This window comes from Dipodomys ordii, unplaced genomic scaffold (genome assembly GCF_000151885.1).
Source record: "Dipodomys ordii isolate 6190 unplaced genomic scaffold, Dord_2.0 Scaffold203, whole genome shotgun sequence".
NCBI classification, from domain to species: domain Eukaryota; kingdom Metazoa; phylum Chordata; class Mammalia; order Rodentia; family Heteromyidae; genus Dipodomys; species Dipodomys ordii.
The window spans coordinates 852835-924923 of NW_012267419.1; the positions used below are offsets into that span (position 1 = coordinate 852835).

Sequence of the window (72089 nt, forward strand, 5' to 3'; positions counted from 1 at the left end):
TTCCTGCCTGGTTTGGCTTTGAATTACTATTCTCAGATCTTAGCCTCCTGAGTAGCTAGGACTATAGTTGTGAGCCATTGGTGCCCAACAATATGTATTTTAACATTACTTGGAAGTGCTTATTCTCTGTCTCTGTCTTTCTCTCTCTCCCCTTCTCCCTCCTCCTCTCCCCCTTCTCTCTCTCCCTCTCCCTCTTCCTCTCTCCCTCTCTCCCTCTCTCCCTCTCTCGCTCTCTTTCTCTCTCCCTCCCTCTCCACACCTCCCACACCATGTGTGTGTGTGTGTGTGTGTGTGTGTGTGTGTGTGTGTGTGTGTGTGTGTGTGTGTGTGGTATTGAGGAGTGAACTTTGCTTCCTGAGTGGCTGGCATTGCAGAATTAGCACCACTCTCTCTACAAGAGGTGATTCTGATGCTCATTTAAATTTGAGAAACATTGGTTTTAGAGTGAGTCAGCCTTGTGTTGCACATGCAAATCACTCAAGAACCTTTATAAAAAAGAGTAGTCCTGATCATCAATGCCTTCAGATTCTTAATTAATTCATTTTCGGTGTGACTCTTACATCATTATTTTAAAAGCTTCCCATATGACTGGTGCATTAGTTAAAGATGAAAATCATGACATAGAGTTTTTCTGTCTCCAAGGCCCAATGTTGGTGTGATGAATACAAATGTATATCAGGTTAAAGATATAATCTAATTGGGTAACATGTAGACCAAGTAGCTTGTTTTCTCCTTCCTCATCTAGACCAGGCATTCTGAGCACTGGTTTGCAATATCTTGCAAAGGGTTTTTTTTTAAATCCTTTTCAAGCAATATTTTCATATTCTTTCTATAGTTTCTGGGTGTGATAGATAGTGGAGTTAAATACCATTAGTTGCTAGTACTTCTATCCAAATCATAATTAACCCTCTTATATGAGGGAAAAGTGAAGTATTTTTATTATTATGGTATGATTTTGCATTGAGACCTGTAGTCCAAGCGCTCAGGAAACTGAGGCAGGAATATAATGAGACTAGCTTGGGCTACATAGTGAGGCACTGTCTCCAAAAGAAAACCCAGTACAGTTGCTATTTTCCCTCTCCCTCTCCCTCTCCTCCATGCCCCCCCACCTGTTCTGGGGCTTGAACTATGGGCCTGGGCTCTGACCCTGAGCTTTTTCTCAAGGCTGGCGCTCTGGCACTTAAGCCACTGTGCCATTTCTGGCTTTTTCTGAGAGGTTTATTGCAGATAAGAGTTTCATGGACATTCCTGCCCAGGCTGGCTTCAAATTGCCATCCTCAGATCTCAGCCTTTTAAGTAGCTAGGATTACAGAAGTGCCCAGATGACAGATACCATTTTAATTTCTGTTCTCATTCTACTTCCTGTCTTCCATAACTGGCTACTTCATCTTAAAGTTGCTGAACCTATCTGGGCATTGTGATGTATGTCTATAATCCCATCGAGCTGAGACTGAGGACTTCAGGTTTGAAAATACCCTGGGCTATATAGAAAAACTTCCATTTCAAAAAATTACAAAAGTTGCTGAACCACAGCCTGCTAGTTTTGCCATTGCTCTTATCTCAGACTTAGAGTTTCACCCACCACAGGGCCCCCCCTTTCTGGTTGTTTTTGTACATTGGAATTACTTGTGGAGCTTTAGGACACTTGCTAGTTTTTAGGACTGCAGTCCTGCCACCCCCTTATATACTCTGATTTAATTGGTGTAGGATTTGGTCCAAGTAATAGGATTTTTTGTGCTAGTACTGAGGCTTAAACTCAGGGCCTGTGTGCTCTCTTTTAGTTTTTTTTGCTCAAAACTGGTGCTCTACCAGTTGAGCCACCACTCCACTTCTGGCTTTTTGCTCATTAATTGAAGATAAGAGTCTCACAGACTTTTCTGTCCAGGCTAGTTTTGAACCTCAATACTCATATCTCAGACTTCTGTGTATTTAGGATTACAGGTATAAGCTTTCAATGCCTGGATAGTATCTGAAAATACAAAAGATCTCCAAGATGATTCTAGTGGATTGCCACACTTGTGATCCTCTGACTAAGACTATGGCTCCCAAACTTGTGTCTACCTTTAAGTCCTCCATTTTTTTCCAAACACCCAAATTCCAGTTCACAGCCAGTCTATTTAAATCATTATAACCTTGGAGAGTGGGCATTAATGTTTCCAATGTACAATCAGCTTAAAAACCACAGGGTTCCAGTATATAATATTGCAAGTTGATGGTTTGGGGGCTGCATAGGAAAAGAGAATTATTGTCATTTGCTGAGATTTAAGTCTTCTAACCTTTCACTTTTAAGATCATATTGCAATTTATAACATACAGGATCATTAGTCATTTTCCTAAGAAATATAATTCAAAATGACATGCTTATAAAGTGCAGTCATGAACCATTTGATGCTCCTTCAGAGTTCATCAATTAATCCAAATGTAAAAGGACACTTGAAATGGAATATAACTATTATATCTGAGACTTAATAATACTTCCATCAGCTGATTCTATTCTATCAGTATATACATTTCCACTTTAGATCTCTTGTTTCTCCACAGAAGAAACTGAGCTAGGTGGTAATGACTACCTCTGGCCCAAAGTCTTACTGTGAAGGAACATGTAAATATCCTATCTATCAGGAAGTGATGTGTAAATGTTCGTAATTGTCAGAGATCCTCAAGATTTATGGAGAGCAGAGATATTTACTCTGAAAATCTAAAAGTAGGAACTTAAATATTTAAGGTGTTGATAGTCACCATGTGTGTGTACTGAATGAGAGAGGCATGTATTATACTTTGCTGTGCAGTAGTATGTCCCTTCCCACTGGACTGAAGGGCTTGAGAGGATAAGGGCTGGATCTTGGTCAGTCACTCATCACTTACACCTGCAAGGTGAGTGCTTAGATAGAGAATCCAGCTTACCTAGTGATCTGGATAGAATATTGGTTTTCTTACTCATTTAGGTGCTATATGACCTTGGACAAGTTACTTAGCCTCTCCCACACTGTTCTCCTCCTTTCTCCCTGTAAAGTAGGAGTCATGATTATAGAGATGATCTTCAACCTATGAGAGGATTAATTCCTTATAAAACTATCATAGTTTGAAAAATAAAATGGAGGGACATAAAGTGAACAGATATAGCAATAGTACTCACTGGACACTATGTTGAAAATGAACTACCCAATTTGTGGGTGAGGAATGGGATGGAAAACCTGGGAGAGATCAAGGGAAGGGGTGATATTGTCCAAAAAGAAATGTAATCTTTATCTGACTTATGTAACTGTAACCCCTCTATACATCACTTTTATAATAATAAAAAATTTCCAAGAAATAAAAAATATATTACAAATTAAAAATACACTTAATGTACCTAATTTACTAAGCATCATGGGACACTGTAGAGCATCATTTGTTAATCTTTGGGCTCCATTGCATGGAGGGGTTGGAACTGCGCTGTGTCTCTAAAGTGTGGGGCCACGTATCTCTAACCTGGTTTCTACTGAATGCATATTACATCACCATTAAGTTGAGAAATAGTCAAACCATTGAAAGTAGGTACTCTTAATTTCAGGCAAACAAAACCTAACATATTTTGGAAAGTCTTTTTCCTGTTGATGTGGGTGTTTTCTCAGCATTTATGTTACTGTTAAATGTTCCAGCTTCTAGTGAAAAGTTTAAATACAGTTTGACAAAAAGAGAAGCATAGAAAACAGACAGGGAAGGCCATCCCTCTCATTTTGTCAACTTCATAATATTGGTTGCTAAAAATAACCCATGTGTCAAATCTCTTTGTACTACTGTGAGAAGTGCTAATGTAAGATGTGTTTGCTGAAAATAACCATGGGGAAGTGTTGTGGATTAAGGGCTTGCTACTGAGTGCTGTATTTCCCTTGTGGGTACAGTAGCTTAGTGCCATAAATTGCTTGGAACACCTACTAGCTTGCCCTTCCAACTCAAACAAGAAACTTTTCTGACTGGGAAAGTTAAAAAATGAAACATCAGATCCATGTTGTATGTGATCCTGATCAGAAAAAAAGGCATTACTGGAAAAATTGGTGGCATCTGAATTGAGTCTGGTAACTAGTCTTGTATTAATGTTAATGTGATAGTTTTGATCAATATGTTTTAAGTACTTAAGATGTTTCCATTAATCAGGGAAGAATAAAGGGTATAAATAAATCTTACTTTATTTGCAACTCTTTGATAAATTTAAAATCAATTTTAAAATTAAAAGTTAGAAGAAAAAAACCTAAATGTATTTTTTAAACCCTAAACAAGCTGAGCACTGGGGCTCATGCCTGCAATCCTAACTGTTTAGGAGGCTGAGCATTTTGAAGGCAGCTCAGGCAGGAAAGCCCATGAGACTCTGATCGTCAGTTAACCACTAAAAAGGTGGTAAGTGGACCTGTGGCTCAAGAGGCAAAGTGCTAGTCTGGAACAAAAATAGCTCAGGGATAGCACCCTGAGTTCAAGCCCTAGGACCAGGAAAAAAACACTTTAAACATTGTGATTGAAAGCAAATGCTACAAAAATCTTATCTAGGCAGGTGTTCAGGCTAGGGCTTCAGGGAGAGAATTTTACTCAACCAGATACCATATATGTGCTACATGACTCAAGGGGAAACCTTTAACAATGATTTTGAATAGCTCATCACAAAACAAAACAAGAAAACCTTAATTTCTTTCAGTATAAGCAACCTCAGTTCAACATATAGCAGCCTAAATTACAAGAGTCCAAATATAACTTTGCTTAAACTCTCATCCTATAATTGTTTGGTTGGCTTGGAGTATGGGAGAAATTCCTCATATTGCTAAAGAAATTTCATGGGCACCTACATAAATAAATATTATAGAACATGATCTAACTATGAGACTTTGGTGGAATGGATGAGGAATAGAAATATGGGAAAAAAGAGGGAAGGTGAATGATTTGAAAATGCAGTGCAACTGTTTATGGAAACAGCATAAGGAATCTCAGTGAATTCTGTTGATGGGTAGGGGCTTAAGAGAGTGGGGAAAGAAAGCAACAAAGAGGGATATTCTGAGCAAAGTGGAACATGTACATCTGAACTTCCATAGTGAGATTCCTTTGCTACACTTAATACATGCTAAAAAGGAACAATGAATGATAAGAGAATAAAACAAGTTCTGCTGTGAGGGGTAGGTATCTGGGTATCATTTGGAAAGGGGAGGGCAAATAGAGTGAATGAAGTAGAAAGTGGTCAGTTTATTTGCATGTATGCAAATAGAACAATGAAATTGTTTAAGAAGGGGAGGAGTGATAGTAAAGGTGAGATTGATTGGGATATATTGTATGTAGGTGTGGAAATGTCACAGTGAACCCCCCTTGTACAACTAAGGTAATGTTAATAAAATTTGTGCAAAACAAATTTCTTATTTCATCATAGAAATGTCAGTGACATGCCAGTAGGTTCTCTGAATATAAGCAGGTGCAGGGAGGGAGGAATAGTTGAGTCTGTTTTAAAGCAGAAGCTCCTTAGTATTCAATTCTTGTCTGGTCACTGAAACAAATTATCTGAAACGAACTCCTCTGTCAGCTATATATATATATATATACATACATATATACATAGAGAGAGACAGAGAGAGACAAAGAGAGATGTTTATCACCTAGCAAGCCAATTTTCTTTTTAAAAAGTATTAAAATGGGCTTAAAAAAACAAAAGAAAAAAAAGAAAACCAAGCAGAACACTGGTGGCTCATATATATGTTCCTAGCTACTGTGATCTGAGGATTGTGTTTCAAAGCCAATGTAGGCAGGAAGGCCCATGAAACTCTTATCTCTAACCACCAAGCCTCAGTACCAGGACTAAAGAAGAAGAAAAGGAATGAAAAGTGAGAAAGGCAGACAAAAAGAAAGAAAAAGAAAAGAAAACCTAGTTGGGGGATGAGACATAGAATGTGAAAGAACAATGGTAACTTTATTCTTAGAAATGTCCTCTGCCATGTGTGCTTTCTTTTATTTTCTTTTTCCCAGTCCTGGGGCTTGAACTCAGGGCATGGGCAATGTCCCTGATCTCTTCAGCTCAAGGCTAGCACTCTACCACTTGAGCCATAGCACTGCTTCTGGCTTTTTCTATTTATGCGGTACTGAGGAACGGAACCTAGGGCTTCATGCGTGCTACTAGGCAAGCACTCTACCTCTAAGCCACATTCCAAGCCCTCCATGTGTGCTTTCTGTAGTTGTGGTCAGCACATGTACATGCTCTTTTCTGGTTTGCTGAAGACAGCCCTAGCACTATTTTGCATTTGGTTTCCACCTGCACAGTGAACATAATTGTCATCCTCAATGATTATGTAGCATTCCATTGTATAGAAAAGCATGCCAGTTCTTAGGGCTGCATTGATTTTTCTGAGCAGACCTAAAGGCTTGCTTTCTCTTAGCACTAAAGGTCTATTTTAATTTCTGGAAGTAGCAACTAGCATGAGCGTGGGATTCATGGGATTTTTTAGTCATCAGTGCACAGAACAGTCTGGGTGCTTTAACATTGCTATGCCATCACTCCACAGCAGAACCCCTCCAAACCCCTAGTCCCCCAAGCTGCTTGAACATGAGTCACACATTGCCTGGGCATAGAGGCATATGGCCTCTGTCCCATAAACCCTAAGACTGAGCTGGTATCCACATGTCAGCAGCAGGAATCTGCTGCCTTTTACCTTGCTTGATCTACCAGTGCCACCTGTATGTCTTACAGAACCTGGAGTAAGAGAAAGGGCAAGTGGGAGGGTTGATTGTTGCAGCTGATGAAATAAGAGGCAGCGCTGGGAAGTTGTGGCTCTAGTTCTTCTAGGCGTGTCTGTGAAATGAAGTGAGATCAGAGGATGATTTCAAGACTCAGGAAGTTGGGTATCAGCTTATTCTCTGCATGTCTTCCTGTCAGATATCCAAGTTTTGGTGTTCCATTAAAGCATTTCTAAGATTGAGTAACAAAGCAGTAAATCCAGGCTTGATCTCTATCCCAGCCATAGTCAATGACATCTTAGGGCTAAGAACACTAGTTGGCAAGATTCTTCGAAGTGAAGTGTTTGGCACACTTCATGATTATCTTGACAGTAGTGACTGCCTTGAAGAGGTGTAATTCCTGGGAGGAAAGAACCATTTTCAAAGTTTTCTGGTGTGGTCCAGGCACCAACTCTCAAATCCCAGGTATTTATAGTTAGGTTAGCTCTGGCTGGTTTCCGTGCTCCAAACCTAATTTACCACTGGTTTTCCCTTTCCCCTCCCCTCCCCCATCCCGTCCCCTCCCCTTCCCTTTCCTTTTCTCCTTCCCTTTTCTTTTCCCTTCCCCTTTCCCTTTCCTCTTTTCCTTTCCTTTCCCTTTTCCTTAGTTTTTAAGTGACTTTAAGTAAATACATTTCATAAACAGAAACCTTTTAACGCGACACACAATTCCATAATTAGATGTTTTTATTTTATCAACAATCTTCAGCTATTTACACTGTCATCCCTCAAGTAAAGTGCAATCCAAGACATCTTGACAAGAAATCTTTACAGACAGCAATATATTCTTCAGTTGGTTTTAACAGTGTCCACCTGTTATATTTTCTTTCAATCACCTGAAAGAATAATAAAGTCAACAGGACACAGACATAAACTGGGCTTTGGAGCATCCTATTGAAGAGCCAAATCTCTTCCTCAACCTCTGAGTTAAAATTATTAAAGAAGATACAAAAACAATGGTTGTAATTACCCTGGATTCTCTATATTCTTTTTCTTTTAGGTCTTAGACATTGCTCTTTGAATTGATCTCTACAGATTAAAGAGATGCCTTTCAAAATAAAATCCTTAATTTATTTTTAATGTAGAAGCATAGCTTTCTGACAATCTGAGCTCTTCCTTTAGGCAGGTGCTCTACCACCAGAACCATATCTCAGCCTAGAAGTACTTTTTTATGGCAGTGTTGAGGTTTGAATTCAAGGCCTTGCACTTCCTAGGCAGGTGCTCTTCCATTTGTGCCATGTTCTTAGTGCCAAGATCTTCCTCCAAATCATGATAATAGTATCTAAAACTTAATGGGGTATTTAGAATGCACCAGGTATTATGCTGATCATTTTTGAGGTGGATTACTTTTATTTCTGTCTTCACTGAAGGAAATTGCTAGCTCACCAGCATAATGTAGGGTTTGGAAAGTATATTAACAGGCTGTAGCAACAAAATTATGATTCACACAAAAAGTGTTTTTTCTTGTATTTGAATAAAAGTGTATTGGCTTTATGGGAGAATCTTTTAGAAAGTTTTTATGATTGATAGATTCTATGTATGAAATTTTAATTGACACTCGGGAGCACATACATTCCACAAATGGAAGTGTGCCAGTATTCAGTTTTTTTAAGTTCAGATGCTTGCTTGCATGTCACTTGTGAAAGCCATTTAAATGATCTGTTAAACCAAACTGAAATCATTTTCGTATGTCATAAAATATTGTTAATGCCAATGATAAGCTAATTTTTCCACTTGCAAGTTCTTTGATTAGCCTGAAATTTCTGAATGCTAATACCATGCATGCCTTACACATCTTTATGTATTCTTTTTTATTGTTATTGTAAAAGTGATGTACAGAGGTCAGGTAATGAGTACATTTCTTTTTGAACAGTGTCACCTCTTTCCTCATTTTCTCCCAGTTTTTTTTCCTTCTGACCCCCAGTATTGTTTTGCTAGAAGTGTTTCACCTAAAATTTTCACCCTGTTCATCTTCCTATGGCACACATACATCCACCCACTTCCCCATTGGCTAAGAAAGTATGTCTGCCTCCTAAACACATATACCATAAGGAAAAATGTGGATGACCCAATTTTCTTTCATGTTGCTGTTGATTTTTTGAGACAGGGTCTTACACCATACTGGCCTCCAACTTACATTCCTCCTGTTTCCACTTCCCCAGTCCTGGGATTACAGATGTAAGCCACTTTGCCTGGCTCACTTTTGTTAAGAATCATGTTTTGCTGACTTTTAGTCTGTATAAAATGTGTGTGTGTGTGTGTGTGTGTGTGTGTGCTTGCTAGGCAAGTTGTCCTCTTCCACTGAGCTGTATCTCTAATCCTTCAGAGTGTTTCTTCAGTAGAAGCATTGGCTATTTCTCAGGTGAGTGTTTGTCAACAGAATTCTCCATTAATATTTTTCAGGTAATTTATAAGAAAGCAGATGGAGTTAGAAGCTTTAAAAGACCCAAGAGAGGCACAGAATTTTCGGACACTGTAGAGCCTGTCTTGGGCACACAGGACATATAGATTGTCAGAGAAGCTTTTCCAGTGACCATGAACCATCTTGGGCAAGTCACTTAACCTACCTCTATCCCAGTTTTCCCATCTAGAGTAGGGGTTCTATAAAGCTCTTCCCAACTCTATAGCTACTAACCAGGTTTGTTAACTCCTAATGGGTACTGGGATATATTGTCTCACTTATATGAACATAGCACTTTTTGTGTCTATGATAGAACTGACTTCATAGGCTTGTGAGGATGAAAGGCAGTAATATATGTAAATCATTTAATCAGCTCCTAACAAAATGAAGTCTTCAATGAACCACATCTGCTAGCACTGCTGGTGTGTTTATTTATATCCACGTATTTCTCCTGACATGGACATACATATATTTCAGCATTTATATTCCTGGCTGTAGCATTTTATTTCTGGAGAGTATTTGAGAAAGTGTTAAGTGGATCTTTCTAGCCTAAAGCAGTTCTGGAGTCCAAAAGTCTGGATTCAACTCCTTGTTTTGCCTTTTATAAAGCAGTATTTTCATCTGTAAAATGCAGTCAAGTGTAATATGTCCACCCAAAGTCTATGTGCTGTGGGGAACAGAGTATTGTGCCTGGCATCCAGAAGGCACTAATCAATTGGAAGTGTGGTGCATGATAGAGGTGATAATAGCAACAATAGTAAAGAACCACCACCACAGGGATGGGGGAGAATAGTGAAAGGGATGGCATCGATCAAGATGCATTGTACTTATAACTGATATGTGGAATGGTAATTTCTTTAACTATTTAAAGATTTAAAAAAGACCCACCAACCCAAACTACCACAGCAACCTAGGAATGGGAGGGGTCAGTGCCTCTAGGTGTTAGGAGAGGGAGCAGCTGCTATTCCGGAAGGGACAGGAAAGCAATTGTTGAGCTTCCCAAACCATGGCTAGGACTCATTTTTGGAGGGGCAAGTAATTACAAATGATTGAGTAGAGCATAATTCACAACAAGAAATCTATTTATTTTGCCTTTCCCTTTACACATACGAACCTTAAAAGTGTTTAAGTAACCCTATACTTCCAAGGCTCAATTTTAGTTGGTCATCAATGACATTTTGTTCACAGGCTTCATCAGGAGCATCTAAGTACAAAGTTAGTCTTTTTTGCCAAGGTTGTATTCATTCTCAAATGGATGCTACTTCACTTAATGAGCCTTTTGGTGAGTATAGGATTACTTGGCTGGCTACAACACTGATGGACAGAAACAATGATGGTTCTCAAGTATGTGGTGATGTAAAAGTAGGTGGACTTGAACGTGGACTGGAGTGAGTTTTCAAATAGGAGTTAAGAAGCTGAACCCTCCTGCCTGTTGTGGGGTAAACCCATTGCTCAGGGGTATGAGTGTATGAGGTGATCTTTTTGGTTTCCTTCTTTTTTTCTCTGTAGTTGTTGGTTAAAAGTCTAATCAGAGAAAGAAAATAGTCAGTCACTTATAGGCAAAACCAAGTACCAGATTTCCTTCCTAAATCATTTGAGTAGAAGGGTACTGGCCAATTTCCAACAGGGGTGTAGACTATACTCCACAAGGCACCCATCCATGTCCCAGATTCATACGTTCTCTTACTCTTGCTCTCTTCTCTCTGACCTTTAAGAGTCTGATTAGTACTTAGTGAATACTAACCACAATACTAACTCATAACATCTCTTTGTCCTAGATACCCACTCATTTTGCCCTACTTTCTGAGGTTATGGAAACAAAATCATTTAGATATAGATTTAGAGGTACCTACTTACATCTAGAAAGATATTTCCTCTTCTTTTATAATAAGCTAATACTTTTTATTTATTTAGAAAATATTTTATTTGTATACATTAGTTATGCAAGGGAGGTTTCATTGTGACCTTTCTACATATGCATATATTATGTCCCAATCAGTCTCACCCTATCTATCACTCTCCTTAACCCCATTTCCCACACAGTCTCAACTGGCTTCATTATTCAATTTTCATACATACAAACTATTTCTACCATATGCATCCTCATTTACCCCCCTCTCTGTTAGCCCAAACCCTCCTGGTGGTATCGATCCCTTTAATAGAGCCTATTTCTCTTTTTCCATCCCCCTAACTCCCTATTCAAATATAGTTCTCAGTGAGATTCTTTATGCCACATTCCTATAGTTATAATATATTCCAAAATTCTTCAGTGCCTGCAGCAAGACATTTCTTCTTCTACCAGAGTTGAGTAATTTTTTATTCTTACCCCTTCTATGCAGAGTCCAGAGCCTATTTTGTCCTTGTTGCTTTAGTGAAGTTCTGGTCCCTCCATGTAGGCATAACACCCCAAGGCTCCTGGGTAACCTGAAGGATCAGATTTCTGTCAGAGCTAGGATGACATCATGATATTGACAGTTCATAGTCTTGGTGATTGGGGGTTCTGAGGAGCACTGAGGGGTGACCAATAACAACTTTCAGGTCCTCACAGCTTTATAAGAAATGCTTCTATTGTATTAGGATAAATGGTATCTGCCTATTATAAGAAATTGTTTTCTGTTTTTATTGTTGTTGTTGTTGTTCATGCGGCTTGAACTCATGGCCTGAGCCCTGTCCCTGAGCTTTTTCACTCAAGACTAGGGCTCTACCACTTTGAGCCACAACTCCACCTCCAGTTTTCTGGTGGTTAATTGGAGTTGAGTCTCATGGACTTTACTGCCTGGTTGGCTTCTTACATAATCCTCATATCTCAGCCTCCTGAGTAGCTAGGATTACAGGCATAAGCCACCAGTGCTTGGGTCCATTTTTGTTTATTAAAATACATTAGTACAAAGAGGATTTCCTTGTGACATTGTCACATATACATATAAAGTATTATAGTCAATCTCATCTCCTCTATCATTCTCTCCTATTCTACCCCCCTTTCTGAAAACAATTTCAACGGGTTTTATTCTTCTATTTTCAATGTAAATAAATTACATTGACTATATTTAGTCTCTTTTATCCTTCCAATGCTGTCCCCCCATGTGAACCTGATTTACTTTCTGTCATCTACTCCTTTTTCCCCCCTTGTGTCAGTACTAGGTCTTTATTATTATTATTTATTGAAAAGGTGATGAGCCGGGAAAGAGGAGGGTCACAGTTACATAAGTAATGTAATGAGTACATTACTTCTTGAACACTGTTCCTTCTTCCCTCATTTTCTCTTGCTTTCCTTCCCTGCCACATCCCTCCCCCCAGGTTGTAAAGTTCATTCCCAACTTAGTATCTAGTGAGTATCATTGTGGCATTAGATCATCCTTTGTCCTGCTGTTTCTGTGATTACCTTTCCCTACTATGGATCAGATAAACTTATATACAAGATAAAAGGTACAGAAAACTAAAAACAAAAAAAGTATAATTGTTAACAAGAGGTTCTTATTACGTTCTGTTTGCAGTATTGGGTCTTGAACACTGAACCCTATCTTCTAGCTATTTTGCTCAAGGCTGGTGCTCTACCACTCAGCCTCCTAAGTAGCTAGGATTACAGGTGTGAACTATTGGCACCAGGTTTACTTCTTTTCCTTTAAGTGTGTATTAATTGTAACAAAGGGAACCACTATAGTAGTTTAGATGTGCATATAATATGTTTTGCTCAGAATAACCCTCTCTATTGCTTTCTCTTTTCTTGCCCTCTCAATCTCCTGTTGATCAACACATTTCATTGAAGTTCCTTATGCCACCTTCATAGACAGTATTTCAAAGTTATTCGCTTGCCATCTAAGAAGTGATATTTTTATAAAACAAAAATCCAAGCTGGGCATCAGAGGCTCATGCACACCTGTAATCTTAACTACTCAGGGGGCTGAGATCTGAGAATTTTGGTTCAAAACCAGACTGGGCAGAGAAACAAAAAGCTGGAAGTGGAGGTGTGGCCCAAGTGGTAGAGTGTCAGCCTTGAGTAAAAAAAGCTAAGGGAGATCACTCTGATCTTTAATTCAAACTCATGTTCAGAACACACAAAAGAAAAAAATCTAAGGAAGGGCACTTAGGTCTTTTACTTTTTATTTATTTATTTTTAGTTTTTTTGGGGGGTCCAGTCATGGGGCCTGAACTCTGGGCCTGGGCGCTGTCCCTCAGCTCTTCAGCTCAAGGCTAGCGCTCCACCACTTGAGCCACAGCGCCACTTCCGGCTTTTTTCTTTTTGCTTATGTGGTGCTGAGGAATCAAACCCAGGGCCTCAGGCATGCAAGGCAAGCACTTTACCACTGAGCCAACTTCCCAGCCCAGGTCTTTTACTTTTTAATAACACCTACTTCATCTCTGCAGAAAAATCACACCTCATATTTTGATGTTGCCCCTCCAAATATCTATCTATATACTTTATAATGTACAAAAATGACATGTAGTAGAAAAATTTCCATGTCAGCATTAGCCTTTTTTATGTCTCCACTGAATTTGACCAGATGTGATCCAATGTAGCCATTCCTCCTTATTGCCCATTTACATTGTTTCCATCATTTTCCTTTTCTATACAATGCTATGGTGGAATAACTTCAAGCACAGTTTTTTGGGTACAGCTCAGGAAATGAGACTATTGCTTCAAATGGCTTCTACTGGAGCTTAAAACCAGAGCCTTGTACTTGTTAGGCAGTTGTGTTCTACCACTTGAACCATACCCTCAGCCCCTTTTTTGCTTTAATTATTTTTGGAGAGGGTCTGTTGTATTTGCTGAGGCCAGATTTGAACCAGCCTTCCTCCTTATGGCTTGTGTAGTTGGGATGACAGGCCTGTACAACTTATTGAGAAGGGGGCTTGCTAAGTTTTTGCCATCCTGGACTCAAACTATGATATTTCTAGTTTCCACCTCCTAATAGCTGAGATTACTAGGCATTATAGGCATGAGTCACTATGTCCAACAACATTTTTTTAAAATGTATTGATGGGCTGGGAAGGTGGCTCAGTGGTAGAGTGCTTGCCTTGCATGCAAGGCCCTGGGTTCGATTCCCCAGCACCACATAAGCAAAAAGAAAAAAAAGCCAGAAGTGGCGCTGTGGCTCAAGTGGTAGAATGCTAGCCTTGAGCTGAAAAGCTGAGGGACAGTGCCCAGGCCCAGAATTCAGGCCCCACGACCAGACCCAAAAATAAAAAAATAAGAGGAGGGATGGGGAGAGTCAGTTAAACCCTCTAAAATGTCTGTATCAATCTGTACTTCCACTACTGTCAATGATAACCTTCAATACAACCCTACAGTAGCAGAAAGATGCTGGAGTATCACATTGGCTGAGCAGAAACTGATCCCTAGGCACTCTCCCTATACTTTTCCTTATAAGTACCAATCATAGTGTGAGAAAAGACTTTCAGGTTCAAAATAGGACTTCTATTGTAGAAATTGGGAAGGAAGCCTATGTAACTTTTCTTCTTTTATCACTGATTTAACATTACCTTCAAAAAGATTGTTTTCAACATATTGCACTGGTGCCCTTAATTTGTTACGTTGTTTGCAGTAAGGCTCAATATTGTTCAGAACTCTATTTCCTTTGGAACATTCACCTGCCTTCATGGGTTCATCCAAAGCAAATGTTACTGATATATTTTTTTTGGGCCTCAATCGTAGACCATCTTTCTGTACAGCAAGAAGATGGGAGAAATAATCATTCAGTGCTCAAGAGTTCAAGGATTAACCTTGGGAAATAATGTTTAAGGAGCCATTTATTTACCTGTAGGATTGACTTTAGTGGTCTAGCTTCCTTTGTGCATTGTCCTAAATGCTGTCTTTTCTCAAAATGCTGTTTTTTCTCAAAATGTTGTCTTTTCTCAAAATGTTGTCTTTTCTCAAAATGCTGCCTTTTCTCTTTAGACATTCCCACTCTGGCAGGGAAGCTGGAGAAGTTTGGAAAGACAAAGCAGTAGTAGAAATATACAGTTCAATCTTCTTAATATACTGAAGCTACTACACCATTCCTGTTAATATGCCTTTGGACAATGAAAGTAACAACAGAGCAAGAGGACATTAGGCTTTTACTCCTCAAAACCTTCATAATCTTTTGTTTTATTTTTCTGTTTCTTCTTTTCATCATTTCATCTTTTCCCTTATGCCTCATTATTGGGAGGATCAGAGAACTAGTGGCTAAGAACATGAAAGGAGCTCTATGATATCCATGCAAAGAATAAAGCCAATAGGCCTCCTTAAGAAACTTGTGTTCCTTTTTTCCTGCACATTGCAAGCCAGGGAACAGAAGCCCTGTTTTGGAGAAATTGTAATGCTGTTAGGTTTTCATTACCTTTTTGTGATTCTGCTCACTGATGTGACTACTTAAGTTGTGTCAGGGTAAGAAGTGTACCTGTCCATGTTGGAGTGTTGGTAGCCATTGCTTTCCCATTTGGGTTGTTTGATCCTGAATGAGTTGCTCAGTGCTATGCAGAGGTCAAGCATCTCCCACAACCTCCTGCTCATTTGAATATTGACTCCTGATTCTACGCTTATCAGTAAATCTAATGGAGCCAGCTTAGTACCTATCTGATGTACATCTTTCTCCAGAGGCTCTGGTATTCTTGCAAGATGGTATGCTCATAGTAGATACTTGTTTGTGAGTATATATCTCCTCATATTTATTTCCAATGGCAGCTAATAGCCAGCGTAGACCTGAAATTATTGATTGATAGTTTCTCCTTTGGAGGTCTTTGGTGACTGAACATGGCTCCTGTGACAAAAAAAGAAGGCCTCAGACCTGGATCCCAGGACCCCTGGTCCCCACAGGCCTGATCACTCTCATCTAAACAGCAGAGGTACACAAGTTGTACTGTGCCTAAATAGGGTCTACCCCTCTTAGGAATCATGCAGCATCTATATCTGAGAAAGTAGATAAATGTATCAAAAGCTGAGGTCTTTTTTTCATGTGTGCTGATCCCGGGGCTTGAACTCAGAGCCTGGGTGCTGTCACTGAGCTGTTTTGCTCAAAGCTAGCACTCTACTATTTGAACTACAGCTCTACTTCTGACTTTTTGGTAGTTAATTGGAGATTTCCTGGTAGTTAATTAGAGTTTCAAGGACTTCCCTGATGGCTTTGAACAGTGATCCACAGATCTCAGCCTCTGAATAGCTAGGATTATAGGTATGAGCCACCAGTGCCCACTGGGCTGAGATCTTCTAGTAAAGTGGTTTTGGTGTCTTGGATTAACTATAACCTTGAGCAAGTCACTGAGAGTCTCTCAGCCTCTATATTTATCTGTATAATGAGGATACAAAAATTTCCAACTTTATATTGCTGTTTTGAAGGCAAAGTGTTTTGGAATTAGAAATCATCAATGTACATGATGCCCAGCATGGAGCATCTTTTGTTTTCCATAAGGGGCTGATTAGGGACTGGGCCAGGTCTGCATCTAGCAGGCCCTATAAAATAGGGAAGGAAGGTGTTGACACTTACCACTCGGGACATGGATTTAGTCTCATTTACTAGCCTTTCCAGAAGTAGAAAATCAATAATATCACAAGGCGACAGAGCATCCTTCTTGTCTTGTTTGTTTGCTAGGCTAGAACAGGGCATAAAGGAGAGGGAAGATAGAAAAAAGGAAAAGTGAAACCAAAATAGAAGCAAAGGTCTAGAAGAGAATCTCTGATTCTAATTTAGCTGCTACATATCTAGGAATTAGGTTTCAAGACATTTAAATGAAAGGAGCTAGAAAAAGTTCTAGTCAACTGTCAGTGGAGGAAATAATAGCATAAATGACTTGAATCACTAAGGTGCATTTTTCACTTCCGCTAGATCATGCCACTACACTTTTAATTAGAATCACTTGTGATATGAACATATTTGAGTTTTTACATCTTCTCTCAAACTGTTCATGCTATTGTTGGGATTGTTAATGAAGAATGAAAAAGGCATAAAGGGAGTTGAGATGGAGTGAGGATGGCCTGACCACCTGACAATAAGTGCCAGTTATGTAACTCAAGCAGCCTCCTAGAGGAGGAAACCATTGGTACCGATTATATGAAGTAGTGTTTGTTCTCTGACGTAATGACTTTTCAGGATCAAAGACTGAAACCAGAAAAGATAAGAAGCAAATTCAGGAAAGGAGTGTTCAGGAAGAGTCAAAGGTTGATGATAGGAGATTCAATTATTATTTCTCTTTGATGCATACCTGCAAAATGATCTGTGTACATTTAATTTACATGTCCCACATGGTAGCATATGGTATAAAGTGGCTCTTGTAAACAGTCCCTAAAGAACCTAACTGAGCCCAAGGGGACCACCCAGCCCTTAATCTCTGTACTTCTCTTAAGGTACAAATTGGGAAGGGGAAGTAGGACACAAAGGCATAATCTTACAGTAAGATGGGTTTCCCTGCCACTCTTTTATCAAACATCAGACGAGTTAAGACGATCTTTACTTCCTGCATGCGTCTTAAGTCAGTAGAATCCAGGACAAAAATAAATCCATGTGCCTGAGCATAGTAGTTTGGCCATTTATCTCGGCCCCTTAGGTCTCCAATCAGATCGTAGATGGATACTTCATACTCATCAAGCAGGAGTGTAGTCAGTGATGGTTTTATACTGTTTTGTGTCTTGCTGGGAAGTACTACACATAGGGACAGAGGAAAGAAGCAACCACAGTGTGGAGAAATATAGTTACATCAGTTTTGTTGATCCTTGCCTCGATCCTGCTCTCAAAAATTCTAACCAAGTTTCCTAACATCTTGCTCATACGCATATATGTATTCTTCTATACCATGACTGTACTACTCTACCTTCTCCAGGTTTAGTGGCTTTTAGTGTTGTCCACTTCTCCTAGGAGAAAATGCAGACTTTACATCCAAAACCTATCAGACCTATACTCATTTGCCCCTCTACACTCATTTGCTATACTCATTTGCTACACTCATTTGCTATACTCATTTGCTCACTCTACATTTACGCATGCTCTTTTTTGCCCTTGGCCTTCACCAGCTGCCATTCTCTCCATTATTCTGTGCTTGGTTAATGCCTATTTTCTCAAGTAAAAATTTAGATTTTGTTTATTCCAGAAAGTTTTCCCTCATACCCCCATCCTCAGTCCAGATATCTTTCTTCTAGACTTAACATTATAATAAGACATATTACAGTGTTGTAAGTTCTATGATCTCCTTCTACTTACTAATAAACTTTAATAGGAAAGGGAATACTTTAATACTTTATTTATTTATTTACTTATATATTTATTTGCTGGTCCAGGGTTTGAATTCAGGGCCTCATACTTGCTAGGCTTGCTTTGCTGGTGCACTACCACTGGAACCACACCTCTAGCCTATAGTTTACTGGTTATTTTTTGAGATGGAGTCTTGTGGACTTTTCTGTTTTGTTAGTGTTGAACCTCTAGCTATGTGCCAGTGATTCACACCTAAAATCCATTTGTTCAAGGCCCAACTTGAGTACCACTTTCCCTCTTGAGTACCACTTACCCCCTCCCTCTTTCTCTGTGAGTCCTGGGTCTTGAACTCATGGCCTGGACACTGACCCTGAGATTTTTTTGCTCAAGGCTAGCTCTCTGCCACTTCCAGGTTTTTGGTGGCTACTTGTGGACTTTCCTGTTGGCTTGGAACTACCATCCTCAATTCTTAGCCTCCTGGGTCTCTAGGATTATTGGCATGAGCCACTGGCACCTGGCTTTTTCTCATTTTTATTTTGACTCCTTTTATTTTGGCTCCTTCTCTTCCCTGCTGCCCTTTACTTTCTTACCTATCAGAGAATTGGGAGAGGCAGAAGTGCCAATGAATGTACCATAAAACAGGAGGACTCAAATTTGCTGCCTTTAAGGGGGGTGCTAGGCTGAGCCACTAGCTAAAATGTGGCTCTTGGAGCTCCTCTTGGTGGCAGGTAGGAAATGGAAAGACTTGGAAAAAATTATATTAAGTGAAATAAGCCAGACCCAAAGAAACATAGGTCCCATGGTTTCCCTTATTTGCAATAAATATTATATGTCTAGGATAATCTTACCAGACAAGCAGAAAAGGTCAAAAGCTATATAAGATGATGCTAAGCAAAATGAACCCCAAGATAGGGATACAAAAGGTTTTATCCTTGTTGCTGTGATTTTTTTTGTTTCTTTTGTATGTTCTTCCCCCATGGAATAACCCCTATTGTCACTGTATTTGATTCCAGTGCCCTGCATCATATATATATATATATATATATATATATATATATATATATGTATATATATATATATTGCTAATTTGGGGAGGGGAAGGGAAATAACAAAATGCTGAAAGAAGGATACAGGTCGACCCATTGTAACAATGAGATGTACAAGACACTATGTTGAAAACAAACTTTACAACTTGGGGGGAGGGAGGAGTTGGGGAGGTGGGGAGGGAAGGAATGGTAGGGGAAAAAAAAGGAGGTGGTAATAATGCTCTGAATGCTCTGAATGCTCATTACCCTACTCGTGTAACTGTAACCCCTCTGTACATATACACATTATATATATGTGAAAAGGCAAAAGGAGAGAAAGAAAAAAGAAGAATGTATAAAACAGCAGCTTGTAGTGTCAAGGGAATGGTGGAACTGAGAACTGAGGAGAACACTCATTCCACAAATATAGATTATCTACCTGAAGATACTAATAGTACAGAGGATAAAGATATACAGATGGAACAATCTACTACTTCTCAAGATCATAGGAGTAGGGAATCTTTTTTCTGCCAAGGGCCATTTGGATACTTATAACATTATTCACAGGCCATACAAAATTATAAATTCAGGAAGATGGCTGAAGACATCCAACAAACATCCAAAAATCATACATGTCTGTCCCATCATGTACCAAATGATTTTGTGGGCCTTATATGAGCCTATTCCCCTAAATGTGAAGAGATGTGTCTGCAATTGTGCAAAGATGCATACTAGCGAGAAGAGTGTGGGATCAAGTGAAGAAGCACTGGGAGTTGAGGAGGCTTTCCTGTAGTTAAGTTTGTGCTGTGTCTTGAGGTGAGTGATTCAATAAGTATCTGAGAGTCTGAAATGCTAGGAAGTGGTGTTACAGAAGTGTAGCCACGTGGATTAGAATGCTATGGTGGCAGGGAAATGACAAGGAATTCATGTTGATTGTATCAGAGGACATACGTGGGGAGCACAGGAAATTAAGCTAAAAGAGGGGGTAGAGGCCTTGGTGCTGCTAAGGAATGGATGTTTTATTTTGAAGATAATGGGTAGTGCTGGGTGCTCATGGCCCACAGTTGTAATCCTAGCTATCAGGAGGCTGACATCTAAGTATTGTGGTTTGAAGCCACCCCAGGCAGGAAAGTACATGCAATTCTTATTTCCAAGTAATAAGCAAAAAATGTGGAATTGAAGGTATGACTCAAATTGTAGAGTGACAGCATTGAGCAAAAAAGTCAAATGAGAACACGAAGTCCTGAATTCCATCCTTAATACCAGCACAGGAGGTGGGGAGGGAGAGAATAGGAAGGCATGGAAAAATTTTTAGTGGTTCTGGGCATAGAGGGAACAATTGGAGATGGCAAGGCCAACCAAAAGGCCACTGCTATAGTTCAAGAAAATTGAGAGGGTCCCGGGTAGTCCAGGAGCAAAGCAAACAGGTCAGCCCTTTCCTGTACTTTGCTGAGGGTTGTACAGTGATATGAAACTCAGCCATGTCTCATACCTTTTCATTGAATAAATACTGATTGAGGTGTCCTCTGTCAGACATGGTGTTGGCTTTTGATTCACTAGCAGTTACCAAGGGCTTCACAATAGCTCCCTGAAATTCTGTGCAACTGCTTCTTGAAATGTCAAGCTATTAAAGTGGAGATGTGGTATTAAGCTTACACATCTCTGAACTGACAACATTTCTCAAGTTCCAACTTGCTATATTAGCTGTCACAAAGTCTTTCATGTTATTAAACTTCTTTATTATTCCAGACTGTCTCTTATCTAGACCAAATTCCACTTTAATTGGGTTGTGGAACTGACATCATTTGAAAACATCCTTCATAATTGACTGCAATTCTTTACATAGTTGGGCACACTCATTTTGACACCACGAGAAGACTTTCAATTAGGATGTCCCTTAAGGGAATGTATGACAAACATTATATAAACAGACTAATATGCAAGGAGGGGACTGTTTGTATTAAGAGGTGCTTATTCTCAAAAAGAGTGAAACTAAGGGCTGTAATGCAAGGATGGACTAATTGTCTCATTGAACCTTAGGAGAACCACAATAGTATCTAATGGTCTTATTTCTCACATCTTTGAAAGGCATCCACAAGAGCACTTTTGCCAGAATTGTTCAAGCCAACAACGATGATAGTCACATTCCTGGAAAAGGAAAAACAAAATGAGCCAAAGCCATAAAAGCACTATTAATTTTTAGACTGGAAAGTTCTATTCCCTAGTGTTTGAAGTTTGGCCTACAGTAGTCCCAATGCACGTATCGTAAAATGCCCAGCCAATGTGGTAGTAGGTGGTGTGGGAACCCCTCCCCAAACCTCAAAGGATGCTTTTCTTGTCTGACTCACTTCCCTTGAAGGATTGACATCCTCCTTGTACTCTGTTCCCAATCCTACAGATGCTATTGAATCACTTCCCAACTATATCATGCTCATTTGTGTCCCTTGAGGGACTGTGGGCAGATACACAGGATGAGGTGGTGGGATGGGTCTAGAGAAATCATTGTTAACATCACCTTGGTCTAGTTTCATTTGTTTTTAGCAGGGACCAGCAGGCGGAGAGTAGCCGGAACATGATTCACCTTGGTTCATAAACATTAAAGGAAAAAAGCAAATGAGAAATCAAGCCCATTATAAATTATGTCAGCTTATACTTACACAGATGCTGTTAATTAGAAAGCCTGGGACTGTTAGAATTCCTTATCTATAAATGTCATAGACAGGTTATCCTCAACGCCAGTGACAGGTTTTATTTTATTGTTCTTTCAGTGACAGGTTTTAATATGTAGCTTCCTATGAAACAGAATGACTTGTTACTAAAGCAACCCAATCAGGTTAGGCCTATTTCTTTAGCTGTAGTTCATTCCTTCTAGGAATATCTTTATTCAACCTTGCAGGAGTGCGTGATTGATCATTGTAGAACAGTCTAAGGTTTTGTTGATTTGAGCTGAGTCCTTGCTGTGTAGCCCAGGCTGACCTCAAGCTCACAGTTCTCTTTCCTTTGCCTCCCAAGTGCTGGAATTACTGGTGTGTAGTAATTCTAAATGAAGCCTAGGTTTCAGACCAAGCCCCAGTCCCAAGGCTGGGGATATGGATCAACTGGTAGAGCACCTGCTTAACAAGTGTGAGGCCTTGTCCTCAAACTCCAGTACTGCCAGGGAAAAAAGACTTATTGGACCTGTTCTAAGTAACATTTTTGTATTGGGCTTGGTTATCTTATTGCCTCCACTTCAAAGGTGTGCTCCATGTAATTGTAGAGCTGTAAGAGACCATAGACATTATCTAGCCCAAAGGATATCAAACATTAATCTAGGTGCCTTTCTCTCAGAGATTCCCAGGGGGTTGTACAAGTTCCCCCAATGTTTCAATGTGCAGCCAAACTTGAAAGTGACTAAGTAAAAAGGGTAAATTAGGCAGTTGCATGAAGGTTCATCATGTTTTAACAGTATCAATATTTCATTCTTTGTGATAGCTGAAAAAATTCCATTCTATGGATAGTTCACATTTTAACTTTCCACTCATAAGTGGTAGGTTATTTGTATATAAGTATCTGTGTGGACATATTTTTACTTCCTTTGGGTCTAATTCCTGTGTTATTGTAACATATCTATGGTTAACCTTACCAGGAACTTCAAGACTATTGTGCAAGATGACTATAACATTTTACATGCACACTAGCAATTTAGGACAGTTCCGATTTTTCCATATTCTCTCAGACACTGTCTTTTTGTCCATAGCTATCCTAGTGAGTATGAAAGAATACCTCTCTGTGGTTTACTTTAGATTTCCAGTTCCCTAATGGATAATTATGTTGGTGTCCAGAGTTGCAGGAAGATTTGGTTGGGTTAGGAAATTACTTCAGGTGATACTTAGATGGGCTTTGCTATCTGATGAGCAGTTTATGTGACAAGTTAGTAACAGATAACTTGGCAAGTGTCTCTGGAGTCATCCAGTCATCTAGTGTTAGAGAATTGCCATTTCCAGAGACTCACATTTCATAGCATTTCTTAGAGCACAGCTTACTCCCTATGAAGTTATTCAGCTTCCATAAGGACCTCCTGGAGAATTGCTCTTGTGTGTGCTAGACAAAAGGGAAATCTTGTATGTGTCTTTGATCAAAACACTAGCCTTACTCATCTGGCTGAGAAGATATGGAGTCTGAAACATCAGTGGCTCATTGTTCTGGTGCCCTGATAGTTATCTCCCATTTACTAGAGGTTGAACTCGGCCACTTGAGCCACTAAGCCACATCCCCAGTCCTTTTAGCTTTAGTTAATTTTCAGATAGAGTCTTGTGTTTATGCCTGGGCTGTCCTGGACTGATACCATCTATTTATGCATCCTGAACTGCTAGGATGACATGTGTTTGTCACTATGTCCAGGTACTGATTGAGATGGGGTCTCATTGTTTTTTTTGCCCCTGCTGGCCTTGAACCTCCATCCTCCTGATCCCTGACTCATGTAACTGAGATTACTGGTGTGAGCTGCCACCTTCACTTGGCTTTATGCCTGTTGATCATTGGTGGAGCTTCCTAGCTTGATATTTGCCATTGACACCAAGAAAGGTCAAATTGACAACACACATTTTCCAGAGTAGGTAGGATAACCAATTGGGAACCACCTAAATTACTATCCTTCCTGGATAGTCTAAAATGAAATCACCTACACTTAGGCCTACCACTTCTACCACTTTAAGAATTCGTATCTGTAATATGAAGATAATTTTTCTTACCTGGAAGTAACTAATTATTTATCTGATAAGAAGTTGGTTCTTCTTGGTTTAAAGCCATAAACTATGTAGAATAAACGAAGGCTCATTGAGCTTTTAAGCTTTCTTACTAGACTAAGACAGTCCAGTTGTCCACCTTAAAGGGAAGGCAATTTTCTAATAATGGCTTTCAAGGTTCTAAGGTGTCTATGGTAACCACTAACTGGTCCTTAGCAACCAAACTACATCACCTTGTTCTGTGCAATGATAGCTAGTTACTAAATGAACTTTTAGCCATATTTTTTATTTCTTTGACAAAATATTTAGGATTTACTATGTGCTAGTGCATGACAAAGTAGGAAAGCAGGGACAGTGATTTTTTTTTTGGTGCCAGTACAGGAGTTTGAACTCAGGGTCTGGGTGCTGTCCCTCAGTTTTTTTGGGGGGAGGGGTTGCCCAAAGTTGGTGCTCTACCACTTAAGTCACAGCTCCACTTCTAGCTTTTTGCTGGTTAATTTCAGATAAGAGTCTCACAGACATTCCTTCCTGGGATGAACTGAACAATCCTCAGATCTCAGCCTCCCAAGTAGCTAGTATTCCAAGTGTGAGCCATTGGTGCCCAGAACATTTACTTTTAAGAGATGAAGTGCAGAGAGGTGAGCAGCTTCACAGAGGTTACCAGGCTAGTGGCTTCATGGTCTGTATATTAGGTCAGTGGTCCCATAGGCCAAGAGAGAAAAGAGCAGAGGTACCAGCTAAACTGTCTCTGCTGTGCACCCTACCATCTCCTTTTCCATATTGGATCATACTTACATTTTTTGTGACCTTTTAAAAAATGAAATTAATTTTAAAATGGAGTTAGATACACAGAAAACTTGTACAAATAGTACAGATAGATATGTTACAAAGCAGATGGCTGGGGTTCTCTCGCTTTACCTCAGTAGAAGTGATGGTTAGGTGAGGAGTAGCTCCTTCAGATATTCCTGGCAACTTTATAGAGTGAAATAGGTGACAGTGGGCAGCAGCCATCATCTAGAACAGCCACACAGAGTTTGAGGCCCTGTGTGTGTTACAGCTCTCTTCTGTGGTGAGAGGTATCTTTTTTTTTGCCACCCAATCTAGACCAACCTGCCAGTTTTCTCTGTTGCATGCTGCTGCTTGTTCTTACTAGGTGGCCACTGCTTCTCTTCTCTTCCTCTGTTATTAGCTCTTGAGAGCAGGACCTGCTTGGAGTGACTTTATCTCCCAGCTGCTCACAAAGTTAGTTAAGCAACCTGTTTATATAATACACAGAGAAGGTGGGGGGGACAAGAATTACTACACCAATCTGAGCCATCTACTCATATTTGGACCAATCATAATTCAGTCCATTATGCAAATGATGCATTGTATCTACCAATGATAGTACAGTTCATTATACAAATGAAAGGGTTTGTCTGTCCCAATCGTGGTTATTATGCAAATGAGGAGTTTGTTTTTTACCAATCACACCCTGATATGCAAATGAAGGTTTTTGTTTTATCCAACCATGGTTTTCTCTTGGACTGAAGTATCATTTCACCTCTTCTCACCTTCTCAGCTTAGGTAAAAATGTCAGTACAAGCTGCTTTCTAAGTAGTGCTTTCTGGAGCTGGTATTGGGTTTTTGGTGCTGGCATGAGGGCAGTCCAGTTGCCTGATTGACAGTAATTTGTTCAAGGCAATCAGAGCCCCCCAAAAGGGTCTAATAGCTGTCAATTAAGAAATTATGTCTCTATAGCCCAAACAAGTTAACACATTTAAAGGAAAAAAATCAGTTACAGTAAATTAAAAATATTTGTCACAGAGGGAGTGAGATTAATTAAAATACATTGTAAACATGTGCGGAAGCCAGGTACCAATGGCCCATGCCTGTAATCCTAGCTACTCAGGAGGCAGAGACCTGAGAATCTCAGTTCAAAGCCAGTCTGGGCAGATAAGCCTGTGAGACTCGTATCTCCAGTCAACCACAAGAAAACTGGATGTAGTACTGTGGCTCAAAGTGGTAGAGTGCTAGCTTTGTGTGAAAAGGCTTAGAGACTGTGTAGGCCCTGAGTTCAAGCCCCAGAACTAACCAAAAAGAAAAAATACCCATATATGGAATGGTTACAAAGAAGTTCACCCCTGTCATATGCAAAAGCTAGACCTAAAATACACTGGGATATGATAAATTATACAGGACTCTAGACATTCACACACAGTGAGACCAAAGGAGGATTCTCTTAGGAGAGGAACTCAAAAGTGTTGCCTATGTGTATCCGATCATATAAAATAATATTTATTGGGGCTGGGAATGTAGCTTAGTGATAGATGCTTGCCTAGCATGCATAAAGACCTGGGTTGGATTCCTCAGTACCACGTAAACAGAAAAAGCCAGAAGTGGTACTGTGGCTCAAGTGGTAGAGTGCAAGCCTTGAGCAAAAAGAAGCTCAGGGATAGTGCCTAAGCCCTGAGCTCAAGCCCAGGACTGGCAAATAATAATAATAATAATAATTGTCATATGTTATATAATAATAATAATTATTATTATCAAAATGAATTCCAGGAAATGGAAACAAGATTTTTTTCTTCATTGTCATTTTTTTTCTTTTCTTTTTGTCTTGTTTGTTTATCTTTTGGGGGGAGGGTAATAGGAGGTATACAGAAATGATGGGACAGCAGATGAACAAATGCAGCAGTGATACTAGAAACTATGCTGAAAGTGAAGTATACAATTGTGGGTGGGGGGAAAAAAACAAAAACAATTTTGGATGTGAATGCGAGGAAAAAACTGGGAGAGAGGGGGGGGGAAATGTGAAATTATCCAGAAAGAAATGTACTCAACCTGACTTATGTAACTGTAACCCCTCTATTCAGCACCTTTATAATAACAATAAAAAATAAAAAAATAAATCCCTTCTGTATTACTAATGTAAGCTAATTTAAGAAAGAAATAAGGGGGAGGTGGCTCAGTGCTAGAGTGCTTGCCTCGCATGCATGAGGCCCTGGGTTTGATTCCTTAGCACCACATAAGCAGAAAAAAAAAAAAGGAAAGAAGAAGTGGAATGATAATGAATTTAAGTAATTTCCTGTTTCATGCTGTATTTCCTTTAAAATAATAATGATCTGTTTTTGGCAGTCCTGAGGTTTGAATTCAGGATTTTGCACTTGCTAGTAAGGTGTTTTAACCTCCTGAACCACACCATAGCCCTTTTGCTTTACTTATTTTCCTGTTAGGGTCTCATGCTTTTTCCTAGGGCCAGCTTGGACCAAAATTCCTTGTACTTGGGATGACAGGCTTGTATCACCACACACGGCTTGTTGGTTGACATGAAGTCTCACTAACATTTTGCCTGGGCTGGCCCTGAATTCGGATGCTTCTGATCTCTACCTCCAGAGTAGCTCGTTTACAAGCATGTGCTATCACACCCAGCCAATAATTTTCTTTTTAAAAAAGCTGAAAAAGAAAATAAGTGAATTAAAATTAATTTCTTGCACAAGGTTACATATCACACAGACCACATTACAATAGTTAATTTGTGCAGATAATAGCAGGGGCTTATTTTTCACATGTTCTATAAGATAATAAAATCCAATGGTCAAACAAAACAAAACTATGGAAGGTCTATGTAGTTCTTTAGATTTAAGTTAGAGATTAAAATTCTGAAGGGAAGGGCTGGGAAGGTGGCTCAGTGATAGAGCTCTTGCCTTGCATGCATGAGGCCCTGGGTTTGATTCCTCAGCACCACATAAGCAGAAAAAGCCGAAGTGGTGCTGTGGCTCAAATGGCAGAGTGCTAGCCTTGAGCTGAAGAACTGAGGGACAGAGCCCAGGCCCTGAGTTCAGGCCCCATGACCAGAAAAAAAAATTCTGAAGGGAAGTGGCAGCCACCATCTTTCATCATCTTTTCTGCTGCCTGGTCAGTAGGTCTTCCTGGGAAAAGTAAAATGTTAGTAATATTTGAGATTATTTATTTAATACAACTGGCTGGTATTAGATTGGGTAGAAGGAGGGCCAGGGAAGAGTGTCATGAATTAGATCTAACCAAACATATACAATATTGCTTAAGATTTTCAAAAATAGTAGAACTTAAAATGAGAAGAGTGAGCATAATTGTCTAGAGTTGCATATCATCAGGAATAAATCCTGCTTTTAAAGTGTGAGGAACTTATACTTATGAGAGAATTATATTCCTACAAAACATATAACCTAATAACAACATACAGGGATGGATATATATGTGAATATAATCTAATATGTATGCATATGTATAATAGGAACAGCTATCATGATCTTAATGAGGTGTTTAAAACCTTTGGGAGATTCCAGGTAAAGGGTTTCTAAATACATGGATTGATTTTTTATTTTTATTTTTTTTAGCCAGTACTGGGGCTTCAACTAGGGGAATGGTGCTGTTCCTTAGCATTTTTGCTCAAGGATGGCATTGTAATACTTAAGCCACACTTCTGGCTTTCAAATGGATAATTGAAGATAAGAGTTTCACAAACTTTCCTACCTAGGCTGGCTTCAAAACATGATCCTCAGATTTTTAGCTTCCTGATTCAGCTAGGATTACAGGCTGAGTCACTAGAATTACAGCCACTGTGTGTGGTATTATGGATTTTTAAAAACCTATTTGAGCTTCCTTTTCCCCTTCTAACTAAATATAGTGTGTATGTATATATGTATATATTTGTGCATATGTATTTGTATGTATATTTGTGTATATATATGTATATATATGAATATGTATATATATGTATATATTTGTTTGTATCTCTATGAGCATGAGCATATGACTTAGCAGCCATGAGAGCATGTTGCATTCATTACTTTGGAGGGCAGAAGTGAAAAAGCAAAAGGTAGTTATTCTTTTCTTAGTTTTGAATAATTATAAAATATTATATTATATTATAAAATATTATCAAAAAGAAATTAGAAGCCATCCATGTCTCCCACCCACCTGGATGTTCCCATGATCTCTTCCCTGTACATCTACATTTCTGATTTGGCTTCTTTCCATATATTATTATCCCATTGAATAGTTAAGAGAATATTCTGAAGGTCCAAGACACAAAATGTTCTCTCTTGGTAAAACAAACAATAGCAACCCTTCCCCCAATACTAAATCACAACGAAAACAACTTCATCTTTGGCCAATTCCCTAGTGAATTTTCTATCAAGATGTATGTATCCAAGTATTTCTGACATTTCACTCTAGAAAAGGCTACACCATACGTGTATCATAAAAAATAGGGCTGGGATGTAGCTCAGTGGCAAAGCGCTTGCCTAGCAAGTGCAACGTCCTGGGTTCGATCCCCAGTACCAAAAAAGACAAAAAAAATAATGTTATATATGGTAATAATTTGTATCAATAGAATTGAATCAGAATATGAACTGTAATATTTCTATTGTAATTTAAAATAAAATAAATATTTTGACATTAATTAATTTTTGTGCTAGTTCTGGAGCTTGATTTCAGAGTTTGGGTGCTGTCCCTTAGCTTTTACACTCAAGGCTGGTGCCCTACCACTTGAGCCACAGCTCTACTTCTGGTTTTTTTGGTGCTTCATTGGAGACAAGACCTTCCTACCTGGGCTGACTTTGAATTATGATCCTCAGATCTCAGCCTCCTGAGTATCTACGATTATAGGTGTGAGCCACAATCTTATGGCTATTTTGTGTGTGTGTATGTGCCAATCCTAGATGTGGACACTGTCCCTGAGCTTTTTTCACTTGACCACTTGAATCAGAATTCTGCTTCTGGCTTTTTGGTGGTGAATTGGAAAGAGTTTTACAGGCTTTCCTGCCCAGGCTGGCTTCAAAGTATGATCCTCAGATCTCAGCCTACTGAGTAGCCAGGATTATAGGTGCTAGCCACTGGTTTAAGGTGGGAGGGGGAACCAGAAACACACACACACACACACACAATAAAGAGTACATTTCTTTTTAGACAGTATCACTCCTGTCCTTGCTCTCTCCCAGTTTTTCCCTTCCCAAGTTGTATAGTTCATTTCAACATAGTGTCTAGTGAGCACCATTACTGCATTTATTCACCTTTTGTCCCTCCCTCCATTTTTATTTTGCCAGTCGTTGGCTTGAACTCTGGGCCTGGGCGCTGTCCCTCAGCTCTTCAGCTCAAGGCCAGCACTCTACCACATGAGCTACAGTGCCACTTCCGGCTTTTTCTGCTTATGTGGTACAGAGGAATCGAACCCAGGGCCTCATGCATTCAAGGCAAACACTCTACCACTGAGCAAACTTCCCAGCCCCCTCCCTCCATTTATGTGCCCCTCCTTGCCCTTCCAAAGACAGATAAAGGAACAAAAAGACAAAAAGAAAAGAAAAACAGCAACAAAAAAACCTCTTGTTTCCATTTTCTGAAGTTCAGTTCAACACAGATTATATGATCAGATACACATGGGCATTGAGCATTTGTGTTAAGGAGTTCTTATACCTTGCTGTGCTCTGATTATGTACTCCTATTATAATTACACATTTGGAAGGTGACACTTGATTGGTCAGGTCCGACAACATTCTCATTGATTAATTTCTAATCAGGTCCATCCTGCAAACCTTCTTAACAGGGTGAAGGGAAAGTAGTTAAAATTAGAAGGGACTAGGGTAAGGGGCAGAGGCAAGACATTTTGAAGCATTTCAGATGCGATGTATCTTTTGCATCTGGTGGCAGCTTGCTAGGCCAAAGTGCTATCCAGGAGCTTTTGGTTTTAACTTAATTTACCCTTTATCACTTCTTACCTGGTCACACACTTGGCCTATAATCTACCCACATATAGTCTTTTTATCTGGATGAAAAGTGTCCCACTATGCCTAACTTCTCTCTATGGAGATAGTCTCTCAGACTGGGCAGACCCAGGTTGGCCTGGAACTATTGTTCTCACAATTTCAGCCTTTGCTATACTACATTTTGACAAGCTGTGCAATGAGAGGGAGTGTCCCAAACTTTTCTGCCTGGGTTGGCCTTGAACCATAATGTTCCCAATCTCAGCCTCCCACGTGGTGAGGATGGAGTCTCATAGACTTTTCTGCTCTGGTGGGCTTGGAACCACAGTTTACCATCTCAGCTATGTTTGTTCTTTTCATATAGCTGGAATAACAGGTATTCATCCCATACTCAGTTATTGGCTGAAAAAGGGACTTGAATGTATGCCTCCTCTAGCCTTTAATACTGAGCTTCCCAAGTAGCTAGTATTATGGATGAACAACCAGCTCCTGGAACTTCATGTTCGTTATGTTTTGTTGCTTTTTTTTTTTTTGGCCAGTCGTGGGGCTTGAACTCAGGGCCTGGGCACTGACCCCCTGAGTTTCTTTTTTTTTATTTTTGTCAGTCGTGGGGCTTGAACTCTGGGCTTGGGCACTGTCCCTGCTCTCTTCAGCTCAAGACGAGCGCTCTACCGCTTGAGCCACAGTGCCACTTCCGGTTTTCTAGTGTTTTTTTTTTATTGGAGATAAGAGTCTCACAGACTTTCTTGCCCGGGGTGGCTTTGAACCACGATCCTCAGATCTCAGCCTCCTGAGTAGCTAGGATTACAGGCTTGAGCCACCGGCGTCCGGCTCCCGGCTCCCCCTGAGTTTCTTTTGCTCAAGGCTAGTACTCTACCACTTGAGCCACAGTGCCACTTCTGGCTTTTTCTGTTTATCTGGTACTGAGGAATCAAACTCAGAGCTTCATGTATGCCAGACAAGCAATGAGCCACATTCCCGGTCCCTAATATATGTTCTTACTACGGAGACTACAATTAGTAATTAGAGTTTATAGCACTGGTTCCCTTAATTGGTCCAAGTTTACTAAGTTTTCCAAACAATTTTTTCTTTGTTGGTTGTGGGGCTTGAACTCAGGGCCTGGGTGCTTTCCCTGAACCTCTTTGTGCTCAAGGGTAGTGCTCTACCACTTTAGCCACAGTTGCCATTTCTGGTTTTTGAGTGGTTAGTTGGAGATAAGGGTCACACAGGGACTTTTCTGCCCAGGTTGGCTTTGAACCACATTCCTCAGATCTCAGCCTCCTGAGTAGCAAGGATTATAGGCGTGAGCCATCGGTGCCCAACTTCCAAACAATTTTTGAAAACTGTATTTTTTCCTGTATATTGTCATGGAAGTCCCTACTCTTTTAGGATGTATTAGTTAATATTTTGACAGAGATTTCTTTGAACATGAGGAGCTAGTATATTTTTGGGGGGGGTGGATTTAGGGCCTGATCACGTTCCCTTGAGCTTTTGCTCAAGGCTAGCAATCTACCACTTGAGCCACAACACCACTTCTGACCTTTTCTGTTTATGTGGTACGGAGGAATGGAACCCAGGGCTTCATGCCTGCTAGGCAAGCACTAAACCACTAAGCCACATTCCCAGCCCCTTGCCATTTATTTTTAATTTTTTTTCTTTCTTTAATTGGTAATTTAATCCTTATTTGAAGATTTACTTTATTTTATTATTGTGAAAATATCATACAGAGGGGTTACAATTACATGAGCAAGGTAATGAGTACATTTCTTATCAAGCATTGTTGCCTCCTCCTTTGTTTCCCCTTCCCATCCCTTCCCATCCTTCCCCCGAGGGACAAAGTTGTAAAATTCATTTTTCGACATAACAACTTATACATCTCATTGTTGCAATGGGTCCACATGTATCCCTATTTAAACAATTTGTTTTTTTCCCTTCCCCTCCACAAATTATACGAACATCAAATACAGTGAAAACAGGGGTTATACCGTGAGGGAGGGACATACAAAGCAACAAAGAAATCATCTTATAAATATGTTAGAAGCAATCGCAAGAAAGAAAAAACATTTGAGTCCTTATCTTGGGGTTCATTTCACCTAACATCAACTTATCTGATCTTTTCTGCTTGTCTCAGACATATACTAGTTATTGCAAATAAGGGAAACCATGGGACCTATGTTTCTTTGGGCCTGGCTTACTTCACTTAATATAATTTTTTCCAAGTCTTTCCATTTCCTAACATGGGGCAATGTCATTCTTTCTGATGGAGGCATAGAATTCCATTGTGTATATATACCACATTTTCTTGATCCATTCATCTACTGAGGGGCATCTGAGTTGGCTCCATATCTTAGCTATGGAAAATAATGCTGCAATAAACATAGTTGTGCTGGTAGCTTTAGTATGGTCTTGTTTGTTATCATTCAGGTAAATGACCAAAAGTGGGATTGCTGGGTCATAGGGGAGCTCTATGTGGAGTCTTTTGAGGAACCTCTGTACTACTTTCCAAAGTGGTTGAACATACTAATTGTAGCTTTTTCCTTTTCTTATTAATACATATTAGTTTTACAAAATGATGTTTCAATATAACATTTTGGTGCATGTATATAACAAAGCTTGGTCCTATTTTCCCCTACTTCCTTCTCTTATCCCTGGTCCACTTTCCCAATAGCCCCTCTTCTACTTTCATTTAAAAAATTATCTAGATTCCACATGTCTTTCTGAATTTTATTTCACTTAGCATAATGATCTCAACTTCCATCCATTTTCCTGAAAAGATGTGATTTGTTCCTTCATTATGGCTGAATAATACTCCATTGTGTATATATCCATTTGCTTTATCCCTTCATCCATTTATGGGCTATGGTAAATAGTGCGCCCAAAATATGAGTGTCCAGGTATCTCTATTGCATATTGACTTTGATTCCTTGGTTGCACCCAGGAGTGGTATAGCAAGGTCATATAGTAATACTATTTTTAGCTTTTTGTGGAATTTTCATATTGATTTCCATAGTAACTACACTAATTTATATTCCCACTGACAATGTATAAGAGTTCCTTCCCTGACCTCAACACTGACTTTTGTTTGTATGTTTTTGATGACAGCCTTTCTGACTAGGATGAGATGAAATCTTGATGTAGTTTTGCTTTGCATTTCCCTGATGGATAAATATGTTGAACATTATTCATGTATTTATTGGCCATTTGCACTTCTTTAGAAAAGTACCTGCTTAGTTCATTTTCCCATTTATTATTTGATCTTTGGGTTATTAATTTTTTGAATTCTTTAGGTATGCTGGATATTAATCTTTTGCCCATCAACTAGCTTAGAAAGATCATATCCCATTCTTGTAGGCTGTCTCTTCATTCTGATAAGTATTTCTTTCATAGCGTAGAAGCTCTTTACTTTGGTGTAATCCTGTTTGTCAATTCTTGCTCTTATTTCCTAAGCTATTATAGTTTATTTAGAATGTTGGTACTTGTGCCTATATTTTTGAGTGTTTTTCCTATAGTAGTTTCAAATTTCCATGTCTTGCATTAAGGTCTTTGATCCATTTGCAATTGCTTTTTGTCCCCAGTGAGATATAGAGAACTAGTTTCAGTCTTCTATATGTGGGTATCCAGTTTTTCTATCACTATTTGTCGAAGAGGCTGTCCTTTCTCCAATGCACAGCCCTGACAACATTGTTAAAAATAAGATGGTTATAGCTCTGTGTTTCTTTTTTGGGGGGGGGGTCCAGTCATGGGGCCTGAACTCTGGGCCTGGGCACTATCCCTCAGCTCTTCAGCTCAAGGCTAGCACTCTACCACAGCGCCACTTCCAGCTTTTTTTCTTTTTGCTTATGTTGTGCTGAGGAATCGAACCCAGGGCCTCAGGCATGCAAGGCAAGCGCTCTACCACTGAGCCACCTTCCCAGCCCACAGCTCTGTGTTTCTTTCTTTCTGGTCATCATAGAAGTTGGTCTTTAGTTGGATTGGTTGTTTCCATATCCAGTTTGGGTGTCAATGTAATACTTTGTAGAATGAGTTTGGAAGATTTCCTTCCCTTTCTATTTTATGGGATCATTAGAGATCATTGGTGTTAGTTCTTTTGTAAAGATTTGGTAGAATTCAGCAGTGTAGTAATCCATTTCAGGATTTTTCTTTGTTGGAAGACTTTAAAAAATTGTTTTTCTTTTGTCAGTACTAGGGCTTGAACTTTGGGCCTGGGCCCAGTCCCTGAGCTTTTTGCTCAAGGCTAGTGCTTGACCACTTGAACCACAGCACCACTTCCAGCTTTTTCTGAGTAGTTAATTGGAGATGAGTCTCATGGACTTTCCTGCCTGGGCTGGCTTGGAACTTCCATCCTCAGACCTCAGACTCCTGAGTAGCTAGGATTACAGGCATGAACCACTAGCACCCAACTGTTGGAAGACTTTATTACTTTTTTATTACTCATTTCTTATTATAGGTTCTATTTAGATTGTTTATGTCTTCTTGGCTCAATATTGCTAAGTCATATATGTCTATAACTTACCCATTTCCTCTACATTTTTCAACTCATTGGTGTGATAATATGTATATAGAAGTGATTTAAGTGGCTTCTCACAATAGTGACTTAATTAATAGCAGTAGGACCTCATGGACATGAAAAGTCAGTGTGGACTAAGGTAGTTGGGAGGAAAACTTCTAGAAAGAAAAAACTTGTATTTGAGTTTCACCATAAAGGATTAATAGTATTAAATATGCAGAAAGTGAAAGAATGTTGCAGGCAGAGAGATTGGTTTATCCAAATGTTACTATGAAGGGAGATGAAAAAGACCATTTCTGATGGCAGAAGAAAAATTTGAGTTGTTTTGTGAGTGTGGGTGTGTATGTGCATGAGTGAGTGTGGGAGTTGGGGAGGTGCAAATAATGGGGCCTGAACTCAGGGCCTGGGCATTGGCCCTTACTTTTATTGTTCATGGTTATCACATTATCACTTGAGTCACAGCTTCACTTCTGACTTTGTGCTGATCAATTGAAGATAAGAGTCTCAGGGACTTTCCTGCCTGGGCTGGCTTTGAACTATGATCTTCCGATCCCAACCTCCTGAGTTGCTTGGATTATGCAGGCATGAGCCACCAGCACCCAAGTTTGATTTTCATTGTTTTCAGTTCTGAATGATTATAGAACACCCAGTGGCTACCCTGGAAGTTACTGATCATCATTTAGTGATAAACTAGTCAAGTTTAAGTTTGTTCAAAATAGTAGTCTCTTCTCTCTTGATTTAGTCCAAGAAATACAGTGTTTCAGCTTAAATGTGTTTTGGTTAATTATGCATGTCACAGGTGGTGTTCCATATATCTTCCACTTATTCTTCCATATGTACTTTCCATCCTTTTATATCTAGTTCTGTGCCCGGGAGGTATCTTATATGCATGACATCAGTGAATCTCTTTCCCTTCCTGGCTTCTGGCAGGTTTGAACAATGTTAGAGAAGAAACTGAGGTCATATTAAATATTCCTGGCTTGCTCCTTGCACTATTACCTCAAGCTGGCTACTGTACTTTAACTAAAGAGCACAGCTGCTCTCAAAGGGACACTACATTTTCCTTTTTATGTGGAAATGCAATATGTAACTCCCCTCATCTTTTGGGGGAAAGGGTACTCACAGTCCCAATTTGCTATATTCCTCTTCCTCTTAGTTTTCTCCCATTCTGCCCATACCCATGTGTAGATAGTCCTTTTGTTAAACTTTCCACTAATTATGCTAATTTGAGTATTTCATCTGTTTCCTGGTGGGACCCTGACTAATACACATGAGGTCTCAATTTTGAAAGAATTAAAATACAATGAAATAAGCCCAGCAAAATATGACTGAATATGATAGAATCTGTCTCTCTCTGATTAACTAGGCTCTTACAATGCTTTCTGATAATCATTCTCAACTGCACTCTTCAGAGATCCTAGACATGTGGGAGTGCCTGTTTATAGAATCTTTCTTATAACTACCCTTTATTTATTATTCTTCCCCTGTACTGTGCTACGCATGTTAGTGTGCATTATTTCACTTAGTCTCCACAGCAACTCTATAAAGTAGGCAGTGGTTTTTTTAAAATCTCCCTTTTAGAGGCTAAGAAATTAAGTCTCTGAGAGATGAAATAGCCTGTAGAACTCTTATATCTAAGGAATGGCAGAGATGGCCAAGCACCAGTGGCTCATACTTGTAATCCTTACTACTCAGTCTGAGATGTCAATTGGAAACCAGCCCAGGTAGGAAAGTCTATGAGACTCTTATCTCCAATTAAACAGTATAAAGCCAGAAGTGGGACTGTGGCTCAAGTGGTAGAGAGCCAGCCTTTAGTGACATAGGTACACCACTCAGGCCCTGACTTCAAGCCCCAGTATCAACACAAAAGAAAAGAAAACAGAGAAGAAAAGAAAAAGATCTGAGTTTGAAACTCAGGTCTTCCTGAGTTCATAGATCAAGTGTGGCCTTCCCCAGCAGCATACAGGAACATATTCAATTTCTAGCTTCACTTTAACTATTGAGTCAAAATCTGCATGTTAGCAAGATCTCCAAGTGATTCAAATGCACGTTAGATTTTGGAAGGCAGTACTCTAAATCATGCTTCTATCACAGGATGCCTGATATAGAAAGTTCTGTTTGACCAGTGCTGTATAAAAGAGGACACAGCTGGGTGCCTGTGGCTCATACCTGTAATCCTAGCTACTCAGGAGGCTGAGGTCTGAGGATCATGGTTCTAAGCCAGCTCAAGCAGGAAAGTCCATGAGATGTTTATCTCTAGTTAATCACCAAAAAAGCCAGAAGTGGATATGTGGCTGAAGTAATGGAGTGCTAACTTTGAGCAAAAAAACCCACCTCAAGCACAGTACCCAGGCCTACTAAGTTCAAGCCCTAGGACCAGAAAAAAGGGACTCTTCAATATCACATGGCCTTTAGCTAGAATCCATAAAAACATATTACTGCCATTTTGGGGGCCAATACTGGAACTTGAACTCAGAGCCTGGGTACTATCCCTGAGCTTTTTTCTCTCTTTCTCAAGGATAGTGCTCTATCACTTGAGCCATAGCTCCACTTCCAGCTGTTTGTGTGTATAATTGGAAATAAGAGTCTCACGGACTTTCCTGCTCAGACTGGCTTTAAACGGCAATCCTCAGATCTTAGCCTCCCGAGTAGGTAGGATTATAGGCATGAGTCACTGGCACTGCCATTTTTTGTTTGTTTTTGGGTCCGGTCGTGGGGCCTGAGCTCTGGGCCTGGGCACTGTCCCTCAGCTCTTCAGCTCAAGGCTAATGCTCTACCACTTGAGCCACCCACTTCCGGCTTTTTTTTCTGCTTATGTGGTGCTGAGGCATCGAACCCAGGGCCTCATGCGTGCAAGGCAAGCACTGAGCCACCTTCCCAGCCCTAGCACTGCCATTTTTGAGACAAGGACATTTCAATTGGCAGAAAGCAGCCTGAGCTCCTGCTGCTGTTATGGAGAGTGTCAGGTCAGTACCAGGTGTTTTGTGTTCAGACTTCAAGGAAGCAGTATTAACTGACGTACTTGGAGACTTCTGAATCTATGTAAAGCTGCCTAGTCCTTGGAAAAGCAGGTCCACACACAAAGTTTGATTTGGTGTTTTTAGTTTATCCTTTCCCTTTCTCTGCGTGTGTTGGTACTGGAGCTTGAACTTGGGGCCCCACCTTCACTCAGCATTCTTGCTCATGGCTGATGTAAAACTGTTTGACCCACACCTCTGGTATTGCATTTTGTTTATTAATTGGAAATGAAGCCTCATAAACTTTTCTGTCTAGGCTGCCTTCGATCCTTGGTCTCAGCCTTCTAAGATTGTAGGCACGGGATACTACTGCCCAGCTTGCCTCCCCTTTCCATAGTGTTTGTTTCCTTCCTGTGGATTGGAAGATCACAGTTTGAATTTAGAACACAAACTGTGGAGTTAGACCTGAATGTCAATCCCAGCACTATTGTTCTTATCTGTGAAAACTCTACCCTCATCCCATGGTCAGTACCCAAACAGTCCCTTATGTCCCTTTCTTTCTCCTCTTCTCTCTATTAATATCTGCTATAAGAAAGTATATCAGGTGTCAAACCTAAGAAATATTTTTTATCTTACTGCTAATCAGAGAGTTCAAAAGTAAAACCACAATAAGATAGCACTCTACACTTATCAGAGCAACTAAAATGAAAAAAAAAAAGACTGAAATGCTATGTATTAAGGATACAAATCTGTTGGCTATTTTGGACAGCATGGTGTAAATGAAATTGGTACAGCTACTTTGAAAAGCTATTTGGCATTATTTCCTGAGGCTGAGCTTCAGCATATGTAATGACCAAGTTAGTTAACCAAGACAAACTCCTGCACATGTGGATAAGGATATATGTGCCTACCTATATAGATGTCCATTTGGAGGGTTTTATTTGCAATAGCAAAAGATGGCAAACAACCTAAATGCCCATTAGCAGAAGAATACATACATTTTGGTATATTTATCTCATGGGATTCACAAAGTGAATAAGTTACAGATACGTGTAGCAATAAAGAATAGCAAGATGTATTAAAAATACTTCATTGCTGGGTACCAGTGGCTCACACCTGTAATCCTAGCTACTCAGGAGGCTGAGCTCTGAGAATTTTGATTCAAAGCCAGCCCAGGCAGAAGAGTCTCCATGAGACTCATCTCCAATTAACCACTCAAAAATTTGAAGTGGGGCTGTGGCTCAAAGTGATGGAGCATTAGTCTTGAGTAAAAAGAGCTTAGAGACAGCACCTAGACCCTGAGTTCAAGCCCTACAATTGACAAAAAAAACTATATATGTGTGTATCTCACTATGGGAAAAATTACACAAAAGTCTATATCACTCTTATTTAGTAGAAAAATGTAAATATATCCTATTATAGGATGTTGTTTATGGTGCATGCATAGATATGTGGTGTGGTACACACACACACACACACACACACACACACACACACACACACATAGATTTACAGGATGCTAAGCCAGTTTTTCTTTTTCTTTGAGTAATAGAGGCTTCACAATCTGAAGTGTGTGCCTGATCATTAACTTGGCTTTCTGTCCCCCATTGCTTGTTCTTATATAGCTCAGAACACATTATGGGAGAATGATGAGTTTGGGGCAACAATAAGGTTAATTGTTTTATTTATAAGAAGGTAAGAAACAAGCTTTTTCCACATCCTGACTTTCTGTCAGTAATACTGAGTATCAGTATCAGTAAACAGTTAATGTGAAATACGAGTAATCGATGAGTGTTCCAACTAAAGCCTAACTCCTCCCACACTACTCAGCTAGCTCTGGCAACAGCTGCAGACACAAAACCCAGCACAGGAAAACAAAAAACAGTGAATAGTCCCTCCTGTGATTAAAATGGGCCAATGGCGAAGTGCTTGGAACAGAATTCTAAGTTCTGAACAAGACAAGTTTTAATGTAAAGGGTCTACAAAGGTGGTTAGGACAGGACAGAATTCTGGAAAATGAAAGACAGTCCATGATCTTTGATCTCCTTAACCTAATGGGGTTACTTTTTTCTCATTTGTTTGGTAATTGCCTTTATAGTCTCCAGATTATTGAGACCTTGACAATCTCCCAAAGGGGTATGTGAGTAAGTGTAAGACAACATTTTAGAAAGAAAGGGGGAAGCAATCCAACTGTGGTGCTTAGAGGTGGAGCTTTTGGGAAGTGATTCAGATTAGATAAGGTCATTAGGGTGGTGCTCCCATGACTGGATACCACTGGCTTTATAAGAATAATGAAAGAGGGGCTGAGAATATGGCTCAGTGGTACAGCGCTTGCCTTGCATGCCTGAAGCCCTGGGTTCGATTCCTCAGCACCACATAAGCAAAAAGAAAAAAGCCGGAAGTGGTGCTGTGGCTCAAGTGTTAGAGCACTAGCCTTGAGCTGAAGAGCTGAGGGACAGCGCTCAGGCCCAGAGTTCAGGCCCCACGACTGGACCAAAAAAAAAAAAAAGAATAGTGGAAGAGGGGCTGGGAAGGTGGCTCAGTGGTAGAGCGCTTGCCTTGCATGCCTGAGACCCTGGGTTCGATTCCTCAGTACCACATAAGCAAAAAAAAAAAAAAAAAGCCGAAGTGGCGCTGTGGCTCAGGTGGTAGAGCGCTAGCCTTGAGTTGAAGAGCTGAGGGACAGCGCCCAGGCCCAGAGTTCAGGCCCCAGGACCAGGCCCCCCCCCCCCAGAAAAAAAAATAGTGAAAGAGAACAGATACTTGAGCACTCCATGCCTCTTGCTATGTGATACTCTGTTCTTTCTTGGCATGCTGCTAGCAAGAAGTCCATTATGTAGCCCATTATCTTTCAACTAGAACAAACCATAAGAAACACCTGTTCTGCCAGCAGTATCTCACACTTATAATCCTAGCTACTCAGGGGCTGAAATCTGAAGATCATGGTTCTAAGCCTACCTTGGTTGCGAAGTCTGAGACATTCTTATCTCCAATTAATCAGCAAAAAGCCAGAAGTGGAGTTTGGGCTCAAGAGGTAGAGCACCAGTAGTGAGTGGGAAAAGTTCCAGTACCAAGCCCCATTACTGGTACAATAACAAAAACAAAACTCCCAAATCATCTTTTTTTTTATTTACCCAATCTGTGGTGTTGTGTTATTGGCAACAGAAAGTGGACTACTACATTCCCTAGTAGACAAATCCATTGAGATAGAAGGTACATTCATGGTTGCTTAGGGCTGGGGAGGGGGAAATGAGGACTTGATGTTTATGGGTTTCACTGAGGGCTGATGAAAACCACCAGGTTGTATACTTTAAATGGGCGAATAATATGGTACATGATTTATATCTTAGAGCTGTTATTTTAAAGATAATGTCCATTACATTCCTCCTCTCTTTTTTCTCCACCAACAATATAAATAAACTTGCCAGCTGTCTGGCAACACCATCATTCCCAAATCCATGCTGCATTTGTGACAATACTATCTCTTCAAGGCTTAGTTAGATACTCATTTTGACTAGATTATTTTCAAGTAAAATGCCAGGGGTGAGGATTGCAGAGGGAACTTACTTTTGACTAGATTTTGAGCTCAGTGCCTACCTACCTATGGAAGATACTGATGAAGGAATGGCCTCAGAACTGAAAGGCCAGAGTCTTCTATGGGCATGGTGACTTACTCCTATTATCTCAGTTACTTGGGGCATAGAGATTGGGAAGTTCATGGTTGAAGTTAAAAAAAATAAGACTTGATCTCAACCAATAAAAATCAGGGTATCATGGTGTATACCTGTTGTCACAGCTATATAGGTAGATTGTGTTTCAGGTCAGCCAAAGCAAAAATATAAGAATGTTCTTGGAAGAGATAGGAGAAATGATGAAATGGGTGAAATTGATCTAGATGCATAATACTCAAAAACAGACATGTTGAATTGAAATCCCTTTGTACAACTATTTAAAAATAATAAAAATAAAATAAAGACTATCTAAAAAGTATAACAACTAGGAATGGGGATGTGCCATAAGTGGCACAGCACAGACCCAGTAAGCACAAGTATGAGCCCTTGAGATCCAACTCAGTATCACCACCACCAACAGCAGCAGCAACAGCAACAACAACAAAAAGACAAGATCTTTATCCTCTTGGAGTTTACAGTGAAAATAAGGCCAAGAGTATACATGGCTGATTTTGCCTTTGGTATCTTTTAAGGGTTCTGACAACTCAAAAAGCATTCTATGGAAGGAAATCATCTTTCTATCCTAGGTATTGAAGTCTTGGGGCCTTTCCCATTACTTCCTGACAACCAGTGTTCTATAAGAGGACCATCAACCTCTTGTTGCCCATCTCTCCTTCTTCTCCTGTCTCCTTGGGGATGCCAGCCACCTCTCACAATAAAGCTGCAGACCTGTGTGCAGTCTTCCTTAGGCAGCACTGGCTTGGAAAGCTGAACAGTATCCCCAAGTCTTATATGGTTCATGGGGTTCTGAATACTGCCAAGATTCCAAGAACTTTTAGACAAGATGGCTTTTAGAACCATTCCCTGTCCCTGCTAAGATGGGGAGTGAATATGAGTGTTGTGGGGAGTAAGGGGTCAGAGTTAGGGCCTCCCTTTCTTGAAGAACTGTGGTGCTTCCAAGAGAGGTAAATTAACCTTTGAATTTTACATGATATTCAGGGAAGGGAGGAGCACCTAAGAACATCACTTCAGCTGACCAGTCCATGAGAGATCTGTGCTTTTAATTTGGGAGGAGGCTCCTGGGTTTCAGTAGTCTTGTTACTTCCAACAATTACAGCATCCTAAGAAGAATACATAAGACGAATAAAGAGTTAGACCATCGACATTGCTTGATGAAGTAGAATATTGGACAGAAACAGGGAAATTGTTGAGTTAGCTTCTTCCAGCAGGCAAAGGAATAAGGAAATAAGAGACCAGAGGATTTAGTGACCTAAAGCGCCAGAGAGTCTTAAGGCTGAAAACAGAGAAGCTGGTAGATGGGGGGGAATCAGATAACAGGAAATTTACAAGTTTCTACCAGCCATAAGGCAATCCCATGAAAACGTGATAGTAGGAACTCTGCTCACAATGAGCCTATAGTAATTTACTTGGTCATAACAATTAATATGCCCGAAACAATTTGTAATTTGCTACTAAAGTGTGATCTTGACCAAAATAATATCCAAGGAGGGAGAGAACATATGGACTGGCATCTACTGTGAGCTGAGTGGCTGAATAAGACAATGTTCACTCATCCAAAGGACTGTATGCCCCAGCTACAGTAATTACAGCTTTTAAAGATGACTGTGTCTGAGTCTTGCCAGATTTCATGGAGGAAGTACAGGGGAGGAAACTTCATCATCACCATTTGTCTATCACCATGATTGTGAAGAGCCATGGTAAACATTCATTGGACATCCCTCTCTGTGTTTACACTTCTAATGGGGAGCCAGAGCAAATACTGAGAGTTGAAGGAATAATGAATGAAAGCATGAGCCAATAACACAAAAAGGAAAATGAGGTTTCAGGAGGTGAGAGAAGGCTTCCTGGAGGAGGTAATATATGACCCCTTGAAGGACAGTTTGGACTAATGGGAGAAAGGGGTGGAGGGACTATAAATGTAATCAACAAGGCACCGTAGGTTGTTGGAGTGAAGAGGGTAAATGTGGTAGGTGAGAAAATCTGCTGTACTAGAACAAATAGGTATGTGGTAGGGTAGAAGGTAGATTTAATGGTAGGTAAAAAATTGCTTTGGAATAAGATAAGAAGAAATTGTGGATTTTTGTGTTAGGGGTATGGTGAAGGCATAGGGAAGAAGGAGAAAAGGCTAAAGAACAACATTGGAGGCCCATACCTGTAATTCTAGCTACTCAGATCAAGGTTCAAAGCCAGCACAGGAAGAAAAGTCTTTGAGACTCCATCCCCAAAATAACCAGCGAAAAGCAGGGTTAGAGGCATGGCTCCAATGGTAGTATGCCAGCAGAGCCAGCATAAGGCTCTGAGTCTAAGCCCCAGAACTGGTAAGCAAACAAACACCACAAAACATTGGAATTTACATTCTTCTTAGCTTTGCTTTCCTGTGTCAGGATGACCATTTTACACAATTCTGGGGAAAGGGGATGAGTTGGTGACTTTGCTTGAAGTGTACCTTATAAACAATTTGTTAAGCAGCCACAGAGGTTCTGTACCATACAGGGCTGATAGAGAACCTTCTTCCTGTTGGGATCTTCCGTGTAATCATCACTTGGTCTAAATATTCTGGAGTGTGGACCTCTTTCATGACATAGGAAGAAGTACCAGCCCCCTCACCCAGCTACAGGTGCAGACGAACATAGCAAATCTACTTCAGAAGGCAACATCCTTTCATGCTGGATCTGTCCTTGAATTGGTCCCAGAGATAGAAGGCAGAAAATGAGGGAAAGTAAAATAAAAAACAAATCCACAGATGACAAAATTAAATCTTTTTGGTGGCTTTAGACTACACCATTCCTCACATACATTCTTTTTACTGATTGCTTGCAGCAAAAAGAGTTGATGACGCAGGCTCTGTTACATTTACATTATTACCAGGAGGCAGATGTTTTTTTTTTCTTTTTCTCTGGGGTTTAGAATTATGCAAATGAGGCCTGGAAACAAAAGCTCAGTGAGGTGGGGGAGGATTGCCCTTAAAAATCCAGGCAATTTTCAGAGCCCTTAAGACACCCCTCTCACTTTTTACTAACAGCTCTCTTGGCTCATTGCCAGTCTATTTTGAATTTGGCACTTTTTCAGATCCTTTCAACCAAAGACCTGAAGGTTATTCTAAAGCTATCCTAGCCTCGTTTCTATAAGAAATCAAGGAATATAATTTGTGCTTTGGAGTGAGTAGGCTAACCTTGAGTCTTGACCTCTAACCTGTTCAATCTTCTCTTTCCTGCAAACATTGTTGCCTGAAAAGGAAACACTGGCCCAACTGCCTCCCAGGTTTCCCCTCCTGTGATATCTGGAGGGCAATAGGACCTGGGAGGCTCAACCCTGCGGCCAAGGGAGACACACCTGCCTAACCGCGTGGGTTGAGCTAGTGTGGGAGCAAGCTACTTAGCTAGCTTTGGAGGGTGGAGTAGAAGTGGGTGACTGCTGCTCTTTGGGAAGAGGAAAGCTGTGGCTCCTTCCTGCGTCCCGGGGTCGTGGTGAGAAGTACTTCTGAAGAGTGGCCCAAGCTCCTAGTTTTGTGGAGCCTCTTCACACGGAGCATCCTTTGGCCGGTCGACCAGGAACTCTGGTTTGTTGTTGGGTCCCTCCCATCTCGCCCGCCCCTCCCCCCACCTGTGTGCTCCCTCCTCAGAGGTGCCTGATGCCACCTACCCCTGGCTGCTCGAACTGCGGGCCAGGCAAGACCCAAACAGTACCGGGCATCACAGTTTGGCGACACCTGCCCGACTGGGTTGGCGCCCTGCCCGTGTGCCTTTCGCTGGCAGTTTCACGGTGAAGGACCCTCTCCACGCTTTACTTGGTTCTATAACGCGCCTACCGAGTGGTGGCATTGCTTCCCCTGGTCCGGCTGCCTTGGGGGCGGGGTTTAGAGAATCCGCGGAGCCACCCAAAGAACCATTGGGTCCGCGCACATCTGGGAGCACCGGTGGGCAGGCGAGCAGGCGAGCTAATAGCCACAACCCAGCAGTAGGTAGAGTGCCTCGGTGCTGAAGTAAAATTCCCTGGAAACGCCCAGGCTGCGCCTCCTCTTCTGCCCTGGCTCAGTTCTCTATTGACTTGAGAGGGCACATTGGTGTGAATTCCTCCCTAGGAGCCACTGTTAGTGCCTGGACAGAGTGGCTACCCTCCTAACTGGGTACCCTCCTACCTGGGGGGCTGCATCTTGAGCCTCCATAGCTGTTCCCATGTCTCTTCGTATGCCAGGAATTGTACTCCAGACTCAGAACTGGGATGTTTGTTTTTGCCTTATCCAAGTTTCTCAGCACGTATGTTGATAGTTGGATTCCTGGGCCAATCAAGATTCAAGTTCAAAGTGGTGCTCCTGGGCTCTTCATCACAGTCTTCAAGTTGAATTGGGTATAGAAGAAAAGAGTCGACTTGACAGAGTCCACTGAATTGTTCCTTGGACTCCAGTGACCACACACGGCTGTGTTGGGGATGGGCGGGGAAGTGCACTGAACAGCAGACCACAACAATCAGAAACCTTACAATGGATAGAGTTTATGAAATTCCTGAGGAACCAAATGTGGATCCAGTTTCCACGCTGGAGGAAGATGTCATACGTGGGCCCAACCCCCGCTTTACCTTTCCATTTGGAATCCTTTTTTCCACCTTTTTGTACTGTGGTGAAGCTGCATCTGCCTTATACCTGGTGAGAATTTATCGAAAGAACAATGAAACCTTCTGGATGACATACACCTTTTCCTTCTTTATGTTTTCATCCATTATGGTCCAGTTGACCCTCATTTTTGTCCACAGAGACCTGGCCAAAGATAAGCCACTCTCATTGTTTATGCACCTAATCCTCTTGGGACCTGTTATTAGGTAAGTATTTTTTAAAATCTCTTTTTGCCCCTTCCAAACTTGTATAGAGGAAGATGAAATTATATTGACATGCTTGATACACGTCTCTAATCTAATGGGTTCTCTCATTTCCTCCCACTCTTGGCTTCTCTTAGCTTCTTCTTTTACCATCCAAAAATCTTATCTGTAACATTAAGAGCAACTAAAATGAACATGTATCATATACCTGTGTTCCCAAGCTGTGAATGATACCATCAATAAGACTTAATTAGGAAACTCTTGTTGTCTGAGGGTTGTAAAGACTGGTGTAGGACCAACAGATGTGGTCACCTGTATATTCAGGCTATAGCTATAATTTTTATGGTGCTATGGATCAAATCTAGGGCCTTAGGCATATTAACCAAACATTCTGCCACTGATCTGTATCTCAGCCCCAGAGTGTATGTACACTTTTATCTGCCTTTTACATGCTATTTGTATATTGGATGAAAGTTACCTCCTGCCTCCGTCCCATTCCAGTTACCTTACTTAGAATTGCTTGGGCTGGTCTTGCTACCATTTTCAAATTTTCCAGAGCCATTTGCCATCTGGAAAATATTTTCAGTCATCTGTAGCAATCTTGTGCCCTAACCTAATGTACTTCCTTTTTCTCTATCAGTTCATCAGTCTCCTGTTTGTTTCTTTGGATATTTCTGTAATAAAGATATACCGTTGGGAAGGAGCAATGGAAGGTAGTCCATCTCTATGTAAGAAGCAGTAGAAAAGTGTAGTTATATGAAGTGTTCCCCATTCAGAATGCTTTGAGGGAACAAACATCTATACTAGCAGTCTCATTTGGATGCTATGGGGTTTGCAAACTAGAGAAACATTGCAAAACTTATGAGGTCAGGAGGGAAGAATGGACCAAGTATGTCATGGCAAGAAGCAAACACCTGCAGTCATCAGCTAAGGAATATAGGGCAGAGTGTTGATGTAATTGCAGTGAGAAGATATCTCATTATTAGAGAACTAAAAACAGGTTGTGAAGCTTCGTAAGGATGGAATTCTCCCCCTTATGAAAAACTTTATTGGCAAATACACACAATTCCTATTTGTCAATTATACCTTTATGAAGCTGGAAAAATTGTTTATCAATATAATTTGGAATGAGGAGGAATTCATTAGGTCCGATCAGAGAAAACAATTGGCTAATAGTGACTTGGATTAGGAGACCTGAAGATTAGTCAACCCTTTGTCATCGACCAATCATTGATGAAATCTCTGAAGATTAGACTCAGTTTCCTCATCTGTAAAGTAGACTGGACTACATCATAAATTTCAAACTCAAATGCTTGCAAGTGCCAGACAGGTTTTAAAAATGAGTAAAGCAGACCAAATGTGAGAGAAAGCTAGCAGTTGCATGAGTTAAGATAAATGAAAACAGAGACTTAGTGCTAATGAAATGAAGGGCAGTTGCAAATACCAGGCAATATGGAATCCATGACTTGTCTATAGAAAGGCAGCCACTCTATGTGTCCAGCCTGTGCTTTTCACGCTGGAATCCAGATTTAATATTACCAAATCCTTTAACTTTTCATAGGTTTCTAATATAGGATTTCATATGAAATTTCATGATTTTAAATTATGGCAGCTGAGTAGAAGCAAAACCAGAGCATGGACTGCACCACACCTACAGCCTCATGCAATCTTTGGACTGGGTGGTCGAAAGTCTAAGTTTCAAATTAAACCTTAAAGGGAAGACCTCATCTTGAACTTGGAATCCAGTAATTTTAAGAAGTCACTAGAAGATTAACAAGACCATTCTTCTTTTTCTATCAGATGTAAAATATTGAGTTAACAGATCAAGAATGCTCAAGATGCAAATTTTAGCAAGTCCCCAGTTTAGACTTCCTTTTTTTGGTTTCTTAGCCACCCTGGTGTTTTTATTTGGTTCATCTATGTAGAATGTTAATCACTGATTTTTCATTTTTGTTGTTGAACCTCCACTAGAAATGATTGGAAAGCCTCTCAGCAACCTAAGCCCACAGCAGGGAAAAAATAACTTAAAAATCACAATTATATTCTCTCTCTTTCTCTCCCTCTCTCTCACTCACTCACTCACTCGCTCTGTACACACACACACACACACACATACACACACACACACACACACACGGAGACAAGTTCCCACTATGTATCCCTGGTTGGCCTGGAACTCACTTCCCTTCTCTCTCAGTCATTTGACTGCTGTGAGCTCATAAGTGTTCCACTGAACCTGGCTTTGTACACTTACTTTCTCTTTTTTTTAATTTATTTTTTACAATTACATGGGCAAGGTAATGAGTACATTTCTTATCAAGCATTGTTGCCTCCTCCTTTGTTTCCCCTTCCCATCCCTTCCCATCCTCCCCCCACACACACTCCCCTTCCTCTCCTCCCATAACCCCCTTTCCCTCTCCCCCCAGCCAAAGTTGTAAAGTTCGTTTTTCGACATAATGCTTTGTACATCTCATTGTTGCAATGGGTCCATCTGTATCCCTATTTAAACAATTTGATGGTAATGGGTTTGAAATTTGGATGCTCTTTTATGGAGCCACACCTCTAATTTATATGCTTATTTTCAAGGCCAATTATTTTTAGGTAGGAAGGAACTTGATTAGTGCTATCAGGCATATGAAAATATTTGTAGGGCCTGTCTCCCTTATATGAAGTACAAATTTTTTTTCTGAAATGAGGATGTACTCTGGCTTAAAAAAGCTTATCAGCAAGGCAAACACCAGTGAATAGTCTTAAGGATAGAGAAGCACGGGCAAAACATTTCATGCCACCACCTGGCCCAGTACTTTGTTCAGTAATAGCCTGCATCAACTGTGGTTAATATCTAAAGTCTTTTGTTGAAAATACATGCATGCATTTTTCCATAAATAGGAAGAAAGTGGTGTTTCTTCTTTGTTTTCCTTCCTTCTATTTCTCACTCAGGTCTTTGAATTTGTCTCTAGAAAGTAGAAATTTCTGACCTCACAGTTTGGACTGATTCACACAATGCAGTCTCAGCGAGAGCCAGCTTGTCGAGGTTGCAGCCAGTACTTGTTCCAAAACTTCTATTGAAATCCAAGGTTTTCTGAGCTTGTTTTTGATCTATTTTTCTCTTAAATTATCTTCTGTTTCCTCTCCGATCATTTCTCACTCTTCTTTTTTCCCTTTCCACTTATTTATTCAGCAAATATTTATCAGATTCTTACTATATGAATGACAAGCGCTGCGAGCAAGATCAATAAAATCCTTGCCCTCAGTCTACTTGTATTCAGAAACGGTCCAGTTTCTATTTATTTCAGGGTGAGTTGGGGAAGTGGTTAACTAAGGTATTCCAAAACAAGATGTTTTATGTTCTAGTTGTTTCTCTTCTATTCACCACATCAGAACTTCTAGAGACTCCTGGTTTAGATGAGGGAAGTGGGAGAGGCTCAGCAGGAAATGTGATTTCATCAATATTTTATGGGTGATAAAAATCACATAAGGATGTTTTCTTCTTTTAAGAAACAAAACTTGATTTTAAAGGTAGTTGTTCCCAAACAAGTGATGAAGCCCAAAACAAAGCACTTCTTGAAAAGCTAGAACCTAAAACCCCAATTCTCAAACTGATTGATTAAAGAATACTTTCAGCTGGCCGCCGATGGCTCACGCCTATAACCCTAGCTACTCAGGAGGCTGAGATCTGAGGATCATGGTTCAAAGCCAGCCCAAGCAGGAAAGTCTGTAAGACTCTTATCTCTAAGTGGTAAAGCACTTGCCTTGAACTAAAGCATTCAGGGACAGTGTCCAGGTCCAGAGTTCAAGCCCCATGACCAATAAAAACAAACAAACAAAAAAGAACACTTTCATTTAGGAATTAAAGGTGTTAGTAAGACCAGGGCTTTTTTGAACCTTTGTCTTTCTCTCTGAACATAGTATTTTCTTAATACAAGCACATTTTTAAAAATTTATATTGCAGGCCTATTAAGGAAACAAAACAATTTTTGTCAACAAAGAAATACTCCTGAAATGATGTTTTTAGGTCAATAAATGACTAAATAAAATAGGACTTAAACTCAATGTATAGAATGCAATAAAGGAAATGGCAATATGTAGCACAATTTCCCCAAGATTCCCACCCACCCTTCTCATCACAACCTCCTTTTCCTTTAGTTAAGTTCCCATGATGCTTTACTTCTGCAGATGTTTGGAGGCCATGATTAAGTACCTCACACTGTGGAAGAAAGAGGGACAGGAGGAGCCCTATGTCAGCCTGACCCGAAAGAAGATGCTAATAGATGGCCAGGAGGTACTGATAGAATGGGAGGTGGGCCACTCCATCCGGACCCTGGCTATGCACCGCAATGCCTACAAACGTATGTCACAGATCCAAGCCTTCCTGGGCTCAGTGCCTCAGTTGACCTATCAGCTCTATGTGACCCTGATCTCTGCAGAGGTCCTCCTGGGTAGAGGTGAGTGGGTTCAGGAGAGGGGAGGGACTTAGAATTATGTGCTGCCAAAGAAAGGGACTTAGAAGTCTGGATCTGAGCTGTCTAATATACTGGCTACTAGCTTCAGGTAAACATTTAAAGAGAAAAAATAATTTAATAAAATATACTTTCTCAGAAATACTGGCCATATTTCAAATGCTTAATAGCCATATATGACTAGTATTATTTCGGATGTCACAAATGTACATTTCTGTCATCACAAAAGATTCTATTGGACAGCAGTAGTAGATAGTTAAAGACTTTGGGAAACAGGCATCTCAGATCTCTCAGATTTCTTAACCAGGTTAAGCTGTGTAAACTAAAAATGTCACAAATATCTCTCTGGCTCTAGAAGTTACTAGCACTACTAGTCAGTGGGATGTTTTCTCTTACCCAGAGAGTTTAAGTGCTGTAGATTGTTTTGTTTATTTAGAGATGACTATTTAGAGAAGTTCCCAAATATTAACTGATCCTCAGAATTATGTAGTAATGTTCTTAAATTTCTATCTCTCCTATAGACCTGAATCGATCCCAGAATATGGGGAGTGCAGGAATCTGTATTTGTTAACAACTAGACTGATTGGTTCTAATCAACCTCATTTCTTCCAATGTCAGTGGAGAGAAGAAAAGAGGTTTGGGATGAAAACTGATAAGAGTGAGCTCTAATCCAAGCTCTGACCTTCACTGTGATTTTGGAGGAAGTTACAAAGCAGTCCCTGCCATAAGTTTCTCACTTGTGAAAGAGGGATCCTGAGATGAGTAAGACCTCTAAGCAGAGGATAAAATGTGAGTCAGTGTTTTCAAAGTCAAGATAAAGTGCTGTTAATGAGCTTTAACAGCCTGACATTGTCTTTACCTGGTTGGATATAATCTGATTCCAGTATGGGTAAAGTGTTAGACCATTTCTTTGTCATTAAGTACCTGTCTCAAATAAGTGCAAGGGGCTGACTTGTTTTGTTCTCTTTTTTTCTCCTTCAATAATTGCCCATGAAGTTCTGTTGCATTTGAAGCTTTTCACTGGAATTAACAGTAGTTGAGGAGATAACTTGCTGGAGATGATGCTTTTGCTACTGAGAATTGTGAAAGTCATCAAAGGCTCTCATTAAAAATATATATAGCCAGGCACCAATGGCTCACACCTATAATCCTAGCTACTCAGGAGGCTTAGATCTGAACATCTCAATTCAAAGCCAGCCCAGGCAGACAAATCTGCTAAACCCTTATTTCCAATTAACCAGCAAAATGTGGGAAGTAGAGGCATGGCATGTGGTAAAGCACCACACATGAATGAAAAAAATCAACCAAGAGTGTGGTGCCCCTGAGTTCAAGTCCCATACTGGCTCAAAAAGAAACAAAACAATAACAATAACAAATATATTACACATAAAAGTAATACATGCACCATCTGATTGGCCTACAGGTATTCATACATGCAGAGAAGGTTTCTAGAAAGCTATGAAAAGAACTGTCAGGAGTGAGAGTGAGAAACTAGGAGCCTTTTACTCATACTTTACATAGTTTTTGTTTACATATGCATAAGTTAAATGTGCATGTACACAGAATAAATGTGCAATGTCTATATTTAATATGCACAGTATACCTTGGAATATGTTTTGCGTTTTGAAGTATTACCATTTTATATACTAAAATTCCTCATTGTTTTTAGATTGTGTTCCTTTCTTGAATTTTTTATCTGGTAGAACAATTTATTCCAGTCTTCCATACAGATTAATTTCCAAGATCAATTTGTCCTCCACCAAAAATGAAATAAAGCATACAATAACAACATAAAAAACATTTTGTTTAGATTGTGATTGCATTAAATTATTATGGTTTTTTTAGGATTTATTGATTTAATATTAGGAGAAGATCATTTATATTTCATTAAATATTTTCAAATGTACTTCAGAGAAATACTAGGTTCTTACTATAGGTTCTTACTATAGGTTTTGCACATTTTTGGTGAGACTAACTTTTAGATTTTTTTCAGTTGTTTTTTGTTGTTGTTGTTTGGTGGGGGTTTTTGGTTTGTTTGTTTGTTTGTTTGTTTTGGTCATGGGGCTTGAACTCAGGGCTCAGGCATTATCCCTGAGCTCTCTTGCTCAAGGCTATTGCTCTACCAGTTTGAGACAAATGCTCCACTTCCAGTTTTCTGCTGGTTAATTAGAGATACGAGTCTTACAGATTTTCCTGCCCTGGATGGTGTCGAACCACGATCCTCAGATCTCAGCCTCCTGAGTAGCTAGGATTATAGGCATGAACCATGCCTGGATGTTTTTTTAGTTTTTGAATATCCTTATTTTCTAAGTGCCAAGGTAGTGCCAAGGTCACCTACTATATTTTTGGAAGTGAAGAGCAAGAAGAAGGGAAAAAAGAAGCTCGAAGCTAGCAGATAGCATTTACTAGCTTCTCAAAGTTTCTCTAAGTCCTTTACATGTAATTATTTCATTTAATCTTCACTACAATTCTATGAAGTTATAATTATTCCCATTTTTACAAATGAGGAAAAAGCCATTGAGAGGTAAAGTAAAGTCTTCTTAGGTTCCCTAAGTAAGAGGTAAGCAAAAACTGGGTAGGAATTCAGAATCTCTGTCACCAGAGTCCATGTTTCCAATTATAACAATGTTTTGATCTCTTATGGTATGAGTCTATTTGTAGGGAGACAGAAAATATTTTTACATTTATTGGAAACACTAAGTTTTCTTCCATTAACTAGTATCAATAAGAGAGTTCTGACTGAAGGGAAGGCACTGCCCACTTTGTTAGTTGTATATAGACTTCAAAGTTCCCAGCTCTAAAAAGAGCATCCGCTCTTGAGAATAGGCCCAAGAATGGCTTAGCAACCCAAGAACAGCCACTTAGAGAATCTCCCATTCTAGGATAATTTTAGATCTGATGAACTTAAAAACAGAGCTATGCTTCTTTTTGGATTTTCCTGGGGAAGGCCTCACTATTCTTGCAGATTACATTGACGTACATCTCTATGTTTTCTGTTTCTCTGAATTTATCGTCTTCATGGAAAGAGGATGATCCAGTTTTCCTTTGGGATGAAGCCTCCCACTTTCCTTGAGAGCTCTAGCTATATTGCTGTTAATTGTTTTTTAGTAACCAATATCATTTGTCATAAAGGGAGAAAGGAAAAGATCACTTGTGTAGTGTATAGTTGAAGCTTAATAAGGGCAGGTTAGGAAACATTGTAACACCTTGGGGTTCCTACTCTAACAAAGTGTTAGATGTCAAGTAGGCTGGAAACAGGGGTCTAAATTTTTGAACCACTCTATTGAAAGTTTAGAGATTCCTAAAATGTACCCAAGTATGAGGTGATGAATTGTCATAATTGATACCAGATACAGCAAATCTAAACGATCTCAGTGAATTGCTAACTTGGGGCACATAGACAGTCAATGACTTCCATAAGCGTCCATATAGCTTATTCAAATGTCTCTAATCTTAGATATTTTATGCTGTTTTCTATAAGCCCAAGTGCTTTATTAATTTATTAAGCACCTATTCTGTTCCAAATGGTGTATGAGGATACAGTAGTGAACAGAATAGATAGGGTTCCTTTTGTCCCCATGGAATTTCCAATACTTCTTTAGTTATATGCAACTGGAGCTAGACAATCTAGAAGCACACACTAACAAGATTAGTTCCTTGAAGAAGATATATATATATATATCAAAGGGGGAACCTCAATTAGATAGGAAATTCTGTGTAAATCTTCCTGATTGTATTTTTAATAATCTTTTTCCTACCTCACTTAATGTTCACTCAAATACCTGCTCCCTAAGGTAGGTCTGCCCTATACTTGTACTCTTCTTATGGTAATGGCTTCTCAATGGTAGGCCTATCATTTGAAAAGGTTTATTTTGTGTATTTATATGATTATTAAAGTATTACAGTATATATTTAAAATTGGAAATGTACAAATCAGAAAAATATATAATACTACCCCTCCCTCCCTTTCTCCCTCCCTCCCTTCCTTCCTTCCTTTCCTCAGTGCTAGTGACTGAACCCAGAGCTTTGTGCATGATAGGTAAGTTGTCCAGTAATGAGCTACATATATCCCCAGTTTTAATATCTGTTTTAAAATCTGATATAAAATTCTCACATAAATGTGAGATATCTTTATTTCCAATTTCTCTGTGTATGATATTTTATTGAATACATATCAGGTATACAATGTTTCCTCATGATTACTAGGAAAGAACTCTTAACATTTGAACCATATCCTCAATACTTAATGCTTTTAGTTTGTTTTCAAATAGGAGCTTGCACTTATTCTCTTGAACTGACCTTTATATGATCCTCCTACATCTGCATCCCAAGTAGCTGGGATAATAGGTGTGTACCACTACACCTGGCTTTTTTTTGAGATAGGGTCATGCTATGTAGCAGAAGCTACCATGGACTTCACTATGTAGCCCAGGCTGAGTGGCCTCAACTTGCAAACCTCCTGCCTCAATCTCTTCCATGCTAGAATTACAGTGTACTATTATATCAGCTCACAGTGTGACATTTTGATATATATATATATATATATATATATATATATAGTGAAACAATTACCACAATCAAAATAATTCATATATTCATTACTTCACATAATTATCATTTGTATATATGTGGTGGAAACATATAAAATCCACTCATTTTTATTGGAAAGGTAATATATAGAAGGATTACAGTTACATAAGTCAGGTGATGAGTACACCTAGATTTACACTTTTTCTTTTTTTGTCTATTATGGGGCCTGAACTCTGGGCCTGAGTGCTGTCCCTTGGCTCTTCAGCTCAAAGCTACCACTCTACCACTTGAGCCACAGCGCCACTTCCAGCTTTTTCTGTTTATGTGGTGCGGAGGAATCAAACCCAGGGCCTCATGTATGCAAGGCAAGCATTCTACCACTGAGCCACCTTCCCAGCCCTAGATCTACTATTAAAAAGAAAATTACATTATTATCAACTATAGCTACCACGCTGTATATATATTATGTCTTACACACTTATTCATCTTGTAACTGAAAGCTTATACACTTTTACCAAAACTCTCCCATTTCTTCCAACCCCTAGAAAATCAGTTATATTCTATGAGCTCAACATTTTTAGTTTCTATGTATAAATGAGATAACACAGTATAAATCTTTGTTTGTCTGTTTCACTTCATTTAACCTAATGTCTTCTAGCTTCATCCATGTTGTTAGAAATCACAGAATTTCCTTCTTTTTTATGTCTGAATAGCACTTCATTGTATGTATACAATAACTGATCTATTAATCTACCAACAGACATTTATATTGTTATATGTAGTCTGTTGTTAATAGCACTGCAATGAACACAGGTGTGCAGATGTCTCTTTAACACACTGATTTCCTTTTCTTTGGATATATACCCAGGAGTGGGATTGCTGGATCATATGGTAGTTTTATTTTTGGTTTTGAGGAGCCTCCACACTGTTTCCCACAATGACTTTATCAATTTTTATTCTCACCAACAGTGTGCAAGAGTTCCCTCCTTGCCAACAGTTACTTCTGTGTGTGTGTGTGTGTGTGTGTGTGTGTACCAGGACTTGAAATCAAGGCTTCACATTCTCACTTGGCTGGACTCTATCATGTGTGCCATGCTTCCAGTCCAGCATTCAGCTGGTTAATGAAGATGTTTCTCTGGGCTAACTTTGAACTGTGATCCTTAGATGTTAGCCTACCGAGTAGCTATGGTTATAAGTGTGAGCCACCACATTCAGCCAATTTTTTTTCTTTTAATCATTGGCACCCTAATAGGTTTTGGAGTGTTTTTTGTGCTGGTCCTGGGGTTTGAACTCAGGGTATAGGTGCTGCCCCTGTGCTTTTTTCCCCCTCAAAGCTAGTGCTCTACCTCTTGAGCCACAGCTCCACTTCTGGGTTTTTTTTCTAGTGGTAGTTTATTGGAGGAAAGAGTCTCACACACTTTTCTGCCTGGTCTGACTTTGAACTATGATCCTTAGATTTCAGCCTCCTGAGTAGTTAGAATTATAGGCATGAGTTACCAGTGTCTGTCTAATACCTTAATAGGCATGTTTTAGCAAGGTTGAAGATGGAACCAAAAAGACTTATGCACACTCGTCAAGAGCTCTACCATTGAGCTATACCCCCAGCCCTCACTGTACTTTTGATTTGCATATCTCTGATTATTAGTGATGCTGAGAACCTTTTCCTTTTATCTTTTGGCCATTTACCTTCTGTGGGGAAATTTCTATTCAGGTGCATACTGTTTGTTTACATAGCTCTGATCCCAGGTAAGTTACTCTTAACTGTGTCTACCAAGTTCTACCTGTTGTCTCTCTGTACTTCTGGGTCTGAGTACAGGTTGTGTTGCCAGCATTGACTCTGCCTTTTTTTCTGTTCCTTGTTTGTTTTATTTTACAGCTGTGCTAATGGTCTTTTCCCTGATATCTGTTACCTATGGGGCTACCCTCTGCAATATGTTGGCTATCCAGATCAAGTATGATGACTACAAGATTCGCCTTGGGCCATTGGAAGTGCTTTGCATCACCATCTGGAGGACGCTGGAGATTACTTCCCGCCTTGTGATTCTGGTGCTCTTCTCAGCCACCTTGAAGTTGAAGGCTGTGCCCTTCTTAGTTCTCAACTTCCTGATCATCCTCTTTGAGCCTTGGGTTAAGTTCTGGAGGAGTGGTGCCCAGATGCCCAACAATATTGAGAAAAATTTTAGCCGAGTTGGCACACTGGTGGTACTAATTTCAGTCACCATCCTCTATGCTGGAATCAACTTCTCTTGCTGGTCAGCCTTACAGTTGAGGTTGGCAGACAGAGATCTTGTTGACAAAGGGCAGAACTGGGGACATATGGGCCTGCACTATAGTGTGAGGTTGGTAGAGAATGTGATCATGGTCTTGGTTTTTAAGTTTTTCGGAGTCAAAGTGTTACTGAATTACTGCCATTCCTTGATTGCTTTGCAGCTCATTATTGCTTACATAATTTCCATTGGCTTCATGCTTCTTTTCTTTCAGTACTTGCATCCACTGCGCTCCCTCTTCACTCATAATGTAGTGGACTATCTTCACTGTGTCTGCTGCCACCAGCACCAGGCAAGGGCTGGTGACTCAGAGCCATCCCTTGAAAATGAAACAAGACAAAGCATTGTCTGAATTTACCTTCAGTATATTATAGGATAGCCCAGGAATTGCCAAAGGCCAGTGTGAAATTGAAGGACAGGGCAGGACTCCTGGGGAAATACTACCCAGAAAGTTTTCTGGGGTTCTCTCATAAGCCTAGCAGGAGAAAAAGTGACTTGCACATAAGTTTTATAGCTATATTTGAACATCAGGGCTAACCACTGCTTAGTTGGAAGGGTTAGTGATACTGTTCATGCCTTTCCTATCCAAGTCTGTTGGGCTAACTTACCTGCAAGCACCTCAGGGTCCCTGTGACTTTCTAGCTATGTTCATTTGCTTGAGGCTTTACTGAGTTTCCCTGGGATGAGATAAAGGCTGAAAATCCTACCACAATAAATTCTGACTGATCAGCTTACTAGCCTATTTGTTAGCTATGGGTAGTTTCCAGGAGATAAGTCTAACTATTGTAGAACCTGAAACTGAGTATGACTGAAGTTTTAAAAATTCTAATGAGAAATCAAGTACTAGTGGCTCATGCCTGTAATCCTAGCTACTCAGGAGGTTGAGATCTGAGGATCATGAAAAGCTAGCCTGTGCAAGAAAGTCTGTGAGCCTCTTATCTCCAATTTACCATTGACAAACCAGAAGTGAAGCTGTGTCTCAAAGTGGTAGAACATTAGCCTAGAGCAGAAGAGCTCAGGGATAGCACCCAAGCCCCAAGTTCAAGCCCCATGACCACCAACACCAATAACAAAAAATTCAAGACGACCTGGCTAAGAAGAAAACCCACACTATTAAAAGAACTCTTTTTCAAATTAGTTAGCTCTCCATTGGGACTTTAAAAATGGACATTCAGGCCAGGCACCAGTGGCTCACGCCTGTAATCCTAGCTACTCAGGAGGCTGAGATCTGAGGATCATGGTTCAAAGCCAGCCCAGGCAAGGAAAGTCCGTGAGACTCTTGTCTCCAATAAACCACTAGAAAACCAGAAGTGGCGCTGTGGCTCAAGTGGTACAGCGCTCACCTTGAGCTGAAGAGCTGAGGGACAGTGCCCAAGCCCAGAGTTCAAGTCCCACGACCAGCCAAAAAAAAAAAAAAAGGACATACAGCAAGGGCCTCTCTTTTTCCAGTGGTCCTTCGTAGGTGTACTCTGAGGAAGGAATAAAGAGTAGGATTCCTTCAGGGCTTAAGAATGGCTGTTCTCAGGGATCTGTGTGAGTCTCCAGCTAATTAAGTAGAATGGTTGAAAAATGTCTCACTCAGTGCCTCATTAACAGGGATTCCCACCAACCCAGCTTTTCTGTGCTCTTTGCATTTTATTATTTGATGTGACCCTCAGGGAAATGGAACTGTAACTGAAAATGTTTCTGACGTGTGCAAGAAATGAAGACTACCTTGTGTCTGACACTGTCCTGAGTATTTCATTGATTTGGATTTTTGGGAGGTCATTACCTTAGTGTTGTTTGGAATTGGGATGAATGGCTAACATGCCAAGGAAGAATGAAGGTGGAGGAGGAAAACCAGATCATATTAAATGGACACTAGTACTGGATCCTGCCTGCAAAATTATACTTTCTAATAAGGACAGATTTGTCAACCCTGGGAATGGTTTCTTTTTCCTACCCCCAGAGAATGAATATGTGACTCATTCCTATACCTCAAATGTTTGTATTTCCTATCAGTTGAGTTTTTGGTGGGCATGTCAGCTGAATGTCTCTAAGGCAACCATCCCATTGAAGTTACTATGGTCTCTGCTTACTGGGACCATGTATGCCAATATTTACCAAAAAAATTCTTGTCCCTCACAGACCAAGCAAGTGAGATACACCCTCAGAAGTATACACCAGTTCTGACCACCACAATGCTAAAGAAACTGTAAACAGTCTGACCTAAGACTTCCCATTACCTTCCAGTTTTACTCTTGGGATCATGCTAAGAACTTAATAGCCATTCCCCTTCCTTTTATTCACGTCTTCTAAGTAGTGGCTCATTAACCAGAATTATTGTGTTTCTTGGGATGTCTAGTATAGTTTACCCAACTTACATGGCTACTTAATTTGTGGGAGAATAGAGTGGCTTACATTGAAGTAGCAGAGATTCATTTAATAACCTCAACTCCCTCATACCATTTTTCATGATCAAGAGACTTGGGTTGTTGTCCTAAAAAGTACACCTTAATTTCTGACTATTATTTAAAAGTGAAATTGATAGAAATAGTCTGTCAGACCTCCAAAAGAACATACTGCCTTTTTGGATCTCCAGCAGAAATGTCTCTCCAGTGGTCAACATGTCCTCAATTAAGAGCAATAGCAGCATGGAACAATAATTTGGGGACATAAAAGCAATATGAATCAGCTACTTAGGAGGAAGGTACTAACGAAACATAGGGACACATACACTGAGTCAGGCAGGACAATTAGAGGTAGACAAGAGATGCACAAGACAGAAAAGAGTGCCTCAGTGTCTAACAGGCAAATTTGTCCTCCCAAGTGTGTCTTTGTAGCCTCAGTTACTTCATATGCTAGGAATGCAGAGAGATGAGGGACAGAGTAGCTTCCAACCTGAAAAACCTGCTGCCCTCACCCAAAGAGAAGAGACTCTAATGATACATCATGTAAATGAACCCCAATGCCTCCTACTGGTAGTGAGTGACCTTGGTGTTCCACAGAAATCTTCCATATACAGAAAGTGTAATGGCTAGACAGGGGGAGTACTCCTTTCCATTTGTAAACACTTTTTAATTGACTACTCACTTTATAGTCTAAAATCTTAAAGGGTACATGTACAGGGACATCTCCTGTTGAATGGAAGAGGAGGCAGAGATGGGGCCAGTATATGGCTCCTGAAAAAGGAAAGCAGAAACTCAAAGTTTGGGAGAAAGAAGTATGCTATTGTTACAACAGCAATTCTTATATTATTGAAAATTTGGTAGCTTAAGTATGGGCAAATTAGCACACTAGTGACATGGAGTAAGTAATAATTGTTCATTTCATTTCCCCTACAGGTCTATGGACATAGACCTGTGAGGCACTGTAAGAAAATGAAATAATAGCTCATTAAAGAAAGGAACCATAAGCCAGGTATTGGTGGCTCACACTTCTAATCCTGGCTACTCAGGAGGCTGAGATCTGAGGATCGCAGTTCAAAGCCTTCCTAGGCAGGAAGGTCTGTGAGACTCATCTCCAATAAACCACCAGAAAAACGGAAGTGGTGCTGTGGTTCAATTGGTAAGAGTGCTAGCCTTGAGCTGAAGAGCTGAGGGACAGCACCGAGGCTCAGAGTTCAAGCCCCACAACCAACAACAGCAACAACAAAACCCACAAAAAGTACAATTCTGGACCAGTAGCTGGTGGTTCATGCCTTAATCCCAACTACTTGGGGAGCTGAGATCTGAGTATTACAATTTGAAGCCAATCTGGGTAGGAAAGTCCATGAGACTCATCTCCAATTAAGCACCCCAAAAAACTACATGTAGAGCTGTGGCTCAAGTGGTAGAACACTAACCTTAAGCAAAAACAACAACAACAACAACAAACTTAGGAACAGCACCCAGTCTCTCTGAGTTCAAGCCCTAGGACTACTGGCACACACACACACACACACACACAAACTGGGTACCAATGGCTCAAGCCTATAATATAACATACTAGGGAGGCTGAGATCTAGGTATCATAGTTCAAAGCCAGCCCAGGCAGAAAAGTCCATGAGACTCTTATCTCCAATTAATTACCAAAAAAGCAGGGAATTGAGTTGTAGTTCAAGTGATAGAGTGCCAACCTTGAGTGAAAAAAGCAAGGTAAGAGCATGAGGCCTTGAGTCCAAGCCCCCAGTACCAATACCAAAAAAGGTTCATATTCATGACTACTGTGTGTGTGTGTGTGTGTGTGTGTATTAAGACTCTAAGGCATAAAAGCTTAAGTAACCTGCCTAAGGAAGTAGCTAGTATCAGAAGGTTCAGTTTTTGGCCCAAAGGCTCCAGAGTTTACATGTTTAATAATAACCCAAGTCATTAAGTCCTCTTAAGGTCTGTGAAATTATTTTAATATATTAGTATACTATTTCAGGAGTCTTTCCTGAGATAAAACTGGGTTCAGGTCAAACATTTTACAAAAACTTCTTAGCAAAATGTACCATTCAATTCACTCTAAAGAGAGAAGAATCAAGTCCAAAAAAGCCAGAGATGAAAACTGAGTGTGATCACATGCACTTGTAGAATGAAACAAAGAGCATGGGAGGATGGATGATAAAGGGGCCTAGTTCCTCTCTAGCAATTTTCACTCATGTATGTCTGACAAGGCATTTCTAAAGGTCACCCTTTAATGTTTGCTGTTACTGAGATTCTGAATCTGAGTTCTAGAGTGGCTCAGAGTGGTAGAGTGCTGTGGCTGAAAGCTTAGGTCATTCCTCAGTGCCCTTTGAGCTAGCCTCCTCACACCTTACACCTCAGAAAGTTGTATTCATTATCACTACAGAGGTCATTGCTATTTCCCTGTGTATAGTACTCACCAGGATGATCCATGATCCATCTGAGGACCTGTATCTCTATCTTTCAGATGTCCTTAAGTACAAAATCAGTTGACTCTGGTCTCTTCAAAATATATTCCTTTCTAAAAGTGAGAACCCTCAATCTCTGGAGATTTTACTATTGTCTTCTCTTACTACCTTTATTCTTAGCCTTTCCTCTGGAAACACTGGCACAATTGGTCTCACACTTTAGACCTTAAAATCTTGGCGTCTCACAGTGAAAGTATGTCATTCATAGGCCTTGTTAAGAAAAATACGTGAGGGCTTGGGAATATGGCTTAGTGGTAGAGTGCTTGCCTAGCATGCATGAAGCCCTCGGTTCGATACCTCAGTACCACATAAACAGAAAGAGCCAGAAGTGGTGCTATGACGCAGAGTGGTAGAGTGCTAGCCTTGAGCAAATGAAGCTCAGAGACAGTGCCCAGGCCCTGATTTCAAGCCCCAGGACTGGCAAAAAAGAAAACTACGTTAAATAGTAGTAATGAGAACAACATTCATGAGATATGATCACATTTTATGTATGAAAATAACATCTGACATATTTACATGTTATAAATATGTCATTGTTAAGACAATCCCTTTAAGTCATATGTGTGGGTTTGCATTGTTCTAAACTTCATTTCACTATCTTGTGTGAAAGACATCTCTATGGATAACCCATAAGTTCTAAAAGACTGAAAAAATGAATTCCAATTCTCTGAGGTAAGTGATGTTGGAGTCCTCTATTGCAATGGCTGTAAAATATTGGAACACCTTTTTAGAAGGCGTTTTGTCAATATTTTTTCAAGCTTAAGTGGGAATATATTTCATCTCAGAATTTTAACCTCTTGAAAAGTTTCCTGTCATCATTGTACAAAGAAATATATACAGGAATGTTCATTGCACTACTGTTGACAATGGTAAAAAAAATTGGCTACAATTTTTTTCTCTTTGGGGAAATGATTCAGTTCTGCCAATTTTGATAATCAGGATGTTCTCTAACCATTAAGAAGAATGGGGGAGATACAGACAGGAGATGCTGAGTGAAAAGATAAGTGACAAAAACAAGTTATAGGACAAAATGTATGTGATGAGGTTACAAAGATTTCAACATTTAGAAACAAGGATGTGATGGAAGTATAATGATCCCCCACCATGTACCCCTAAGAGATATCTGTATCAGCCTGGTGACCATGGTCACCTGTAATCCTAGCTATTCAGGAAGGTGATATGTGAGGATCATTGTTCAAAACCTGCTCAGGTAGGAAAGTCTGTAAGACTCTTATTTCTCACCTGCAAAATGCCAGAAATAGTGCTGTGGTACAAATGGTAGAGTGCCAGCCTTGGGTGAGAAAGCTAAGGAACAGTGGCTAGGCCCTGAGTTCAGGTGCCAGTACACACACACACACACACACACACACACACACACACACACATTCAGGATATCTGCATTGTGCTCTTCAAAAATATGTTACCTGACTGACAGAATTAAAGCTGGTAATTAGTTGACATTAAAATAGATTATCAGGGGGCTGGGAAGGTAGCTCAGTGGTAGAGCACTTGCCTTGCATACTCGAGGCCCTGGGTTCGATTCCTCAGCACCACATAAGATAAAAGCCGGAAGTGGCACTGTGGCTCAAGTAGTAGAGTGCTAGCCTTGAGCTGAAGAGCTGAGGGACAGCGCCCAGGCCCAGAGTTCAGGCCCCACGACCGGACCCCCCCCCCAAAAAAGAAAAAGAAATAGATTATCAGGTATGCTGGATGTAGTCCTTCTAAGGACCTTTGTTATAAGAAAAATGAAGGTGATATGAAAATGAAGGCAAAGAGATTTGAAAATTCTCCAGTGTTATGTTAATAGAACCTCAAGAAACAGATTCTCCCATAAACCTTCCAGGAGGAATGTGGTCCTTTTGACATGTTAATTTCAACCCAATTAAACTGCTTTCCAATTTCTGACCTTCACAACTAAGGGAATACATGTGGGTGGTTTTAAGCCACTTAGTTTACAATATTTGTTACAGACGCAATGGGAGCTTATATACAAGGAAAGATGATTATTTGATTCTTTGGTGTCACATTAAGAACATTTTTTCCAGTTCCTGGAGTTCATTTAATAAATATTATTTTATATGATTAGATGCACATAGGCATAGCACTTTTGTGTTCCTCCCCTAAGAGTATTCTTCTTTGGTCACACTGTGTGTGAAGGCCTAGAGTATAATTTATCATGTGCCAGTGTAGCCCTAACTTCCACAGGCCTAACAGGCATATCTAAGAGCCATCATCTGACTCTCAAGGTTTAGAGAATTGTAACAGCATGGTTAATTTATGGTTCAGTTATTTTACAATTATGTAAAACTGATAAAACACAGTGATAATATTTTCACTGGAAGGGGTAGGGGCGAGGTATGCATAAGTGGACCACAAAGGTTTGTTTAGGACAGTAAAAAATATTCTGTATGGTACCACATTGCTAGACAGCTACTGTTATGCATTTGTGCAAACCCATAAAATATTCAGTACCGTCTGTGACCTATGGACTTGTACAGTGCTGAGTCAAGATGGGCTCACTCATCAGTTATAGCCTGTACCTAGTGGGGCATCATGATAATGGGGAAGGCTAGGCACATGATAGAGGGTCAGAGAGTATACTACAAATCTGTGATTTTGTCTCAGTTTTGCTGTGAACGTAAAACTGCTGTAAAAAAAATAGTCTTTTGACAAAACTTGGAACATAATATTATTGAATGAAGTAGTTGTAGTAGTATTGGTAAATTAATAGGACTATCTCAGTCCTACAATTTTTTATTATTTTATATCTTATTTTATTTACTTGTGCCAGTACTGGGGCTTGAACTCAGGGATTGGGCACTATTTTTTTGCTCAAGGCTAGCATTTGAATCACAATTCAATTTCCTACTTTTTTTGTCGTTATTTGGAGATAAGAGTCACATGGACTTTCCTGCCTGGGCTGGCTTTGGACCAAGATCCCCTCAGATGTCAGCCTCCTGAGTAGCTTGGATTACAGTATGACCTACTAGTGCCTGGTTTACAATTATAATTTTAAATGCATCTTTATAGAACTAAAACCATATATTAAACTACATATTAAATAGTTAAAAGCCATTATGAGTTTGTTCTCATTGCTGATTGCACATTAACCAGCTTTGATTCTAACTTAGCAATCTTATTATAGAACTACTTTATTTTTTATTGACTTTGTATAAAACATCAGTTTGCATACCCTTTTTCGAGTTGTATTTGACATACTGCTAGTTTCCTCTTAAGTATTTATTGACACATACTCTCTATTTGTACAAAACTGTTTCTTCCTTTCCTTATGCTCCTTTTTCTTTTCCTCCCTTCCTTCTTTCCTTCCTTCCTTGTCTTCATCTCTGTCTTTCATTTCAAGTCATACTTAAGCAATGCTTCCATTTTGTCAGAAAAAAAATAAGAATATGATTGCAGGAAAACATTTCAAACTCTTTAGCAATTCTTGATTTGAGGGGATATGGGCAACTATTGGAGATTTTTCCTGTATTATTTTTGAATACTTAGATATTGTGTAATTTCACACAATATCTGCAATTAGAAAAGTATATTAAAACTAGCTGGGCCCAGTGGCTCACATCTATAATCGTAGCTACTTCGGAGGTTGAGATCCAAAGGATAGTAGCCTGAAGACAACCTGGGCAGAAAAGTCTGTGAGATCCCAAACCAAGAAAAAACTTGGCTGGAAGTGGTAGTATGCCAGCCAGGAGCAAGAAGGCCAAGTGAGCTCAAGGCCCCTGAATTCAATCCCTCATATTGGAGAAAAAAAAGCAAAAGTATATGAAAAATGATTCATAAATACTGTGTTCCTGCAAAGGAATTAAGATTTGGCTGAAAAGAGTGACATGACAAGGCAACTGGTGACAGATGCACTTGAAGGAAGACCTCACTTGCAGGTGTGCTTCAAGAAGGCTATCATCTATTGAGAGCTTATTGGATATTAAGGTCTATGTTGGATCATTTATATAGTTTCATTTTATTATCACAGTGACCTTTTGAGGTAGATGCTATTTCCTTTTCATTCATAGTACTAGAGTTTTGAACTCAGGGCTTTTTACTTGCTATGCAAGTGGTCTACTGCTTAAACCATGCCTCTAGCCATTTTTGCTCCAGGTTACTTTTGCTCCAGGTTACATTTTGTCCTTGACCATGATCCTCCTATTAATGCTTCCCTCTGTAGCTGTGATAACAAGCACCTGCTGCCATGTCTAGCTTTTTCTGTTGAGATGGTTTCTTGCAAATATTTTTGCCCAGACTGGCCCAGAACTTTGAACCTCCTGATCTCATACTCCCATGTAGCTGGAGTGGCAGGCACGAGTCACTGATGCATGACCTGTATTTCCAATTTTTAGATGAAAAAAAATTGAAGCTGAGAATGACTTGCTCAAGATCCTAAAACTATGGCAAAGCTTCAGAAATTAAGCCCTGATCTTCCTGATCCCAAAATTCATATCATTTCTATTTACCCACCCTACCTCTTACAGATGTTGGGTCTCATAATCAAGATCAGGTAGGACTGGAGTCAGTGAATGTTTTTTACTCATCTTTGGTTCTCCAAATGCAGGCAGGCCCATTCACATATAGCACAGAAAGGAACAGCCTAAAGGCCTCTGTTTCTAATATTTCCTTGTAGACATCCTAACTCCAATTGACATGACTACAGCCATCATGCTTACAACTGCCATCTTATATCACTGAACGATCCTGGGTTGCTTTCCAAACCCTACAGTATAAACAAAGTCATTAAAATAGCCAGATGTTTCCTGCCCAGCACTGATGGCTTAACTGCTTCTTATCTTATACTTGATGTTTATAGTGTGTGAGAAACTTCAGGTACATTCCAATTGACTGTTGCACTTGCTTGTCTAACTTAGCATACAAAGTGCTGAACATATTACTCTGCCATAAAGAAAAGTGAAGTTATGTTTTTTGCAGGAAAACTGGTAGATCTGGAGCTCATCATGTGGAGAGACATAAACTAAGCTCAAAAAGCCAAATATTGAAGGTTCTCTCTCATTTCTCAAGTATAAATCTAAAATGATGATGATGATTATGATGATGATAGTAATTGTAATGGGATATGAATGTAAAAGGAACAATAGCTGAGAGGCTATGAAAGAGGGGAGAGAAGGAAAAGGATGGAGAGGATATTGAGGGGTGAAGAGAACTAAAGACTTTTACACACCTGCATATACAATATGCTTTAGATGTTCCTTGCCCTTCATGTGTTCAGACTGTTGGTTTTAGGCTACAGACTTCTTCCTTTCCTGATCCAATTGGCTCTCCTCTTTTTTAACCAGCCTCTGCTTGTCTCACTTGTTTCTTCAACCTGCCTTTCTCCACCCAATTGGCTCCCTTTCTATGAGACATTCCTCCCTCCCTAAACTCCTGAAGTAAGCTTTGCTGTGTCCTAGATAGGACAGAAGATTGAGTAGACATAGTCAGGTCAGAAAATTGTAACTTCCCTGGGATCAATATGGAAGCATGTTGTTCTTAGGCAGTCAAGTCAGGAATGGAGTGCCAGAGCAGAAAGGCAGGACTTATTCAATTAAGAATAAAGTTGTGACAATGTGGTACCTATACACAATGGAATTTTACATAGCCATTGAATGAATACTATTATGTCATTTTCAGGGAAATTGATGGATCAGGAACAAATCATGTTAAGTGAGGTAAACCAAGTTCAGAGAGGTAAATGGTACATGTGTTCTCTTGTATGTGGGACATAATAAATTATGCAGGACTCTAGACATTCACACACAGTAACACCAAAGGAGGACATTCTTAAGGGAGGAACACAAAAGTTCAATGCCTCTGAGCTTCTGATCATATAAAATAATATTTATTGAAATAAACTCCAGGAAATGGAAACAAGAGGGTTTCTTTTGTTTTGTTTTTCATTTAGTGGACCAAGGGGGCACAAATTGGAGGGGCATAGGGTGAACAAATGCAACAGTGGTACTCAGTAGAAACTATGTTGAAAATAAACGTATATGGGTGGGGATGGGAGGGAAAAACTGGGAAAGAATGCAAGAAGGGGTAACATTGTCTAAAAAGAAATGTGTTCATTTCCTGACTTATGAAATTGTAACCCATCTGTATATCACCTTTATAATAATAAAAATACAAATAATATAAAAATAATCTTAAAAAGAATGGTTGGGAATGTGGCCTAGTGGTAGACTGCTGCTCGCCTAGCATGCATGAAGCCCTGGATTTGATTCTTCAGTAGCAAATAAACAGAAAAGGCTGGAAGTGGTGCTGTGACACAAGTGGTAAAGTGCTAGCCTTGAGTAAAAGCAGCTCAGGACAGTATACATGCCCTGAGTTCAAGCACCAGGACTGGAAAAATAATTAGAAAAAAATAAAAAAGTTGCACCTGGTGCCAATGACACATGCCTCTAATCCTCCCTACTCAGAAGCCTAAGATCTGAGGATCCCAGTTAGAAGCCAGTCCAAACAGGAAAGCCACTGAATCTCTTATCTCCAATTAACCACAAAAAAGCCAAAAGTGAAGCAATGGCTCAAGTGATAGAGTGCTAGTTTTGAGCAAAAATTGCTTAGGGACAATGCTGCAGTACCAAGTTTAAGACCAAAATAAGAAACAAATAAACATACAAACAAGAATGAAATTGAAAGCTGAAGTTAGCAAGATGAAAACCACTGGACAAAGTCTATGGGTGCTGCCTGGCATAGGAAGCTGTGAAACGCTGGAGCCTGAGACAGAAATGGAAGCAATCCATGGACTTGGTTACAGAGAATGCTTCTGAGGGACATTTGAGGTTGTATTGCCTAATCATTACAGCACTATCAGGCAATGAGATGTAAGCACTGTGGAAAGGTAGGTTTGAACTATGACTTAAAAAGGTAAGTAAGATTTCCATTGGGGAGAGTGTTTGGAGCTACATTTTAGCAGAGAGAACAATACAGGCAAAAATATAAAGGTGTCCAAGTTTACGACATACATATTCACTTGAATAGCAAGTAGTTCCAGTGTGACTAGTATACAGACATGAGACTGGAAAGGTAGGTGAGAGATAGGGGAAATGCAGAGGGCCTTACATATATTAGCTGAGAATCTCCATTTGAATCTGTCAGTCATCAAAGACTTTGTAAGTTATTTTAAAAAATTGACATTTTAGCTGGGCATTGGTGGCTCACCCCTGTAATACTAGCTACTCAGGAGGCTGAGATCTGAGGATCACAGTTCAAAGCTAGCCCAGGCGAAAGTCTGTAAGACTCTTATCTCCAATAAACCAACAGAAAACCAGAAGTGGTGCTGTGGCTCAAGTGGTAGAGCACTTGCCTTGAGCTTAAGAGCTGAGGGATAGCACCCAGGCCCCGAGTTCAAGCCCCACGGTCGACCAAAAAAAAAATTGACATTTCAAGGTAATGTAGAGATAAATTGATTTTGACACACATGTAGATTTGCATTGACACTATCACCATCAGAACACAGAAGAATTTCACTTCCTCATAGCATTCCTTGTCTTACATTTCTCTAGTCCTATCTTCCTGTATTGCTAATCAGAGGCAAGCACCGATCTGTCCTCTGTTCCTATGAGCTTTTTTTTTGTTGTTGTTGCCAATCCTCGGGCTTGAATTTGGCCTGGGTGCTGTCCCTGAGCTCCATTAGCTCAAGTCTGGCATTCTACTGTTTGAACCACAGCTCCATTTCTGACTTTTCTGTGATTACTTGGCAATAAGAGTCTCATGGACTTTCTTGCCTGGGCTGATTTTGAACTGCGATCCTCAGATGTCAGCCTCTTAAGTACCTGGGGTTGTAGGCTATAGGTGTGAGCCACCAGTACCTGGCTTCATTAATTGTTTTTTGTTTGTTTTGTTGAAAATGTCATAAAAATGGGATCATACAAGGTGTGCCCCCTTGAGCTGAATGTTTTTGAGTAGAGGAGTTACTTGTTTTGGGCTATTTCAGAATGACCATTTTGGTGTTTGTGGGATGGATAGATAAGAAGAGAAAAAATGAGAAAGCAGGAGACCAGAAAGAGGAGTTTGAACAGGAGTGGACTAGTCCTTTGTCATGTGTAGTGCATATTCATTAGAAGACTGCTTGTAGTTAATTAAAAGCTGTGGAAAGAAAATAAAACAGAACTAGGTCATGCTGACATATCTATAATACTTTCATATACTTTGCTTTGATTGCCCAAAGGCTTTCATAACACCCACACACAAAAACCCAAAGTACACAAAACAACAACTAAAATATAGCCCAAACTGTATTTTTTCCAAAAGACATGTTTATGTCATAGCCATAGAAAAATGTCTGGAATACAATTATCCATAAAGATCTTAATTTGTTCTTGCTGCATAATGGGATTGGAAATCATTTTTAAAATAGAATTCTACATTTTCAAAAGCCCAATTTGCTCTTCCATTGATTCTCTTCTCCCACCATAGTGCTTCAGAAATACATAAGGTATGTACTGTTCTTTTATTCCTTCAAGCTCCTTGGTATAATTCTGTGCATATGGGTAAAATAAATTTTAGCCAGTTATTGCTGCTATGTTACTGAAGAGAGAGTTGAGATGCTATAATGAAGTGACTTGGCCAGAATTACACAGCTAATTAAGGTCAAATTAAAACTGGATCCAGCGCTCTTGTTTTCTTATTTCTAGTCTAGATATCTTTTTGCAAAATTTTTATTTCAAAAGTATTCAAATGTAAAATAATACAGTGAATATGCATTATCACATACTTTACCAATGATCATTTTGCCAGTCACTTCATCTAGCCTCCAACTACTATTCCATTTTTTTTTTTTTTTTTTGCTGGTCATGGGGCTTGAACTCTGGGCTTGGGCGCTGTCACTCAGCTCTTCAGCTCAAGGCTCTACTACTTGATCCCACAGCGCCACTTCTGGTCTTTTCTGCTTATGTGGTGCTGAGGAATCAAATCCAGGGCCTCATTCATGCAAGGCAAGCTCTCTACCACTGAGTCACCTTCCCAGCCCCTATTAGTTTTTTGTGCTGGTCCTTGGGCTTGAACTCAGGGCCTCAAACCCTCTTTAATTTTCTTGCTCACAACTAGTGCTCTACCACCTGAATATCTCTACTCAGCCATTTTACTGGTTAGTTGGAGCTAAGATTTGTCTGTCAGAGCTAGATTAAAACCATGATCCTCAGCCTCTGAAGTAGCTCCAAACACATGTTTTCTTTTCAGCAGATTAGAAGATTTTAAAGATTGGGCTGGGAAGGTGGCTCAGTGGTAGAGTGCT

The 72089-nt window shown here is 39.9% G+C and overlaps 2 protein-coding genes across 2 annotated transcripts; one reads left to right on the forward strand and one right to left on the reverse strand.

The window, feature by feature from the left end:
- Positions 1-9096: 9096 nt before the first annotated feature.
- Positions 9097-21884, reverse strand: Arl13a (ADP-ribosylation factor-like 13A). Its single transcript, XM_013035067.1, has 8 exons — positions 21826-21884; positions 21388-21458; positions 17490-17739; positions 16588-16693; positions 15677-15864; positions 14881-15043; positions 14606-14786; positions 9097-9158 (listed from the first exon to the last, which is right to left on the reverse strand). Exons 1-8 carry the CDS (start codon positions 21882-21884, stop codon positions 9097-9099), a joined length of 1080 nt encoding a protein of 359 aa, XP_012890521.1.
- Positions 21885-45323: 23439 nt separating this feature from the next.
- On the forward strand, positions 45324-58854 carry Xkrx (XK, Kell blood group complex subunit-related, X-linked). Its single transcript, XM_013035077.1, has 3 exons — positions 45324-46727; positions 50901-51169; positions 57591-58854. The coding sequence occupies exons 1-3, from the start codon at positions 46393-46395 to the stop codon at positions 58331-58333; spliced, it is 1347 nt and encodes a 448-aa protein (XP_012890531.1). The 5' UTR covers positions 45324-46392; the 3' UTR covers positions 58334-58854.
- Positions 58855-72089: the final 13235 nt, after the last annotated feature.

What these genes read in the sequence shown, in the direction of transcription:
- Arl13a (XM_013035067.1), bottom strand. Translation starts at nt 21,884, where the DNA reads ATGTTCCGGCTACTCTCCGCCTGCTGGTCCCTGCTAAAAACAAATGAA. An exon ending in GCAGGGAAACCCATCTTACT is followed by an intron (nt 16,694 to 17,489) that starts GTAAGATTATGC and finishes GCCCTGTTCTAG; the next exon opens with CCTAGCAAACAAACAAGACA. An exon ending in TGAAAACAATCTTTTTGAAG is followed by an intron (nt 9,159 to 14,605) that starts GTAATGTTAAAT and finishes GGTCTTTTAAAG; the next exon opens with CTTCTAACTCCATCTGCTTT.
- Xkrx (XM_013035077.1), top strand. Translation starts at nt 46,393, where the DNA reads ATGGATAGAGTTTATGAAATTCCTGAGGAACCAAATGTGGATCCAGTT. An exon ending in CTCTTGGGACCTGTTATTAG is followed by an intron (nt 46,728 to 50,900) that starts GTAAGTATTTTT and finishes TTACTTCTGCAG; the next exon opens with ATGTTTGGAGGCCATGATTA. An exon ending in AGAGGTCCTCCTGGGTAGAG is followed by an intron (nt 51,170 to 57,590) that starts GTGAGTGGGTTC and finishes TTTATTTTACAG; the next exon opens with CTGTGCTAATGGTCTTTTCC.